General features: G+C 35.6%; 1 protein-coding gene across 1 annotated transcript; it reads left to right on the forward strand.

Annotated features, from left to right (window-relative positions):
• Positions 1–16,959: 16,959 nt before the first annotated feature.
• Positions 16,960–55,782, forward strand: UPK1B (uroplakin 1B). The gene is made up of 8 exons (XM_003766345.3): positions 16,960–17,120; positions 31,354–31,450; positions 35,351–35,551; positions 37,585–37,659; positions 38,463–38,585; positions 44,476–44,655; positions 53,440–53,523; positions 55,034–55,782. The coding sequence occupies exons 2-8, from the start codon at positions 31,382–31,384 to the stop codon at positions 55,082–55,084; spliced, it is 783 nt and encodes a 260-aa protein (XP_003766393.1). The 5' UTR covers positions 16,960–17,120; positions 31,354–31,381; the 3' UTR covers positions 55,085–55,782.
• Positions 55,783–57,807: the final 2,025 nt, after the last annotated feature.

The raw sequence follows: 57,807 nt of genomic DNA on the forward strand, positions 1-57,807 counted from the left end.
GGAATGGAAAATATCATTCTCATCCAAAGAGAGAGAGTCTACTATGGAGACTGAATATATATTGAAGCATAGTGTTTTCACTTTTTTGTTATTGTTTGTGTTTTTTCCGTTGTGTTTTTTCCCCTTTTGATCTGATTTTTCTTGTGCAGCATAATAAATGTGGAAATATATTTAGAAAAATTCCACATGTTTAACCTATGTTGGATTACTTGTTGTCTAGGGGACAAAGGAAGAAAGGAGGGAGGGAGAAAATTTTGAAACACAAGGTTTTGCAAAGGTGAATATTGAAATCTATCTTTACATGTATTTGGGGAAATAAAAAGCTATTATAAAAAATATAGCACTCAGTACAATGAAATGAATTACTTTTGAAACAACGTAAGGCATATTTCTTAAGGCTCTCCCCAAATTCAAATATCCATTTTTCATGTTTTTCTATGTCTGTAGCAGATATTGTTTTAGAAACCTTTTAAAAACCATTCCAGAGTTTTCCAGAGTTTTCAGTATATTCCTTTCATCTCTGGAAAAATTTCTGATTTCAAGTGTCAAACCTTCAGTGTACCTTCTCATAGCTATTAGGGATGCATCCCTACATGTATGGGTAATATCTGCACCTGAATAGTCTTCCATATTTTCTGCTTTACTTGATTTGTTGACATCACTAGCTATTCCAGCTCATATAAACATTCATGAGAGCTCTTCTGTGTCTTTTGCTGATGGTAAAGGAATGCAAATTCTTATTTCTAGTTGTTGTCTTAAAGTCTCACTAATATCCTAGAGAAAATTAGTCATTGTAAGAACTATAACCATAACCATTTTGCATTATTTTCAAATGCCTCTCCAGCACTATCTACCTGATCTGAGACTTTTGCTTTTGCCTTTTAGCTTGCTTCATGCTCCTCAGAAGTTCCTCTATGCTTACAAATGGACTTTATCTCATCAACTAATAACTGGAGAATAAAACCAAGGCATTTTAAAGAAAAGGCAAACAAGATTCTCAGAATCTCTTCAATATTCAGAAATAAGGGTTGATATAGAAAAGGTTTTTTTCAATAGTCTTGACTTTGAGCAAATAAGTTATTTTCTTCTATTATAAATTCACTATAAAGGACATATGAAGAAAATGCTATCAGCATCCAGACAAAGAACTGATAAATAGAAATATATGTAGAATCATTTATGTATAAAATATATAATGTATAAAAATGAAAGGATAAAATTAGGAAGCCAAAACTTTTTTTTAAATGTAAAAAATATTTTTGACATATAATTGGGGGGAAATAAGAAATATTATGTTAAAAATATCCATTAAAACCACTATTTCCTTGTTTCTACTTTCACAATATTTCTAGTATATATTCACTTCTTTCCAGTCACACAGACATCATTATAATTCAATCTTTTTATTAAAGCTCTTTATTTTCAAAACATATGCATAGATAATTTTCAACATTTACCTCTGCAAATCTTGTGCTTCAGTTTTTTCCCTCCTCTAGAAGGCAAGTAATCCAATATATGTTAAACGTCTTCTATACATATTTCCACAATTATCATGCTGCACAAGAAAAATCAAATAAAAAAGGGGAAAAAATAAGAAAGAAAACAAAAAGCAAGAGAAAAAAAGTGAAAAATACTATGTTGTGATCCACACTCAATCTCCACACTCTCCACACTCCTCTTTCTAGGCACAAATGGTCTCTCCAATATAAGACCAATGGAACTGGCCTGAATCACCTTGTGTTAAAAAGAGCCAGCGTATGATCTTGTTGTGCTGTTTCAATGTTCTCCTGGTTCTACTCACTTCACTTAGTATCAGTTTCTGTAAGTGTCTCCAGGCCTTTCTGAAATCATCCTGCTGATCATTTCTTATAGAACAATACTATTCCATAATAGTTACATACCATAACTTATTCAGCCATTTTCCAATTGATGGGCATCCAGTCAATTTCCAGTTCCTTACCATTATACATAAAGGACTGCTACAAACATTTTTTGCATGTGTGGATCATTTTTCCTTTTTTTATAATTTCTTTGGGATCCAGACCCAGATCCCACTGCTGGATCAAACAATATGCCCAGTTTGATAGCCCTTTTGGCATAGTTCCAAATTGCTTCCAGATTTGTTGGATCTATTCACAACTCCACCAACAATGTATTAGTGTCCCATTTTTCCCATATTTCCTCCAACATTCATCATCTTTTCCTGTCATCTTATCTAATTTGAGAGTTCTGTTAGCGGTTCCTTGGAGTTGTCTTAATTTGCATTTCTCTTAGCAATAGTGATTTAGAGCATTTTTTTCCTATGACTAGAGATGGATTAATGTTTCTTCATCTGAAAATTGTCTGTTCATATCCTTTGACCATTTATCAGTTGGAGAATGGCTTGTTGAATTCAGTCCTTTAAAATCTCTTGCCTAAAACTGGGAACTGAGTGGATGCCCATCAGTTGGAGAATGGCTGAATAAGTTATGGTACATGAATGTTATGGAATATTATTGTTCTATAAGAAATGACCAGCAGGATGATTTCAGAAAGGCCTGGAGAGACTTACATGAATTGATGCTAAGTGAAATGAGCAGAACCAGGAGATTATTATACACAGCAACAGCAAGATTATATGATGATCCATTTCGATGGGCATGGCTCTCTTCAACAGTGAGGTGATTCAGACCAGTTCCAATGGCCTTGTGATGAAGAAAGGACTATGGGAACTGAATGTAGACCACAACATAGTATTTTCACTCTTTTTGTTGTTGTTTGCTTGCATTTTGTTTTCTTTCTCATTTTTTTTTCCTTTTGGATTTCATTTTTCTTGTGCAGCATGATATTTGTGGAAACATGTATAGAGGAATTGCACATGTTTAACATATATTGGATCACTTGCCAACTTGGGAGAAGGGAGGAAAAAATTAGAACACAGGATTTTGTAGAGGTGAATGTCAAAACCTTCCTTTGTAATATTACCTCCAACTCTATATATAGTATCTTGTACATACCTAGTTATTTTATGTTTGTCTCCTCCATTTGAATGTGAGTTCATTGAGAGCAGACTGTTTTGTCCTTTGAATCTCCAGCATTGTACTAAGTGCCAAACTTTTAATAATTGCTTATTGTCTAACAGGAGGAAATCTAAGTGAAACTGGCTAGACACTATCACCAAAAGTACCACCTCCACTCTGATCTTAATGGAGGGGCACTAGGATCCTCAGTGAAAAGTCCATAGAGTCCACCATGGCTGCCAATCCCAACCCATCTTGTTCCACTCTGCCATCATCCTGATAGTGGAGCTTTGACCTGGCAAATGTCTTTTCTAGCCTTGCTTCCTCAAACAGCCACAACTGATCTGAAATAAGAAAGTGTGGTCACCCAAATTCTTGGCACTGTCAAATGGTCCAGTATCAGAAAATAATTTAAAAGATTCTAAAGAAGACATGTTTGTACATGGAGATGAAGAAGTGTTTTCTGGAAATGGACAACAGCTTGTGTGAGTACATAGAGAGAGAAGATAGATTCTTAAATTCAGAGAACAATTAATACCAGCATTTTACCTGGAATATACAGTGTAGAGGGGGAGCCATGTAAAATATACTTAGAAAAAAGAAGTTGGAAAAAGATCATGAAGGGCTTTAAAAGTCAGCAGATTTTGTGTTTTATCCTAAAGGTAAAAGGGATTCACATCCTGAGCAGAAGAATGGTATAGTGCCCGTGTACTTTATGAATATCAGGTAAGCAGCTGTGTGGAAGTATCTCCCAGAGAGAAGGAGATACTGGATGCATCAAGTCCAGTAGAAGACTAGTACAATAATTTGGTGAAAAGGGCCAGAAAGTAGAATGCTATGTGACCAGAGAATAGGAGACAAATTAAGATTTTTTTTTTTTTGGAAATGGTATGAACAACTGATTTTATATATATATATATATATATATATATATATATATATATTTGCTGAGACAAAAGTGACTTGCCCAGGATCACACAGCCAGGCATTATTAAGTGTCTGAGGTCAGACTTGAACTCAGGTCCTCCTGATGTCAGGGCTGGTGCTCTATCCATCACACCAACTAGCTGCCCTAATTTAATATTTAAAGTGAATGAGAATAAAGAGTAGTACTAATTTTTGCTAATTGCATTTCTTGCAAAAGCTGTTTTTTGTTCTGTGAAGAATCTTGGTGAGCTGACCTTCTGGTCAGAACTTCCTCTGGAGCCAGTAAAACTGTATTTGTAGAAAATTGTTTCTTGAACATGCTAAAAATGATATTCATTTCCCTTGAACCATTCCTTAATCCCTTTTAATAAATGATTATTGTTGAACCATTAATACTTGAAAAGTAACACAAGATGGTGGAAAGTGCATTACCTCTGAAGACAGAGAATTTGAGTTCAAATCCTACCTCAGATAATTACTCTCTATGTGACCTTGGACAATCCACTTCATTGTAATTTCCTCTATTATAAAATGAGGAAGTTGCTCTTGATGACCTCTAAGGTGTTTTCCAGTTCTAACTCTTAATTTGAAAAACATTAAAGCTATATGACTATCATTTTGGGGGAAAAAATCTTTTTTTGAAGAGTCTCTCTGTTTATCTAGCTGGAATTTGTTTTTCCATAGTTTATTTTCAAAATACTTGGTATCCTTCTCTACTAGTACTTAGTTTAAGATAATTTTAAAATATAATATTTGAAGAACTGGAAACAAAGTTAGTATCTGTTGATTTAAAAAAGCTAAACAAATTTTAATGTGAAAAATGAAATGTTATTTAGTCAGACTTTATTTGAGGATTTCTTGACAGAGATATGGGAGTGATTTGCCATTTCCTTCTCCAGCTCATTTTACAGATGAGAAAACTGAAGCAAACAATTAAGTAACTTGCCCAGAGTCACACAGCTAGTATCTGAGGCCAGATTTGAACTCATAAAGTGAGTCTTCTTGATTCCAAGCTCAGTGCTCTATTTACTAGACCACCTAGCTTCCTGCAAAGAATAAAATACTACTGTGCTATTAGAAACAATGGATATGAAAGCTGTATGGTACAGAAGAATAGATAATCGTTTTGGAGTCAGGCATGGAATTCAAATAATGCTATTATCAGTTTCTTCTTATGTGACTTTTAGAACTCATTTAATCTCTCTGGGTTTTAGTTTCCTCATCTATAAAATGAAGGGGTTGAATTAAATATAAATAACCTTTAAGTTTCCTTCCATCTCCAAATCTATAATTCTATAAAGAATTTAGAGCATCTAGGAAGACTTATTTGAACTAATGCAGAGTTGAGCAAGGAGACCCATGAAAATAATATACATAATATATACATATTATGTATATTATATATATATATACATAATATACATAATGTCTGTGTTGCATATAATCAGTAGATACTCTCCCAACCCCTGCTTGGACCAGGGTTGGTCCATTACCTACCAAAACTGCTCTCCCAGTGTACTTTTATATGATTTTGACAAATGCATTTGGAGATAGCCTTATTCAGAAGAGAAGCTGTAAGGTGATATTTGCTCTTCTGAAGCAAGTGTTTTGTTTTTGGTTTTATTTTGTATAGGCAAAAATCAGTAAGTATGTTGGTGTTTAGTATTCACTATACATATCAGTAAATTATGTGACTATAAGGATGCATTCTTCTGTAGAATATCACTAGAGAAAGCTTGCTGGCTCTTCTTCAATCCTTCATCAAAGATTCAAATGCATGTGAGGAATAATCTTCTAAAAAATTGGAAAAGGAGATTGAAAAATATGAGTATGGGTTTCCTATTATTGATATGTTTTCACTTGGTTATTTTTTGTGGGTGTGAGGAGGGAAGTAATAATAAGAGCCAAAATTTTTTAAACCTTTCATATCCTCATCTCTTTTAGATATCTACATTTGTTTAATGGATTCCCATGTCAAAAAAAATTTTTTTGTCACCGAATGATCAGCCTACTTTTCAGGAGTCCCACCATAACTGGGCTGGGCAATGGAAAAAACTTAGTTTGTTTCCAGGGCTATACACAAAGCTTTCCTAATATGGTAGAACCTGTTATAGCTTGCCCTGCTTTTTTTTTTTTTAATACTATTGAAAATCAAGGATCACTGCCATTCTACAATGAGGTGTCAAGGTAGATGTGTGTATATAACTTGATATTTTTTAAAAAGTTTCCTCTTTCACTCAGTCATCTATTACAGCTTTTTTTTTTTTTTTTTTTTTTACAAAACATATGCATGGGTAATTTTTCAACACTGACTCTTGTAAAACCTTCTGTTCCAGATTTTCCCCTCCTTTCCCCCACCCCCACCCCTAGATGGCAGGTAAATCAATGCATGTTAAATATGTTAAAGTATATGTTAAATACATTTTATGTATACATATCCATACAGTTATTTTGCTGCACAAGAAAAATTGAATCTGGAAAGAAAAAAACCTGAGAAGGAAAAAAAAAATTAAAGCAAACAATAACAGAAAGAGTGAGAATGCTGTGTTGTGGTCCACACTCACTTGCCATAGTCCTCTCTCTGGGTGTAGATGGCTCTCTTCACCACTGAACAATTGGAATTTGTTTGAATCAGCTCATTGTTGGAAAGAGCCACGTCCATCAGAATTGATCATTGTATAGTCTAGCTGTTGCCGTGTGTAATGATCTGCTGGTTCTGCTCATTTCACTTAGCATCAATTCATGTAAGTCTTTCCAGGCTTCTCTGATATTATCCTGCTGGTTGTTTCTTACAGAACAATAAAATTCCATAACATTTATATACCATAATTTACTCAGCCATTCTCCAATTGATGGGCATCCATTCAATTTCCAGTTTCTAGCCACTACAAAGAGGGCTGCCATAAACATTTTTGCACATACAAGTTCCTTTCCCTTCTTTAATATCTCTTTAGGATCCAATCCCAGTAGAAATCCTGCTGGATCCAAGGGTATGCAGTTTGATAACTTTTTGAGCCTAATTCCAAATTGCTCTCTAGAATGGTTGGATTCATTCACAATTCCACCAACAATGTATCAGTGTCGCAGTTTTCCCACATCCCTTCCAACATTCATCATTATCTTTTTCTGTCGTCTTAGCCAATCAGACAGGTGTATAAGTGGTATCTCAGAGTTTTCTTAATTTGCATTTCTCTGATCAATTCACTCAGTTATCTAATAAGTCTTTTTTATAATTTTCCTATGAACCAATATCTTTTATTTATTGCATCATTATTTATTATTTGGTTTTACTGTATTATTTTATTTAAGTTTAATGTACAGAATCTCTGCTTTCCTATATTTCCTTGTGCATTTATGTTAGGACAAATGATTAATTTTTATTTAAAACCTGTGATTGTTTGAAAAAAGATAAATCTTTTGCTATTTATAATAGATTTATTAATCTATTTGCTTTTATAGACTTTTCTCTATTTATATTAACTCTAGTTTAAAGCTCTGTTTTTCTTTGTGACTTTTAAAAAGATATATTTCTTACAAATTTTAAAATGTATATGAAAATATCCCACTGTTATAGCTATATCCTGATTGATATGAATAATAAATCTCATGAAGTGGTTGTATTATTGAATTTTCATTGGATTTCCTTGAACTATAACCAATTACCATATTTTACACATAATCATAACCTCAAAAAGTACAATTCAAATAATTCAACCACTTCATGGGATTCATTGCTCACACTAATCAGGACCTAGCTGTATCATTTTTTTTCTTATTATAAGCCTGTAAGGTTTTTTCTATTTGGATTTTGCTGTACAATTATTAGATGTGTATGTATATAAGAATGATATATTCTCATTTAATATAGTCTTTTAGCATAATATGATATCCTTTTTTGCCTCTTAAATATCTTCTTATTTAATTCAACTTTGTCTGAAATCATTAAAGCCCCTACCACTTTTTCTGATTGTCAGGGGCATAGTCAATTTGAGACCAGTGTTTTACTTTGAATTTCTTTATACTTCTTTGGATTGAAGTTGATTTATAAGCAAGACGTTGTTGGACTCTGTTTTTTAATCCACCCTTTGACTCATTTTCATTTAATGTTAAAATTGTTAGGTTTATCTTTCCTTCAGTTATTCTATTGGAAAGGAAAACACGTTTTCTTGTTTGCATAAGAAATGCAGAATGTGAGCTTTTTAAATGAAGGACTAGTTCATTTTTTAGTACTCTTTGTCCAGCATTTGGCGTGATATTGGCATTTAAGCAGCACTTAATAAAAGTTTGTTCATTGAATTATTTCTATTAATCTAAATTTAATAGAACTGAATATTCAGTATTCATCTGTTTTGTATTACTAAAAAATGTAGGTTACTTTAAATTGGACTTCACTTTAATTGAACAAGACTTCACCTTGATTATAAATTACTCTGCCCTTCTTTTGTATATGATCTTTTTTGTTGTTATTATTATTCCTTTGTTCCTTTCTGTTTTTCTGGGGGAAACATCCTTCTAATGACTTTTTAGCCAATATAGAATTAGAAAAGTCATCACATATAATTAGCAAATGTTTAATCTTGCAATAAGAAGTATGAATTCTTTAAAATAATTATCTTTTTAACTCCAAAGCTTAGTTATTGTTTAAAGTTTTCCTTGAAGTGGCCATATCACCGCAAAGTCTATTTATTTCTTTTATATCCATCTCCTGACTTCATAGAACATATTGAATTTTGCTAATTATACAACTCTAGGTCTAAGAGCTTTACTTTAAAATTTCATAAAAATTGTGTTTAAAATTATACATGAGCACTTTTTAAAGTTTTATTAACATTTGGGTTTGTGTCAACTAATTGTTCCAGGATATCTTCCCCTCCCCTCCAAAAGAGTTATTCTTTATGACAAAGAATAATAAAGAAAACAATCCACAAAACTAATCAGCATATTAATCAATTCTGATTCTATGTGCAATGTTCCCTACATGGCCATGGGTGAAGAGAGAAATCATTTTGAGTGGGGGTTCACCTTCCTTATCACCATCAGCAACAACCACTGACCAACTGCCATTGACAGTCAAAGAGCACTGAAAGTAGCAGCACCCTTAGACCACCCTCACAACTGGAAGAAACAGTGCTTGTGTTGGCCAGGGGAGAACCATCCCCAGCAATTGCTAACCAGCTGCCACACTGAGGGCATTCAGGCCATCCTAGCTGAAGTAACTAAGTACTCTGAAGGAGAGACAGGAGGCAAATGTGCCAGGCAATCAAACCATCCCTCATTCTTTGACCACTTTCTCCCCCTCAATCCTGATGGAAACAGCCTTGCTCCCTAAATCCAAAAGTCTTGGAAATAGCAAACCTTCCAGTTCAATCCACACAAACATCATCCTTGAAGCAAGACTTGTAGAAATACAGTCTGGCAATTGCTCCTGCAGGTGCTCCCATCAGAGCTATTGAAGACCCAGAAAAGAAAGTTTTTGCAACCAAAGTCTTTGGCACCATTGAATGACTTGAGAAAATCTCATAATCCCTCAGGATTACCCTTAAATGAGGAAGAGGAGGTATAGCTGCCTTCTAGGGAGCTCATCTGCTAGTATATGTGTGAATTGAGAGAGTAAATTCAGAGAATTGCTACATGTAGCTTCTTATATATGTACTTCCAATCTCTGTGCTCTCCTCCCCAAAATTAGACCACAAACTCCTAAGAATAAGAATTAATTTTTTGCATTTATATTCCCAGTATTTAGCATGATGCCTGACTTATAATGTTTAATACATGTTTATTGATCATATGGTTAACTTAAAAATCAACAAACATTAAGTTTATGTTGTATATGGATCATTGTACTGATGGAGTTATAAATACATAATTTTTTACCTGCAAAGAACTAGCAAGGTGCAGGACATGTTCTGTGAGTTTTGAGGAGGATAGGTTATTACCAACCCCTCCAGAAATCAATTTGGAATTAAGCTTAGAAATCATTCACATTGCCCAAATCCTGTGTCCCAGAAATGCCACTGCTAGGCATATGTGAGATCAGTGGTGAAGGGAAAGATTCCATATGCATCAGTATAGTTATAGCAGGACTTTTGTAATAGCAAAGAAATAAAAAACAAAGAGAAACAGCTAAGCAGACTGTGAATGTAATGAAATATTGAGACAAAAAACAAAATAACATGATGAATATAGAGAAACATGGGAAGGCAATGGTGCAAAGTACACAGAATGAGAATACACACAGAGACAGAGACACACACAATACTACAACATAAATGAAAAGAACAGCAAAACAATCAAAATTGGAATATTAAAATAACCAAGCTTGGCCATGAAGAATATACTGACTAAAAAGATATGAAAAGAACAGTATTACAAGCAGGTCCCCACAAACAAAAGCATATCTTACCCTCCACCACCTCAGATCTGAGAAAGAATGGGATCAAACTTAAAGCAATTGCTATAAAGCATTTATATTACCAAATTGCTACATTCAGAAGAAATAGCAGTGGATAAAGTTGCTCCCTGGCTTGCACAACATAGTATTTTGGCTACTAGGTCAGGTTATTGTTAAGGTAAATCTTACAGATCAATCTTCTAACCTTTGGCTATTGGAAAACTGTTAGCTCTTCCTACCTTTCAAAGGTCACAATATCATTCCATCTTCAATCCTCCTTCATCTAAGAACCAGGGGGAAAAATAACAGATCCAGAAGCAGCAATAGGGCATATCTGCCTGGGAGAAAAAAAGAGTGGGCTGCTGACACTATCCCTTCCTCCTTCCCCCACTTGACACTTAGAACAAATCTTTCCCTGATATTCACCAGAAGAAAGAGAGAGATGGTTCTAAATCACTATCCATTAGAGAAATGTGAATTAAAACAATCCTGAGGTACCATCTCACATCTCTCAGATTGGCTAAAACAACAGAAAAAGATAATGATAAATGTTGGAGGGAATATGGGAAAACTGGGATACTAATGCATTGTTGGTGGACTTGTGAAATGATCCAATCCAGAGACCAATTTGGATCTATGCCCAAAGGGCTATCAAACTGAGCATACCCTTTGACCCAACAGTACCACTATTGGGTCTGTATCCCAAGGAAATCACAAAGGAGGAAAAGGACCCACATGTGCAAAAATGTTTGTACCAGCTTTTTTGTGGTAGCAAAGAATTGGCAAATGAGTAGATGCCCATCATTTGGGAAATAGCTGAACAAGGTATGGTACATGAAGGTAATAGAATATTACTGTTCTAAAAAATGATGAACAAGCTGATTTTAGAAAGGCTTAGGAAGATTTACACAAACTGAAGCTGAGCAAAACAAGCAAAACCAGGAATATGGTGTACCCAGTAACAAGATTGTGTAAGAATCAACTATGAAAAACTTGGTTCAGTGGTGCAATGATTCAAAGCAATCCCAATAAACTTTGGACAGAAAATGTCATCTGCTTCCAGAAAAAGAACTATGGAAACTGAATATAAGTCAACACATCCTATGTTCACTTGTTTTTTTCTTTTTCTTCTGTCTTTTTTACTCTTGTGGTTTTTCCATTTTGTTCTGATTTTTCTCTGCCAACATGATTCATAAAGAAAGATGTATTTTAAAAAATAATGTACATGTACATTGTACCAGAAAAAAACAAGAAAATTAAAAAATGAAAGGGATGTCATCCAGTTATTGTATGCACATTCAATTCTGCCTCAGAAGATAATCAAAAGACTTAACTTTACCATCCAGTCTTTGGACAGAAAAAGGTTATCATAGGATATTTATATAAACTCTGAAGTGGAGGGTTGGGTCTCTCTATTACATGTTAACACAGATTTTGGGAAATAGGAAATAACCACATGGACCCTCTGCTTATGGTCCTAGGACTGTGCCCTCATTGGCCAATCTCCATTATGTATAAAAGAAATATAAAAAAATTCAAAAAAAATACTAGTCAGCTAAATATGAGGAGGTAACTAGCAGAAGGAGTTCTTATACAAGACAATGCTTGCACTATGTTTTGAAGGAACAGAAAGAGTATATGAAGTGTGGGTGAGGACCAAGTATATTCTAGTCATGGGAGACAACCAGAGCAAAGGAACAGAGATAGGAGTCAGGAAGGAGCCAACTTTTATTTGTACTTTAGAAATCAGCAAATGATAAAAATTATATTTTGTTGATTGTCTAGATGAGTGGTATCAAACTCAAATAGAAACGAATCCCTCCCTATGACTTGGAAAACAACAAATTAATATTATCTATGTTATGTTGTATTTTTTTAATTTTGTTAAAAAATTTCTCAGAAACATTTTAATCTGGTTTGTACTGGGGAATTTTGCAGATCACAATTGACTTTTTTTTTTTTGCTACTTCTGGTCTAGACTTAGGAAAGTGATGGAGAAAATATGTCAATAACATAGATTAAACTTAAAAGTGTGTCAGCATACATTTTTTCCTTTAGAGAGTCAGTTGTTAAGCATTTATCAGTACACACACGTCTATGTGTGGAACATAGAATAGATTAGTTTGGCTTGATCTTAGAATATGAAAAAAGGAATAATGTATAAAGAAGTCAAGAAGATGGACCAGGAGTAAGTTGTGAAAGTTAAACAGAGAAGTCTGGATTTTGTCTTAGAGATAATGACAGTTACTGGAATTTCTTGAATCAAAATGAAATGGTAAGATCTGTGCTTGAGGATAATCATTTCCACTTTGTGTGGATAATATATTAAAGGAAGGAAAATCTATTAGTGGACTTTTATAATAGTTTAGGCAAGAGGTCATAAGGGTCTAACTAAAATGGTGACTATGAGTAGAGAGAGGCCAAATGCTAGTGATATGGTGAAAATAAATCTGATAAATGTGTAGAAACAGCATGGCAGTAGCTAAAGATCTCACAGAATCAGAAAGACTTAGATTGAAGTTGTGCTCATAGTACCTCCTAGATCTGTGATCCTGAACAAATCCTTTAAATAATTCTTTAAGATTGTAAATGGCAGAACTGTTGCTGATCAGTATCAGTGGAAAAAAATTTCCTCATTGGAAGTTACTTAGTTATACCAACACCATCAAGAAAATGCATATAGTAGTATTAAATTCTAAGAGATTGCAATTGTTCATGATCCATCACCCAGGTCTTTAACATCTGATCAATTCATAGATCAAATTCAATCTTGGGTAATGGTCTCCAAATCATATCACTTTGGTTCACTTTGTTCTTACCCAGAGTTTTCTCTGGCACCCTTAGAAAATAAGTCATGTTTACATGAACTGATACTGAGTGAAGTAAGCAGAATCAGAAAACATTATATACAGTAACAAAAAGATTATATGATGGCCAATAATGACGGACTTTGCTCTTCTCAACAAATAGGTGATTCAAAGGAATTCCAATGGAAAGTGCCATCAATATCCAGAAAGAGAAATTAGGAGACTGAATGTGGATCAAAGGATACTATTTTCTCCTCTTTTTGTTGTTTGCTTTTTTTTTCTTCTTCATTTTTTCCCTTTTGATCTGATTTTTCTTGCACAGCATGATTAATATGGAAAATTTTTAGAAGAATTCTACATGTTTAACCTATATTAGATTGCTTGATGTCTAGGGGAGTGGGAAGGGAGGACAAAGAGGGATAAAAATTTGGAACACAAGATTTTGCAAAGATGAATGTTGAAAGGTGCATGTATTTGAAACTTAGGAGCTTGTTCTAGCAGAAGAGCACAGCTATTCATCTATCCTTGACCCAGTATGTCTCTATCAAGGAATGTTTTCCTCTTCCATTGAGGGAGCATTTTCAGGAAGGATGCAGATGGGGTGGTGAGGGGGGAAGGGGACACCCACCTAACCAGCCAGATCAACCTAATCAACTCTGGCAATCAGTGAAGTGATAGATGTTGCAGTCAGATTACCTTCACATCTCTTTGCATGTGTTTGGAAAAAAAAATGCTATTTAAAAAAAAAAGAAAAATAAGTATTGACTAGGTATCTTACAGTGAGGGAAGAGTTCTCATTTCCCATGTAATCTCTCCAAGTCACAATGCAGATAAAATATAGGACAGTTTTGATTTCACCACAGAAAAATTCAAAATACCTTAAAGGATTCACCCTATCCCATACCAGTTTTAACAATTTTCTTCTTTTTTCTGTAAGCCTCATTTATCCCCAAACCCAATAGCGCCTCCATAGTCTTCTAGCCTTATGTGAATAAATGTTTGAACTCTCTGTAAAACAAACTTGAAGTTGTTTGAAAACGATTTCTTTCTCCTTCCACCCCCAGCCTTCTAATAAGTCTTGTATTCTTCTCAAAGCCCATAGAGGACTCCAGCCCTATGGATTTGAACTCATTTTGGAAGACAATACTCTTGGGGTTGCTGGAGAGGCTGCCTTCCTTTCTATCAGAACTGTACCATCTGAAAAACTCATATAAATATGAAAGAATCAAGGTTTTTTTGTCAACTATATCATGGCTCATTTCCTATTTGTAGCTGTAAGTTTACAAGCCAGATCCTTATTCCAACAACTAAAAATATGCCTTCAAAAGGCCAGGGATCAGGAATTGTCATTATTAGGCTTATATGGTTCTTCTTTCCACAGCTGCCATCTCTTGGAATGAAAGTTTACTTTATTACTTTTCTATAGCTAGGACTATGGATTTGAAGATAAGGAACTCTTCTGGGACCATGTGATCAAGAGACTTTCCCACTGCTTCTCCTAGACACCTCTTGGGCTGGAAAAGGTGAGGACATGTTCCCTATGGTACACTGGAAAAGGAGTTGGGTGTACAAATCTTTACCTATTTTATCTTGGGCATGTCACCTTCCTGGTTCACAATATCCTCACCTGTAAAAATGAGGGGTTGAGGGGTTGGACATAATGGTACTAGAATTATGGTTGCTGAGCAGACTGAGGCTGGGGAAGAATGAGATGCAGAGGGCTATCAGGTGTCCACACTAAGTGCACCATTAATGGGTTGAGGTCCCAGAACTGGGGGGGGGGGGAAGAAAGGAAGGGGGAAAGGGAGACTATATTGCCCATAGAAGGGTGAGCTGGCCAAGATCTGAAAGGGAGAAGGTCAAAGTTCCTGTGCCAATCTTTAGCGGAATTAGACCCATGAACAGTCGCACTTATACTTCCAGCTTCTACAAGATGACAAGACACAATTAAAAAAAAAAGTTTAAAAAAATGAGGGAGTTGTACTAGGAGGTCTCTAAAGGACCTTTCAATATAAGTCTGTGATCCTATTATGGCTTCTATGAGAAACTCCAAGGGATAATTGTGCTTATGGTTAGGCTTTCTCTACCCATTTCCCAAAAAATGCCCAAGTCTCCTCTTAGATCTTTGATTTCTGACTTATGTCCAACTCTCTGTTTCTGGACTTTTCCTTAAAAAGGATCTATTCGGGGGGGGGAGGGAAAGATTCCTTTTTACAGATGTAACACAAGGAAATGGTTTGCACTTGCTCTAGTCATAGTCAATACTTCCCCAATAATTGAGACTCACTAGTCCTCAAGGACCAAGAAATGTCCTTAATTCTTTCAAGGTGTCATAAATTTAACATATATTTTAACATGTATAACATATATTGGATTGCTTGCCATTTAGGAGAGGCAGTAGGGGGAAGGAGGGGAAAAGTTGAAACAAAAGGTTTTTCAAGGGTCAATGTTGAAAAACTACCCATGCATATGTTTTGTAAATAAAAAGCTATAATAAATAAATATATATATATATATATAAAGAACTGTGAAAAAGAAAGGAAAAGAAAGAAAAATTATCCATCCATATGTTTTGAAAATAAAAAGCTTTAATTAAAAAAATTTTAAGTTAAAAAAAAGGTGTCATAGAACATGATCATATCCCCAGAAGATACATCTTCTTATAACATTGTCAGATTGATCGGGACACTCTGTGGGTCAATCATTATGTACATATCTTGTACCATTTTTGAGGGCAAGATCTATACTTTATATCTCCCCCAGTATCTCGCATAATCAGTCAATAAGTAAACATTTATAAAGTGCTTCCTATGTGTCAGGAATTATACTAAGCACATGGGATACAATTACAAAAAGAAAATACATTCCTTGACTTCAAAAAGCTTACAATATAATGGAGAAAAACAGCACACAAAAGGAGAAGTGAAGATATCCAGTACAGGTATAACAGAGAAATCCAAAGGAGTATAGTGGAGTGGAAAATGAAGTTATTTTGTGCAAACTGAATCCAATGAATACATCAACATATTTATGTCATATTTCAATAACCTATCTAATGAATTCTCACATCTTGAATTAATGATTCCACCTGGTTTGCAGGTAATAGATACCCAGTAAACATATATTGACACCTCTAGGATAATGTATTGTCCTCTTGTTGGTTAACCCCATTGTCTCTCTGCTCTCAGAAACTCCTTTTTTGTGGAAAGAGGAGTCCCCTTCCCCATTCTCCTTGGGATCTATTTGAAAGAGGCAGGCTTGAATGATGTTCATGTCTTTGACAATAGCAAATTTAAGCTATAGAGTATAAATTGGAAGTCATCATAAATGATCAACTTCTAAAGAAGACTAAAAGATGGATGAAGATGCAATATTTAATTGTGTCCAACTCTTCATGATCCCATTTGGGGTTTTCTTGGCAAAGATACTGGTGTGGTTTGCCATTTTCTTTTCCAGCCCATTTTCCAGATGAAGAACTTAGACAACTAGAGTTAAATGACTTGCCCAGGGTCATTACAACTAATAAGTATCTGAATCTGGATTTGAATTCAGAAAGTTGACTCCAGGTTCAGTATTCTATCCACTGCTCTACCTTGCTGTCCAACAGAGTCAGCCTAGCTTACAGCAAAAATGCATCTGAAGTAGGATTTTTTTTAAAAGGCCAAATAACCCTGTTTGTACTTAAGTAAGCTTGTTTTAGAAAGTTTAGAGGAAAGAGAGAAATGTGTCAATGTGGAAGCACTTGGGCTGTGCCTGTCAGAATAACAGCATTCCACTGAAGTCAAAAATGTATTGGCTAAAAGTTTTCTTTTTCTTTGATTCTCATTTGAAGCAAGTTCAAGCAGACACAGGTTCAGCCCATGTGAGATGCAGTCTCCCAATCACAACCCACTATTCCCCTGTGCCTCAGGACTTTAAAGAATCACTACAGGCTAGATAAGCCCCACAGGTGAACAAGCTCATAGCGGAGCAAGAAAAGGACAAGAGGCATTCTTGGTGAGTCTGAAATCGCTGTTTTCCAGAGATCAGAAGTTAGGAGAGAGGATTCTTCTTGCATGAACAGTTCTTAATGGTGCTTACTTAGTAGATTAAAGGGTTTATAAAGGGTATAGTTCTATATGATTAAAGATAGATTTGTTTCCTGTTATCCTGAATTGAGTATTTGCTTTTTAAAAGATGTTTATTTTTAAAATCACCATTTTCACTGTGGTATATGCCAAAGTTGCTGTCTTCCTCCAGTGATATTATTCAACTTTCTCGATTTCAGGATCCAACTCTTTCAAGAGAAATTTTTATGTCCTAATGTCCTATGAGTGGGTCGAAGATTTGCTTAAATGAAACATGGGTCTCAGTTTTACTTTGATTTTTTCACTTATGAAAAAAAGAATTTTCATTTTACAAAATGCATTAATTTGTCTCTAATGTGTTTTCTGTAAAATAGTGTTTCTGAACAAATCAATTTTACCAATTGTGTTTGTGACTTTTTTTTCCTTCAAAAACTTATTTTCACTCTTTACCAATTGGTTGATTCTCTATGATCTCTCATAACCTCATTCCCTTTCTAATAATCCTTTTTTAATTACCTCTTTAAATGAAAAGTGCTTTTTGTTTTGAACTGAACTGTTAAAGAGTACAGATATACAGACATATCATAGATCCTGAAATGTGATATTCAATTCATTTGAAAGAATGTTTATTTGTTGAATGAAATTTTATGGATATAAATAGATGAATTTTTAGGTATTAGTTTCATTGCTGACTGCTAAAAATAGATTTGTAAATAATAATCTCAGGTAACACATATTTTTCCTTACACACACAGGCAGACTCCTTAGAATTAAACCATTTTAGAACTAAAATAGACCTTAGAAGTCATTTAATTTTTTAAAGATCAGCTTTCTCTTTTGCTTGCCCAGCTTCCATTTGTAAGTCCCCTTAGCAAATGGCCATTTTTAGAGTAACTGAATTGAATCAACCCTAATATAATTCGGAGCTCTAAAACTTCACCTTGTTCAAAACTACCAATGAATTTCCTATCAACATCAATAACCCTGTTCCTCATCATGAAATAAATATAGAGCAGGAGCACTAGCATGGTAGCTGGCACATAGAAGGCACCATAAAATGCTAATCATTATTATTATTAGTGGCAGGTAAACTAGCTATGATCCTGATGATGCTCTGTCCCACTATACTACTGTCCCACTCTCTTAGGTGATTCCCATTCCCAAGGACCTTATTTGATTATGAAGATCTAACTCCATTGCTTGGAAGAATAGCAGCTCACATGAGTGAATGGGTGACTTCTAAGGCACACCTTGGTTTAGGAATTACATTTCACAGTTATATAAACATTTAAACATTACTATTTATCCATGTGTGTCAAGCCTGAAAGAGGGAGAATAACATATTATAGATAATTCTTTCTTTCCCACCCTTTTCTTCTTGGGTTTGTCTCTCTAAGCTGAACTAAAAACTGAAGGTGTGGTTTGTGTATTCTCTGACAACAGAACTAGGTGAAGAAAAAGAGTAATGAAGCAGAAAAATGATCTCATGCTAGGTGGGTGAGTTTCACATATTTCTTCTACTCTAAAAAAATTAGCTTATTTAGTGAGTAATTCTTTTTAGACTCATTCAATGCACTTAAAAAAAGTCAATACTTTGAACTTTGGGTGAGTTTTTAAGAAATAGATTGAACACAAGAATAGAAAAGGTTGAGAAATGAATCTTGGAGTTTTCATTGTGGTTTGAAGATTTAAGAATGAATTCTTTGTGTCTTGACCTGCTTGGTAAATTGTAATGATACCAGACTGGGAGGAGAAATGTTTCAAAGGTATGAAAAAGACTTCTTAAACCAAAACTATCCATGCAACCTATTCTTTGTAAAATCTGGTCTGAAGTGAACTACTCTCTAGAAATTTAGGACATTTTCTCAGAGGAAATTGATTTTGGCTCGTGAACTTACATTTCACATCACTTGTCAACTTTTTATGACTCTGTTCCATAGTTTTTTCCTCCTTTTAATTTCTTTTATAAATTGAATTAGATTATAGGTTTACTAGGTTATTTCCACTTAATTCATAATGTTATTCTGAAATACCTCATACCCACTGTGAAATTTCTGTCCAATTTTTATTTATTATTTTTTAATATCTCCTTTGTTTTCAAATAGGTCCCTCCCTCCCCAGAGTCATCCTTTGCAACAAAGAAAGGAAAAAAAAGAGAAAAAAGTTAGTCCAACAAAATTAACCAACACATCAACAAAGTCTAACAGTATATGAAATGAACCATACCAGTAGTTTCCCACCTCTAGAAGAAAAAAAAAAGGAAAAAAGGCTTCTATTTTGAAGAGCCACAATTGATCATTACAATTTCATTAGGTTTTGTTGTTATAGTAGTTGTTACTCTTTCCATTAACATTATTGTAGTCATTATATGTATCATTTTCCTGGTACTGCTTATTCCCCTTTGCATTATTTCATGTCTTCCCATGCCTTTCATTTCACTAGGTTCAGTATTATGTTACTAGTCTATCAATATCTTTTTTAATCCATACTGTTAACCAATGTGTCAACTATCTTTGGATTTTCTGTCAATTTGATAACCATGTCATCTATCCTTCTATCCAATTAATTAAAAAAAACATGTTAAATAAAACAGAACTAAACATGAATCCCTTGTACACTCCATTAGAGAACACTTTCTAACTTGACATGGAACCATTAATGACTATGTTTTGAATCTGGCCTTTCGACCAATTCTGAAATTCAATAATGATATCATTTAGTCTGCATTTTGCTATCTTGCCCAATGCTTTGCTAAAATCTAGTTAAGCATTTATCAGTATGCCATAGAAGAGATATCCATTAAATGTTTTCCATTTCTAATAGTCTACTATTGTATATAGTATATAGTGCTGCTTTAGGTGCTCAGTAAATATTTTAATGAAAAAAGCAAAACATTAGGTGAATTGTATCTATTACCTTTTCCTGATCTAGTAACTGCTGAAAAAATGAAATAGTTTGGCACACTTTTTAAAAATGTTTTGTCTCTTTAATAATACATTCTAGGGTCATTCTAGGTGGCGCAGTGGATAGAGTCCTGAAGTCAAGAGGACCTGAGTTCAAATGTGACCTCAGACACTTAACAGTTACTAGCTGTGTGACCCTAGGCAAGTCACTTAACCCGAATTGCCTCAGCAAAAATAATAATAATACATTCTAGAATTTTAAAAATAATCAAAGTGAAGTACACTGGCCTATAGTTTGCTGATTCCGTTCTCTTCTTTTTTTTTGAAAATCAGGTCATGTGTTCTTTTCCTATCCTTCAGTATGTTTCCAGTTTCTTATTATCTTTTTCTTTCTTTCTTTTTATTTTCCTTCCTTCCACTCTTGATGTCTTATTTCCTTTTTTCCCCAAGATTAGTCTTCTATCTTAGTCTCCTAAGTTGAAAATGCAGTGGCTATTTACAAGTCTAATCTCACTACTGGTTGACATGGAAGTTTTGGCAAGATCTCCTTCCAACTTGCCTGCCCCACAAGGCAGCTGGCTCCTAGGGGTTCACTGTATTGTGGCTGGACTTAGTGTAAAGACCCAATTTGCTTTATTCTTATTGCTGCTCCTGAATTCAAGCAAGCCTCAGCCTTCCAGAGAGCAGGAATTATAAGTATGCATGGCACCATGCCTGGCTTCCATCATCTTTCAAAGGTCATTGTCATTGCTGACAATGTTTCAGCGATCACATCTGCCAAGTCTTTTAACAGGCAAGGTATAATTGATTTGGTAGATAATTTGAACCCATTGCAGTCAGCTTGAATTTCTCTCACAATTGCCTTACTTATCTTGGGCATTAACTCCCAATTAGCCATTGTTGTTTTGTACTTTCTGGTTCTGGTCCAAAGATAATTTTCCTTAGCAGAGAAAACCAGAAGCAAATTAAACTCTGAACTTTGTTACCTTCTCCCTGGACAACTTTAAGTCTCAACTAAGATCCCATCTTTTATGGAAGTCTTTCTCATCCCCTCTTAATTCTAGTGCCTTCCTGGTAATTTGTACATCTTTGTTAGCTTATTATCTCCTCCATTTATTTGTGAGCTTCTTTGAGTCAAGGACTGTCTTTTGCCTCTTTTGGTATCCCTAGAGCAGTGGTTCTCAAACTTTTGTTTTCAATATCTTTATCTTATTAAAATAGGATCTCTCCAAAGCGGTTTTGTTTATCTGGATTATATTTATAGACATTTACCATACTGGAAATAAAAACTATTTTTGAATTTGTAGACCCTCTAAAAGGATTTCAGAGATCCCCAGGATTCTCTAGACCATACTTTGAGAACCACTGCCCTAGAGCTTAGCACAGTACCTGACATATAGCAAGCATTTAACAGATATTTAATACCTAAATGGATCCCTGTCGTTGGTTATCATCACCTCATCCACTTCTAGCAGTAAGCCTTTTTACCCTTCTTTTTTAAAACAGGCTAGGAAATTGGAGCCCCAAGAGGTGGAGAAATTTTCTGCAAATCACAGTAAGAAGCAGATAAAATTTGAATCCTTCCAATAAAATTCATGCACAATGAGTTAATCAAGGACTAGGGACATTTGCATTTTATTAGAAGCTAATGGCAAAGGTAGGAAGGGGCTGCTACATAGCACAGTGAATAGGTACCAGTGCTGGAATCAGACACTTACTAGCTGTATCACCCTGGACAAGTCACTTAACCCCAACTATCACACACACACAAAAGAAGCAAGTGGCAAAGAAATGGATTCTTTTGGTGGTTTCAGTATCAGTGGACTAGGTAAATAAAGCATTTTGCTGCTCAGGGGATAATAATGCTCTCCAAGATTAAACTTCAAGGTGAAGGAACAGGGTCACATGTCAAGAGTTTGGAGGCTCATTTCTTTTGGTTGTAACAGGAATAGTCAGGGGAACTCTTTGATTTTCTAGACTAGAATACCTCCCAGGGAGCTGAACATCTATCTGACTTCTTGCTAAGAGATATGAACTTTGCTAAGATGACACTGGGGACTCTTGATTAGGCCCTAGTGACTGTGGCCACTCCAAAGATGTTTGTTAAGAGAGAGTCAAAAAAATGAACTCTTCTCAGGAAGAGATATCCCTTTTGTGATCAAAAAAATAAAATAATCACTTCCAACTTCATCTTCATGCTGCTAACTCAAGTCTTGCCTGACACTACCTCTGCAGTCACTTTTCCCCTGCCAATTCCTTCCTTTACTGAGGACAGAAGCTGGACTTTTGGGTTTACTCCACTCTGGGTCTGCTACCTTGACTGATTTTTTTTCAACTCCATGGAACAAGATACCTCTGTGTTGGATGCCCCCTGGTGCTCCTTCTCACCTTTATCTCCTACCTTCACTGCTTGGGGTTTCTTGATCAGTCATTTTTCAGTTTGTGTCCAAAGCTTCATGACCCTATTTGTAGTTTTCTTGACAGTAGTTTGCCTTTTCCTTCTCCAATTTATTTTACAGATGAGGAAATTGAGATAAACAAAGTTGAGTGATTTGCTTATGGTCACACAGCTGATAAGTGTCTGAGATGGAATTTTAATTCGGATCTCCCTAAGTCCAGGTCCAGAGCTCTATCCACTGTGCCACTTAGCTGCCTCCAAGGATTTGCCTGGTATTAAAGTGAAACTTTCTAATCTTGAAAAAGGTTGTCTCCTTATTGACAGCCATATCAGTATAGTGGCTGTTGATTATGTATTGTGGCCAGTTATCAATTAGATATCCTTGGGTTAATGACATCTGGGCCAAACTATTTACATCTGGTTAATTAGCATTCATTTTCTTTGACCTATAATTTCAGGAGTTAGGGAACCCGAACTTTCTCGAGCAATGATTAGCAGCTTCTCTGCAATTTATGATATTGGGGGAATTCTCTGAGATATGGAAAAGTTGTCTTGCCCAGGCAGGATGTGGTTTAGATGGGACTCCAGCCAGATTTTCTTGACTCTAAGGGTAGCTCTCTATCCACATTGATTCCCATTGGTTGATTAACTCTAGAAATGTATACCTTTGCCATTTTAAATCTTTATTACTTACAACTTTGTGCTTCAAAAGACACTTTGAGGATAAGTTCCTTATATTCTTTTCTAGGAAAGACTTAGACACATAGTTCATTCATATAATGTTATCTCCTTTTCAACCTATCAAGCATTTATTAAGCACTAACTATTTGCAAGGCAAGGTGCCATCCAGGGGATATTAGGGGAGAAAAACGATGCACGTAGATACATTAATGTAAATTATTTCTTCAAGGCATTTAAAAGATTGTTCTTTGGAGAGTCTCACTAGAAAAGGGTTGCCTTAGGATGCAATTCCCAGGCTGACACCTGCAGAAAAGGAGGCAGGAATAAGACAAAGTTAATTGTTTTATTCCTTAAAAGAATAAACATTCCCTGCAGCAAAGGGAATCCTATAACTCCTTCTAAACTTGAAGTTAAGATTTAAAAGTTGGGTAGGCATGAACTCTGCTGGCACTGAAATGCAGGACAGTAAGTTTTTAGGAATGTTGCTGGAATGCTACTGAGTGGGTCCTCCCATAAAGCAGTGCTGCTTTGTACCTGCCTCGAGCCCCACCCATAGCCCAAGTAGAGATATATATATGTAAGGAGGGTTTTTTTTTGTTTTGTTTTTTCCTCACAATCAGAAACAGAAATCTAGGGGAATCATAACTGAGGATCTCATTTCCACTTCACATTCCCTCAAGCTCCAAAGTAACTGGGAAGTCACAGGACAGGAACCAGAATTGCTCACTCCTGTCCCAATAGTCTAAGGGTACAAGCTCTCTCCTTACAGTCCCGTGCTTAAGGAGGTCGCATAGAGCAGCTATGATATTTCTTACACCTGCACTGCCCATAAGTACCATTCTGTATTGTTCCTGGATCCAGAGTCCCCATTTGAATATATATGTGACTATTTAGGGGATAATTTTAGTCCCCTGAAAATCAGTCAAACCTAAATTCTAGTCAAAATCTCATGCGGGAGCTATGAAAGATTTACTATCATATGCCTTTTATAATGTTACAAATTATTATTGAGGATAGGAGGGGAGAGAATGTTATTTCAATGGTGAGGAAATTCAAAATGAGGGAATTCTCTTCACCAGTGCAGATGGATTCCTCCCCTACAATTTATAGTTTTGGAGAGAGCCTGAAGCACTAAGAAATCAAACTGTTTATTCAGGGTGACACTGGCAGTATATGTCTGAGGTAAAACTCAATTAAACTTCAGGTTTCTTGATTCCAAAATCAACACTGTCTTCACTGTTCTACAGGACTTCTCTTAATTATCTTAATTAAGAGTGGTTGAAACACTAACTGAAAATCTGGGTGATCTGTGTTTGAAACCTGGATTCCAGTACTGCTTTTCTTTCTTCTCCACCCCCCAGACAATGAGGTTAATTAAGTGACTTACCCAAATTCACACAGCTAATAGTGTCTGAGGTCAAATTTGAATTCAGGTCCTCTTGACTCCAGCATCTGTGTTCTATCCACTGCACCACCTAGTTGCTATTTTTAGCACTATTTCTATGACTTTGGGAAAATCATTTAACATCTAACCAGTTCCTCATCTGTAGATTGAAGTAGCAGAATTAAATGGTCCCTTGCAGCTCTAAGAAGATTCCCTTTGAACCTACCTGTGATATTTACTAGCTGTGTGACAGTTAATATTCACTTAACCTAAGTCTCAGTTTTCTTATTTATATGCTGGAAATAATAACAATACCTATAGTACCTATTTTGTAGGTACTATAATTTATATTTTATGTAATTTATATAATAAAAATATATAATTTATATTTTATGTGATGAAACTCAAATGGGATAATGAATGTAAAACACTTTGCATACTTTAAAGTTTATTTAAATGTTAGCCACCATTCCTGCTGCTACTGTTTCTTCTTCTTCTTCTCTTTCTTCTTCTTCTACTTCTCTTCTTTTTTTTCTTCTCTTCTTTTCTTCTTCTTTCTCCTCCTCTTCTCCTAATTCTCCTTCTCTTTTTCAAGGTTATGAAAAAGAGGTAAAGGAAGAGAACACAGATTGTGTTTGCATCTCCTGACTTTCGTTAAGTGCTTCAGTCTAGTTTTATCTGAACACATGCAATGTTATCTAGTCTCATTAACCATGAGAGTGAGAATGCAATGAAACTATCTTTACTTTTTTCTGATGTCTGTTAAATTGAAAAATTCATTAATCTTTTAAAGTTATTGTAATGAGACTAATACTTTATGTTGTTCAAAAAGATAGCAGTGAATTAAATGGTTTCTGAATCACGGAGTGGTTATCAAAGCAGAAGTTTTCAATGGTAGAGGAACCAAAAGGGATTTGGGAGATGCATGGTAATGAAAGAGAGGATCTGGCATTATCTTATCGATGTAGATGTCCCCTCCAATGGGACAGATTTCATGACCACCCATTCTGTGGAACTCTTGTCTATATTGTCTACCCTCCTTAGTTGTTTCTCCATCTACCCAATATTTTTTTCTTTATTGCTCATAATTTTGCCACTTGTCCTATTGTATGCTGTTTTATCTGACTCCAATTGTAAACTCTTAGAAAGCAGATCTGTCTTCTCTATTCTGAAATCCCAATCAACCCATGACAACCATGTAATATCTTATGGGCAGGTACTCAATAAATTAGGATGGATTTGTCCCCTCCAAGTGAAACATGACCTTTACTCTCTACATGTCTACTATAGTAATTCCTACTTCTCACAGTCTACTTACTTATATCTCTATCTTAGATGATAATACTCCTGCTCAGGAAGAATGCCTTGTAGATGCTGATAATGAATTTAACAATGTGACAGGTCCTGCTAGATAAGTCAGTTCCTCCCTTTGTAACTAGTGTATTAACTCCTTCAACTTCTGACTACTTTAAAATAGGAGATGATACAATGTTCTTGTTATTACAAAATATCTATAAAGAACTGAAAAAATGCATTTCCTTTTTTTCCTTGCAGAAACGAACTATGATTGTGCAATATTGCATAACTTATCAAACAATTGAATGTTGGTTGATTTTCCTGAACTTTTTTCACCTTTTTTATTCTTTGTTATAAAAGATAGCTTTCTAGAAAGGGGAATAGGGAGGGATAGATTGGAAAATAAAGATGATGTAAAAATAAAATTTACCAATAAAAAATTAAGTTCCTATAGTACCTTGAAATTATGTATTTCTGTACATATCAAGAATATGTACATGAAAAAGACAATTTACAGAGACCTACCTAGAAATTGCTATATAAAGACAATTTATAAAAGTAGCAATCACTTTGTTATTATTCTTCAGTAATGCCCAACTTTTCTTAACCCTATTTGGGTGGTGGTTGTTGTTTAATAGTGGTTTGCCATTTCCTTCTCCAGCTCATTTTACAAGTAAGGAAACTGAGACAAACAAAGTTAAGTGATGCCCAGGATCACATAGCTAAAGAGCTGAATTTGAACTCAGGAATATGAGTCTTCCTGATTCTGTCTAGCACTCTATCCACTGCTCCATCTAGCAATCACTTAGAGGTATTTAATTACTGGAAACCCCTATAGAGAATTTTGAAAGTTGTTACATTAGAAAGCAACAGTAATTCTGAAGTCTTAATTTTAAAGAAACGTAACAAAGTAGAGTGGAACAAGTTTCTATTAATCCCTTATAGAATCATCAATTTCACCTAGATTGATCTATTTCCTAAATTATAATAACTGACATTTTTATGCTACTTTAAGTTTTAGCAAAGCACTTTACATGTAATGTACATTAATTTGATCCTTACAACAGCTCAAGGCAATACTTCAAAAATTAAAGTTTTTGATTTTTTTAAGAAGTAATTTAGGGTCAGACTTGCCCTTGGTAAAGTAACTGAAATATGCCAGGGGCAGAATTTGAACTCAAATATGACTTCATTCCATGTTCAGTTCTTTACTAGATATTAGCTTACATTTCAACATGCCTTATCAGACCATCTTTGTGTCTCTGTTTATATTATTATTCTCTTTCACTTGAAATAAGGCAATTCCCATATCCACCAATCAAAAACTTACACAACTTTTAAGGTGCAAATCCAATATAATACTTAGAATCGCAGATCTAGAGCTGGGGGGGTGGGTGGTGAGTATTAATGTTATAGGCCAGAACTCTCTACTTAAAACAAGGATTCTTAAAAGATGTTAAGTCAGTGGAATTACAATGGTTTTCTAGTTTAGCGTGGTGATTAATAATTCTCTAGTTCAGTACATGTACTTAGTACTTAATATATTTCCACAAGATTGACACCTATTCTACAAGATTCACATCTAGATGATGTAATTATAATAGAGCATATAAGCTGGGACAAACTCGGCCAGAATCAGAGCCAGAGAAGACAAGAGGACTGGAGGCGGGAGCTCAAGCTCTCGGAGCCCAGGAGAAACATTCACTCCATCTCCCAGCACTGGCCTGTCCTCTTGCTCCCCACACTGAGACCAAGGCCCATCTAAAGGGCCTCCAGAAAGCTGTCCAGACCCAGGCAAGGAGACAATAAAGAATTTGGACTTTGGACTTTAACACCTGGCTATTCTCATGGTAATTCATCTGCTGAAAGGAAGGCTGCTCCTAGACCTCCAGAAAATCAAACAAGAACACTACATTTTGGCATCTGAATGTGGGACTAAGGATTTACAATCAGCAGTCTAGACTGACATAATCCTGAGCTCAGTGGAAAAGCCTCTGATCCTGATTTCAGTGAAAAAGTCTCCAATCCTGACTCTAGCTGTCTATCCCAGCTTTATATGCTCTCTTATAATTACATTATCATGGGTGTGAATCTTGTGGAACTATATTAACTACAAAGTATATGTACTGAACTAGAGAACTATTAATCAACATGCTAAACTAGATAGCTATTGTCTTATCAGTTCCACTGACTTAACAGCTTGTAAGAATGCTTATTTTAAGTACAAGAGTTTTGGTCCATAACATATTAAGAAAGTCATCAGGTCCAAATCCTTTATTTTACAGCTAAAGGAAACAGGCCCTAGAGAAATTAAGTGACAAGATAACATAGCTAGTAAATGGTAATTGAGACATTTGAACCCGGGTCTCCTGACTTAAAATCCAGGACATTTTCCTACCATATCATGGAACAGCTAGTCAGCAGCACTTTTACTACTAGGGCATTGATTTGAATTAGGGTTATTTGTGTAAATGTCTTATCTTCCCTAAGACATCATATGTTGCTGAAGGTAAGAACTATATCTTAGAAATCCCCCACAAGCACCTATCACAGGATTTCACATGTAATTGAATCAGCAAATATTTTTAAAATATTTGAATAGATGAATGGTCTTGCAAAAAATACTGGAAAATATGTCTTTTCAAGGCATTTATTTACACTTGTGTTATCACTTTCCTGGAGGGATCACAAGTTTTAACAGCTGACAGTCCCCTTCACATACAAATTCTGGTTACAAGTTCATCTCCTAGAGCAAAGGTTCTTTTTTTGTGCTCCTTTGGCAGTCTAATGAAACCTCTAGACCACCTTCTTAGAATAAGATTTTTTAATGCATAAAATAAAATGTATAGGATTATAGTCCAGTTGCAATTCTATCATTCCACCAAAATTGTTCTCTTCAAAGTTGCTAATGATCTCTTAGTTGCTAAATCCAATAGTCTTTTCTTAATCCACATTGTTCTTGACTTCCCTGCATCCTTGGATGATGTTGATCATTCTCTCCTTGATCTCTCTAGGATTTGGAGATACTACTCTTTCCTGCTGAAAGTAATCTATCTGATTACTTCTTCTCTATCTTTTTTGTTGGATACTCTTCCAGATCACAACTTTTAATAGTAGGTGTCCCTTAGGGTTCAGTCCTGGGTCTTCTTCTCTTCTCCCTCTACCCTATCACACTTGGTCCAGAGGTCATCAGCTCCCATAGATTTAATTACCATATCTAAGCTGATGATTCTCAGGTCTGTCTTGTCCCAAACTCTTTGCTGACCTTCAATCTTGCATCTCCAAATGTCTTTTAAACATTTGGAACTGGATGTCCAGAGACAGCTTAAACTCATTATGTCCAAAACAGAACTTATTTCCTTTTCCCCTAAACTTCCCACCCCTCCTCCTGTTTTCCCTACTACTGTAGAGGGCAACATCATCTTCTCAGTCCATTAGGCTCAAAACCCTACTGTTCATCCTGGATTCCTCCCTATCTCTCATCCCCATATCTCATATGTCTCTCCTGACACAATCCCCATCTTGATAAGGTACCCACCCTGGTAAAGACCTCACACTCAAAACTGTTGTAACAGTCTGCTGGTAGATCTGCCTGCCTCAAGTCTTTCCCCACTACAATCCATTTTATATTCAGCCACTTAAGTGATTTTGCTAGAGTAAAGTTCATTCATATCACCTCTCTACCTGATAAATTCAAGTGGCCTCCAATGGCCTCAAGATCAAATACAAAATGCTCTATTTGCCAGTATGCCATAACCTAACCCTTTCCTGCCTGTCCAGTCTTCTTACTCCTAAGTCCCCATCACATACTCTTTTTGTATCCTCAGTATTTAGCACCTGTCAGAGTAAACCTAAATAAAGGTTTAATGATTATTATCTTGTAATAGTTATCAAAATATCCAAGTTCATGGACCTCAGGTTAAGAACTTCTGATCCAAGAGTCTTCTTAGGATGACCATGGATTAAAAAAAAAAAGGGGGGGGGGTCACCGCTGGGCATTATAACACAAATCAGACAGTAGCTTCTGAAAGTCTCCTATATCAAGTCTGGAAATGTTGCAAAGATCACTTTCCTTTCTGAAGAGATCCTGCTAGTGGAGGAACTCAGATGAAACTATTTTGCTGTTGCCTTTATCGGTTTTTTCTAGCTTACAATCAAGACTTCAAAGAAAAGTGACGCTGCTTAAGCTGTAATTTCAGTTATTGTAGCAGGGTGAACCAGTATTTCTTGAAATTTAGTCAGCAGGATCAGAACAAAGAGAAAGAGAGCTGATTAATTAGACTGGACTTCATAGGGTGGTTTGTGTGGGAGTGAGATCATTCTGTCTCCAGGATCTCCTCAACTATGAGATTCAACTAAATCATGTTAATCAAACTCCTAAGATTAACTGATAATTGAGTTTGTTGTTCAGTCATGTCCATTCTTCATGATCCCATTTTTTCTTGGGAATTTTCTTGGCACAGTTACTAGAATGGTTTGCCATTTCCATCTCCAACTCATGTTAGAGATGAGGAAACTGAGGCAAAGTTGGCGAAGGAATTTATTGGTTTAATTTAATATTAATATTAATTTAATATTTATTTATTTATTATTTTTATTGATTATTATTTATTATTAAATTATTTTATTAATTATTTATTATTTATTTAATATTAATATTAATTTATCTATATTGGTGAAGGAATTTTTTTCAAACATTACTTGGTATGAAAATCACTGATCTAGTTCAGGGGGAAAAAAGATTAATAATAGTAATTAACATTTAAATTGATTGCTCCTAGATGGGAATTTGGTACTAACTTGTCTCATCAACAACTCTTCACAGATAATCTCTTAGGAGATAAATTACATCCAAATTTGTAGTTCCCTCAATTTTATATTAATTTTATTATACCTAAGTCAAGGGAGACATTTAATATACTTGTCCTCAAATTCTGGGGATTTACCTTCCCCACCTGATTTCTGAAACAAGTAGCACAGATCAGAATCTTATTTTTCTTTTACAATGAGCATTGAAATTCAACTTGAACTATCTATATTTAAATTCAGTCAGTGCAAGGGTAGCCTTTGCCAAATCATTCCAAGAACTCAAATTATAATCCTTTATATGTCACAATAATAATAATGATAGTTAATAATTTATTAATATAATGTGCAGGATTTAAACATAAATATAAGCTTATGAAATCTTAATTCTATGTTTATATAATTAATTAATATTTTATATAATCTTGTAAGGTTTATAAAGCACTATAAAAATATCTGATTTTATCCTCACAACAAGCCTGGGAGGTAAGTGCTTTTATATTTCCCATTTCTTCCCAATGAAGAAACTGAGGATGACAGTGACTAAATGACGTTTATAAGGTCACACAGCTAATAAGTGACTGAAGTCAAATTTGAATTTGTCTTTCTAACTTTAAGGTAAATGTTTCAATTTTTAAAGCAATCATAGTTATAACTGTCAGTTGCTATAATCAGATTGTATTTTCCTCAACAGAGTCTTAAGCTTGTAGGACATACTAAGGATGGCCAAAGGTGACTCCTCTGTGCGCTGCTTCCAAGGCCTATTGATTTTTGGAAATGTAATTATTGGAGTAAGTAATAAAAATTTTTCACGAACTTAAAAGCATGTAATTGAACAAAATCAATGTTGCTAGGACAGAAAAGAAAGTCATCAGTTGGGGGGAAAATCTTTGCATCACTTATCTCTGAAACAGAGTTGTTGTCCAAGATATATAATGAATTAATACAAATATGTAAGACTAAGAGCTATTTCCCAATGGATAATTAGTCAAAACACATTAACAATTCTCAGAGGAATTGCAAACTAATAACCATGTAAAAGATCAGCTCGAAACATTAAAAATAAAAGGGATTCACATCAAAACAACTGAGTTTTCACTTTACAATCAGCAAATTGGCAAACATAGCTAAAGCAGAAATAGTGTTGATGGTACTGGGGAAGACAAGCACCCTGTTAGTGGTACTCTAAATTTTTCCAAATGTTCTCTTAAAACAAACAAATAAACAAATAAAAAACCTTGGAATTATTCTTTAGAAAAAGTAACTGAAATGTTCATACTCCCTACTCACAGCCCCCACTGTTAGGCATGTCATCATATATGTACACACACGTGTGTGTATATATATATATATATATACATATATGTTCTTGCACAAATATACATATATTGTACTGTGTATATGCATGTATGTATACATACTTCAAAAAAGAATGGTCCCATTTTCTAAAATATTTATAATATAGCTCTTTTTAATGGGGGAAGAGGTGGCAGATAGCATTAATTTAAAAGTAGCTATTCATCTGGAAATAATTCTATAAACTCTAGCACATAAATGTAATGGATTGTTGCTACTCTGTAAGAAAAGATGAATATGAAGAATTTATTAAAAGCATGGAAAATTTTAAATGAACTGATACATAATGAAGTAACTCAAATCTGGAAAGCTGTATGCACAATAATTACATTAATGTAAATAGAAAAAAAAGCTAATTTAAAAACTATAGCATTATAATAACTAAGCTTGGCCTAAAAGTGTTGAGAAAATATAGATGTACTTCTTTTCATTGAAGGATTATGGATGTGGAATATTGCATATGTTCAGATTTGGCAGATTTTGTGCTTGGTTTTCATGAACTGGGATGTTTGTTTTGCCATTAAAAAAAAATCTTTGTTCAAATAGAAAATAGATTGTTTATGGAAAGTGGTGTGGAGGAGTTGACTCATACTTACTCACCAGAGCTGATTGTTAAATTTTCAGTGTGTGCATTTATACCAGGGAAATCTTCAAATGCTACAAATTAAGGCTTAATTTATTGCTTTGTTGACTGTCTAGACATAAGAATGTGATTGAGAAAATGTTAATAAGACAGAATGAACTTTAAAGTATGTTTCTTTGAGAGCTAGTTGTTGAACATCTATCGGGAAGTTTTGCTCTTCAAATGAGCAATAAATAAATCATTTAGATAAACCCAGGGTTGAATCCCAAATTCAAAGGGAAATAATGATGTAATTAGTTTTCTTTCATCTTCATTTTAAAGTCTTATTTAACTATGTATGTGAGCTAGAGTTTCAGTGTAGGGAATAATTTTGTATGAACCTCTATAATAAACTGTTTTTCCTTGGAAAAGGATGAGTAATCTTTTTCTTTCTCCTCCCTGAAATCGTGGCCCATCCTAGCAAGGTGCAAAGAAATACCAGGATGACTGGAAATGCTTTCACTGCTGAACCCAAAAGCTTCCTCCTATAAGAGTCTCTTCTTCCTCTGTCCTGTAGTTAATGATCCTGTCCCAAATCCCACAGGGAACTGTAATGTTCCACTTAATTGTCTGAGATAATTAACAACAAATTTTTCCTGATTCAATTCAGAGTTAGTGCCCTCTATAGAAATATCATGTAATTGCTTACTTGTGTTTTAGAGAAAAAGGCAGTGTGTACTGCAGATAAACTATTAGGCTCAGAGTCAGGAAAATTTGTGTTCACATCATACCATCATCTCAGCTGCTTGATCCTGGCAAATGAATTAACTTCTCTTGGCCCCCAATTTCCTCATTTGTAAAATGGAAGGGTTGATCTCTGCAAAAATTTATTATTGATCCTGCATTTTATAATTGATCACTCCCATTGATTCTATTCTATAACCTTTTTTTAAATTCTATATGACAAACCTAAAGCTTTTTCTATGTCTCTCTGAGTAAAGATCATGAGTTCAGAAGTTCAATCTTCCTCTCTCACTTTTGCCAAAGAGCATTCTCTCACTTTTAGTAAAAGAAAAACTGAGCTAAATTTAAAAGTTCAATATTCTCATAAAACACTCTAATTCTAAGAAAACTGTTATTCTTGAATCACCTGCAAATACTTTGTGCCAAGGAAGCTTGCTATCTTTCATAATTTCATCTCTTGAGAAATTCCTTTACATTTGTATGTTATCTCTAAGAATATGCAAGCTGACCTGGCCTGATATTAATCCTTCATTCTCCATTAAAGATGGACTTAGTCTATCCTTAAGGACCAGTACCTCTACTATCCCTGGTCCACTATCAACAGTCTTAGGTTGCAACAGGGTCTCATAAATCCATAAAGTGTTCTGCCAGAACAGAGAGGGATTCTAGTACTAGCCCCATGTGTATGGGTAAGTCCCATGTAACCAATCCTGATCCCTCATCTCCATATTGTTGCCAATCCTGTAATCAGTGGTATGATTTCTTCACCTATTCTGTCCTCTTCTTTGCTCTACATTTATAAAAGGAACTTGTATCTTCATTTCTTTATCTTTGGTTAAATGGAGGCAATCCATTAGACCTCCAAGTAGTATCTGCCAATAAGCCCTCATGTAGCTCAGAGAAAATGCACCTCAGTCTATCTTTTATTGAATTTTACTCCCAGCACTGCTACAATCCCTTCAGATTTTAAATGTATGATCCTATGTGTTGCGAAGTCAGTAACAACAAATGGTAATAAACCTTTTTTTAAATAATGGATGTTAACTCAAATGAGAAAAGCTTCAGATAAAGTACTCAGCCACAGAAGCACTCCAGACAAGGACAATCAAAGATATAACTGGATAGATAATGGAAACCTCTGGCCTGTTTGTCCCCATGGCACAGGGGATGGTTCTGATAATACTATGAAGTAGACTGAATTGGCATCTTTGTGAACATCCACCTTATCTGCTTGTCCGTCTTAGCAGGAAAAGTTGAGTAAAAGGATGGGAAGTGGAAGTTTTTAGTAAGGGATAGGGTGAGCATATCAAATAAACTTAATTGATAAAGCAGGAAAAAAGAGCTTTATGATACATGTGATAGAATATGATTGTATTTTAAGATGTGTTATAAGACATTATGAAGGGAATGATTTAAGAGAAATCTGGAATGAATTTACATAGAGTGAAGATAGCAGAAAGAGGCAATAACTTGATAACAATACTAAAAAAGGAACAAATTTGAAAAACTTAAAAACTCTGGTCAACACAAAGACCAAACACGATTCTAGAGAACCAATGATGAAGGATGCTACCCACCTCCTGGCAGAGAAGTTATGGACCTTATTCCCCACCACAGCCTCTGAGATACAACAATACCATCCTCTTTTACATTCCTTGAACATTCAACTCCATCTCCCTACTCTGACTTTTTCATGGACTGTCCCCCATTCCTAACTAATTCTACCACCTTGTCTTAGTCCTCTGACTTCCTTCAGGTCTCGGCTAAAATCCCATCTTTTGCAAAAAGCCTTTCCAAGTTCCCCTTAATGCTAGTTCCTTCCCTTTGAGACAATCTCCACTTTATTCTGCATATATTTTCTTTATATACTATTATGTTTGCTGTCTCCCTCATTCGACGGTGAGTTTCTTGAAGGGAATAACTTGTGTTTGCCTTTCTTTGGGACCCAGGACTTAGCACAGTGCCTGACATATATTAAGCCCTTAAAATATGCTTGTTGACTTGACTTTTTTGACTTTCAACTCCTCAGATGTGCGGCATTGCACTGACAGCAGAATGCATCTTCTTTGTATCAGACCAACACAGCCTTTACCCTTTGCTGGAAGCTACTGATAATGATGATATCTATGGAGCGGCCTGGATTGGCATCTTTGTGGGCATCTGCCTCTTCTGCTTGTCTGTTCTTGGTATTGTGGGCATCATGAAATCAAGCAGAAAAATACTCCTGGTGGTAAGATCCACACTGCCCAAATTGTGTGTGTATGTGTGTGTGTGTTCACTGAATACAATTAAACCCTTACAGAAGAGCTGAGGGGACAAGTATAATCACAACAGTTTTGAAGTAAAATACACTTACATAGATAAGATGCTGCATTTAACATACAAAGTCCTTTCAGGACCCAAAGGGGATATATGTAAAGGGAAAAGATTCTATCCTAATATTCTTCAGAGCATGATCTTAGCTTCCTGATATAATATGTATATGCAAAGTGAGAGTTATTCTTTCTTTTACCTAGCTAAAAAAGATAGCAGGGTAAGGGCAGATAAGTCTTTATTCCAAGGAAATTTCAATTCCTTTACATATGGAAATTCCTCCCCACAATATTTATCATTCCTCATTTAAAGACTACATATATCGTGAATTTCCTACAATTAGAAATTCATTCTTATGTAATTTAGGATTATATTTCTAAAAACTTGGAAAATATAAATGTCACTGGGAAAAGGTAACTAACACATTAGGACAGCTAGATGATAGAGTGCTAGATTAAATCTGGAAGACCTGAATTTAAATCCAGTCTCAGACACTTAAACTATATGACCCTGGGCAAGAGACTTAACTGTTTCAGTCAATTTCTTCATCTGTAAAATAAACTGGAGAAGGAAATGGCAAACAAATCCAGTATATTTGCTAAGAAATCTCCAGATGGGTCACAAAGAATCTGAAACAACTGAACAACAACACATTGAGACACTAATATTTGTAAAAATTACAATATCAATTGCCTTTCCTTTTCCTAGAAGGCAGCATGGGCCCACTTGAAAGCTGGGAGAGGGAAGTACACAGGATAAGAAGCCATAGTAAATGAAGAGAAGAGGGATAGATAGGGTTAGAAGAGAGGTACTAGAGAAAACAAATTTACTATGTTGACACAATTTTGCCTAGGAATAGACCTGCCTAACTCAAAGGGGATACTTAAATTCTCATTATGTGCATTATACAAGAAAATGTGGCTCTTCTCTCTATTTCCTACCCATATTCACTTCTCATGGGTGGTCAAAGGTGGCCACAGGCAGAGGAACAATATATCAACTTTAAATAGCAGCAAGAGAATCTGTTCCTGCTTTGACCCAGCCATCTTTTCAGAACCCCCAATAGCTTAGTAACAGTACAGTCATGAGGTGATTCAAGCCAAACTGAAACCAGTAAAAGACCTTAGCTTAAAAGGGTCAAGGTCTCCACACTGCATGGAGAGCCATGTCCACTCATGTCCTGGTCTCTATCTGGTCATTGGACCCAGATGGCTCTGGGGATCAAAGTGAGGCTGGTGACTTTACACAACTCACCCTCACTTAAATCCAACTGCTTGTCATGGCATGAGTTCCCTAAAATAATGGACAAATGAGGGACAAACAACTTTCTCTCTGATATAGCTGAAATAGTAGCTAAACTTGATGCTAATTCTCTACAGTTCAGACTTTTCAGGAATTCAAAAAGGGGTTTTCCCCAAATTATTCTGGATTAGTGCAGCTTTACTGTGCTATAAAATTTCCTCTTGGTATCCTACACCGTTATACTTGGGGGTTAGGAGTCTTGCCATACCTTTGGTTTCTCTTCAATTCTACAAAGCCTCTGGCTTCTCCTGTGTAAACAAAGCAGGGAGTCGGTCCATCAAGGAGCTTTTTGCTCCTTGACATGAGTTCAAATTTTAGTTCATCCATTGATTATCTGTGGGGTTTTGTACAAGTCACTTAATCCTTATGGACCACAGATTCCTCATTTGTAAGATGAAGGTGTTGTGTTCCATCTTCTCTAGCTCTAAATCTATGATCCCATGATTTTTAAAATAAGGGGATGGGGTTAAATGGTCTCTAAACACCTAATGCAAAGAGAAGAATTAGATCTACTAGAGATTAGCAAAAAATCTCATAATGTATTCAATAAATATTTTAATGAATGTACACATTTTTAAAAAGGAATCTGTTCTAAAAAGACTTGTCTTTGGGTGATACATAACTTTTGTACTTTGCTTCTTTTTTCAGTATTTTATTTTGATGTTTATAGTATATGCCTTTGAAGTTGCATCCAGTATCACAGCAGCTGTGCAACGAGATTTTGTAAGTATGGGGGAGTTTGGGAGGATACTTTCTAATTATCATTCTGATACAATCTGAGTTTGACCCATAATTAATTCTCTATTTCCCTTCCCTCTCAGAGCCATAATCAGGAAGGGTACAAACAGACAATTCCCCAGGATGCCAACATTCAAGGGGCACACTTTCTCTCCAAGACAATCCTTCAGCCCACAGTTCCTGGGTCTCATGGTCTTCCACTATCTTTGTGCCACATACCTCCTGCATCTATGCCCCCTAATCTCTTTGGTCAGCCCCTGACTGCTATCTCCAAGCATCCCATCACCACTGCACACCTCTCCCCCATGACAGTGCCCCTAACCTGCTACTTCTCCTTGATTCTATCCCCTTGTTGAAAAGTAAAGAGTTAAAGATCATTTGCATTTGGGGGACTTTCTGGGACATGGGCCCTGCCCGCTCATTCAACATGCCTATATTCAATTGTGATGGATAATCTGTTGCCAGCCCCACTGTCCCTGAGTTCACCACTCAACCCACTTATATTTATCATAATAGTTATGACTCTATTCTCTCTTCTGCCTACTTCCCTCTCGTTTCTCAGCCTAAACCAATTTTTAAAGTACTCTCTGTTTTGGCTTAGTTGTGGTACTCCCATTCTGGTCTTGTCATCCAAAAGCAGACTCATAGCCAAAGTCTACCTGAACTTACTGGATACAGTTTTGCTTTCCATAGATAGAGAACCTCTTAGCTCACATGTATTTTGATGTTTCTAAAGTTCAAGCCTGGGAACTGTCAGTCTAATACTATTCTGTCTTTTCTCCTGATAGTTCACTACCAATCTCTTCCTGAGGCAGATGTTGGAAAGGTACCAGAACAAAAGCCAGTCCAATAATGATGACATATGGAAAAATAGAGAAGTGACCAAAACCTGGGACCGCCTGATGCTCCTGGTGAGAATATGACAGCCTGTGGTTGAGGCCCTTCCATATGTGAACAGGTCGTTAGAGGGGCTTAGAGGAGAGCTTTCTCTGACAATGAGAAAGGACAGATGGCAGAAGGTGCAGAATGAGGGATATATTTTTTGGACATGGCCAATGTGGAAATTTGTTTTGATTGACTATGCATTTTTGTTACAGAGATTTGTTTTTCTTTTTTTTTTTTTTGAACTGGGGTGGTAAATTGAGAAAATAGCAGTGCCCCCTCCCAAAAAAAGAAAAAGAAAAGAGGATAATTGAAATATTTTTAAATGGACAAAAGAAAACACAAGGATAGCCAGAAGAAAACACAGATAGCTTTGAAAGTTGCATGTCAATTTTCTTATATACTTAAAAGGGGGGGGGAAATCCACTTAAAAGATTCATAGTTTTATGTGGAGTAGTCTTCTTTTTTCTATATATTTATTTTATTTGGTTATTGTACTGAATTTAATGTTGGAGATACAAATATGAGTCAGCAAGACTGTGTCAGTCCATAAGAAATTTACATTCTAGTAGGGGATGGACCAGAGTAGGTTGAGATGACTTGAAGAGAGTTGGTCTGGAAATGACCTGATTCTGAGCAAGATAAGACCAACAGTCACTTAACAGAGTCCAAGGGCCTAAGATCAGAGTACAATTTCTAGTCGGATGGTAGTGGCTATAAAGAGAATATGGTTTTTAAATGACTGGGCAGAATGTGGTAGCCTGGGTTTGAGGTCAAATAAAGTTGAGGCTCATATATCAGAAACCCCATCTCAGGAACAGAGATATATGGATCTTGATGTCATTTATTGAGATGATAGTCATGTAAGATTTGTTTGAGTAAATATGACCTAGAAAATGTCAAGATGTTACATGACAAAAATTTATATTCTTCTATTTACATTACAAAGAAATGTGGATAATTCTAAACTATTTGCACTTTAGAAAACATGCAAAAATATACAAACAATAGATTTCTGAATTCCTTTAATATCTGGCATACTTATCTGGCACTTCCTGGGTCTACCATGTATTAAGATGATAGATGTTTGCAAAATTGAATTATTTTACCATTATAATGTGATCATCACATTCCTTTGGTTGACTCTTCACTTTCATTGACTGGACCTGGAATCAGTTGGGAAGAAAATGGGAAGCTTTAATAGCAGAGATGGATGATCATCAGGATTTCATTTTAGCTCTTTTACCTATCACTGACTTCCCTTTTGTCTTCCAATACCACACGAATTACATACATTTTGATTGTTTAGTTAAATCATGATATTCCATGAGATTATATGAATAATCTATCTGCAGATTGTCCCCCTCAAAAACTTTTGGAACTATTTGAACATTGAAAATTAGAACCATTACAGTTATCTCTCTTAGGGGAAAAAAAGCAAATACATTTTACAGACTATTTAATTTGTATACATATATCAGGAAAAACATGTTTTATAGACCTCAAATCTTTGCATTGAAGGAATTTTAACCCATCAGTGTATTACGTATAAGACAGGGTCACTTTCTGGTTAAATATGATATTTCAACCCATCTCTAATAGATATCATAAATACAGTGCCTAAATAAAGGGAAAATGGAGAAGGAAAGCTAAGGTACTGAAAGCTAAGGTACCGCAAATATTTATTCAGAGAATCCAAAGACCTAAAAAATTTTATATATCCAGTAAGTCATGAGCCTGGCCTTATTAAGTAAGGCTCAAGACTTAATCTCTCCTCAAGATTTTCAACTCAGCACAATTATATAGATATAGATACATGCATATATACTTATATACAAATATATACTTATAAATAAATACTATTACATACATAACTATGTTTGTATTTCCATGTTAATATATCACTAATTTTACTATGTAAGTCAACAGGAAAAGGATTTGTTTGATAAAAATTTGTTTTTGACTTATATGTGTGCTTGAAAATATTTATTTCAAAAATTGAGTAGCATCTATAATTTCAACTTCTTCTCACCAAATATTTTAATGGAACTGGTAAAAGGGAGAAAATTAGTATGTTTAGTGCTTTGTTTCCATTTCCCTACAGATGTATGCTCTTTGGCTGAGTCACTGAACAGAAATTAATTCTCTGAAAAGCAGGAAGGGGAATAAAAGCTTTTGAAAAAATCTACAAGTGGGATAATCAGAGTCTTACTAATAAAGTTGACTATAATTTTGTAAATAATAATAATAATATTCTGGGACCCATATGTTTTCTGTTTTAGCTATATTTGTGCTAGATAGTAACCTTCAAGGAAAATATATTTCAAAGTTTAAATTACACCAAAAACAGTAAAGTCCAGAACAAAAATAACCAAAAATAGCTCAACTTATTTCTAATTTTAAATGTCTAAATTTAGTTGGATTGCCTCTTTCTACATCCAAGTACTTATTGGTACTTTAGTACCAGTCTAAGGCATTAAAAGCAATCTATCTTTTCCCCTTTAAGATATTTAAATCAAGATGATTTTTATTTTTGTTTCCCCATCATCTAGCTTGGTGCTTGGAACATAGTAGGCACTTAATTGTTGACCAAATGATTCTTTTCCCTGATCCCAGAAACTGGAATATCCTGAGAATCCTCTGGCTACTCCCTTATTCATCCTAAATTTATCACCATTAATAATAAAAATAATAGTTAATATTCATATGAAGTTTTAAAGTTTGTAAAATACTTTTCTACACTACCTCGCCTGACCTTCATAACAAGCTGAAAACATCTGTCCTATTTTACAGATCAAAAAAATGTTTTCCTCTGTTGCAATATATTACTATTGAGCAATCTAACCATAACTTTTGGTCTAACCTCAATAAAGAAAATGAGATTCAGAGTGGTTAAGTGATTTTCCCCCTGTTATATAGCTTTGAAGTATTTGAGACAGGATTCGATCCCAGTTCTTCCTGACTTTGAGTCAGTTATCTATCCATTATGACTCATTGTTTCTAAATAATAAGTATAACTGTAATAGACATTTTATAGCATTTTATATTATCTCACTTGAGCTTCACAATAAACATATATTGCAGGCATAATTATTATAATTTTATAGCTAAGGAAACTGAGGTTCAGAGAGGCTTTAACTTGCCTATGTCATACAGCTGGTAGCCCAGGACCCCAGGACTCTATCCATTTTATCCAGTTGATATAGGGCAAAAGGCACTATGGCTTTAAGTCCTTCAAGGCCTGCCTACAACCTACCTTTCCTTTCTAATGCAACCAAAATGGCCTCCTTGCTCTTGCTATCATAAATATTACAACTTTTATTTCAATGTCTTGTGCATCCTCCTCTCTACCTCTTAGAAGCTTTAGTTTCCTTTAAATCTTAATTAAAACACTAATTATGCTGGGGAGAATACATCTCTCTAACTGAGAGTGCCTCCTCAAAATTACCTTATATTTATTTCACATATATATGTGTATATCTCATCTCTCCTTAACAGAATGTAAACCCCTCGAAGATGGATATTGTTTCATTTTGTCTAAGATCTCAAGCTAGGAAGGAACCAAATTCCTCCCACTTCAAGTCTAGCATTCTTCCCACTACATCCCAAGCCTGTTCATTTGCAAATTACCATTTGACTGATTAGTGATATTAACCATAAACTATGCAAAATCAAAGAGCTTTTTGATTTCCCCAGAATTCTAGGTATGTTGACATCAGACCAAATAATAGTTAGATGTCTCAATAGCAATATAATGCAACAGAGAAAAAACTCCATTCTGTGGTCATAAATTTTGATTTGTAATCATTGCTGAGTTTGTATCACTCTCTAACATAGGAAACATGTTGTTTCATATTTGAGCCTTACAACAACCCTATGAGGTGCTGATGTCAGGTGAGGAAACAGAGATACAAAGTGACTTGCCTATGGTCACACAGCTAGCAAATATCTGAGACAAGATTTGAATTCAGGTTTTCCTGACTCCAGTGCAGAATTGTATCAGAACTCGAAAAATTTAAGAGCTCTGAGAATTTAATAAAGGCTCAGAGAATGTAAGAGATTTGCTCATGGACATAATCTTACATGAAGGATTCTAACTGGGTCTTTAAGGCTACAAGTCCCCTATTCTCTCTGCTAAGCTATGCTGCCTTTCATGATATAAAAATATATATTATTGAATATAAATTCTTGAATACATAAAAATCAAACTCAAAACAATTTAGTCCTATGATGCTAAGTCATTGAGCTACATTGATCAGAAAGCTATTTTCAAGACCAGTTTCACGAGATAAACATTTTTTTGACATCGCCAGTTTGCATAGTTGTTTTCCCTCGCTGCTTGTCAATTACAGGGGAAGGTTTTAATGGGGAAGGGAGAGTTATAGGAGAGAGAGGATTAATAATAGGCAGAGATAAAAAAGGAGAACCAGTGAAGTATTTTTAACAGACTCCAGGGAAAACTGGACAATTTAGGAAGTAATGTGTAGATTATACTTAAAAAGAAACAACAAGGTTCATACAATGGAGATTTGTGTTTTTATGAACAAGCCTCTTTTTCTAGTCTATGTTTTTGGAAATGCTCACATTTGTTGGTATTTATCAAGTTCATAATTAAAATAATACTGTCTTTTAAAAAAAAAAGCACACATATTTTGGTGCCAACCTCTCTTTATTGCTGGAAAAATAGTTCCTAGGGAACATTATATTAATAAATATCATTTTTAAATAAATAATAACAATAATAATGCCTAGTATTCTTTAAAGTTTGCAAAGTACTTTATAAATGCATACATATTTTGGTGTCAGCCTCTCTTTATTACTGGAAAAATAACTCCTAGGGAAAATTATTATATATATCATTTTCTTGTAATAAATAATAATACCTAGTATGCTTTAAAGTTTGCAAAGCACTTTATAAATATCTCCTTACAAAAACCCTGGGATGTTGGTATTATTATTATCTCCATTTTATAGTTGAAGAAACTAAGGCACAAAGTGATTTGTGGTCACACAAGTAGCATATCTGAACCACCTACCTGCCTCAAAATATTTTATTGATGTCTTTCTTAACAATCACTTATCATTAAGTCCTTCCCACCTTACCCCCACTTCATAAAACTTTCCACTGTAACCCAATTAAGTAATACAGCTACATAAAAACACAACGGCTATATCTAACCATGTATATCTTATTTTGCATCTATAGCCCACAACCTCTCTATCAAAAGAAAAGAGACATGCTTTGCTGTTGTTCCTCTGAAGTCTACCAGTCATCTCTTTAGTCAGAATTCTGATGCCTGTCTTGTTTTCCTTTATATATATATATATACATATATATATGTATATATATATAATTGGGATCATTCTAATTCATTTGTATCCCTAGTACCTAGCACAGTCCATGATACATAGTAGTCATTTAATAAATACTGGTTGAGTCCTTTATTAATAGAAACACTTGTAGATAACAAAACAAAACTAAGTATCACAACATATATAGAGCACAGTTTGAATATGACAGTTCAATATAATTCAATGCAATTTATTGTGCACCTACTATGGGGATACAAAACCAGTAAGTTTTTGTACAAAAATTGTTCCTGCTCTAAGGAGCTTAAACTTTCCTTGGAAAGGAAGGAACGAAGGGAGGGAAGGAAGGAAGAGGAAAGAAGATATGGACTTTTTCTTCTGGGATGAAAAAAACCATCTTTTCAGCATCATTAAACCAAAAGTTAATTATGTCTTTTTCCTTCTTTCCCACACAGAGACTCTTAATAAGCTTTAATGATAGGACTGTGAATGAGTTTAAGCTGTAGTATAATATTTGATCTATGTTTCCTCTTTAATACCTGATTTATTCCAGTGAATATTTTAGCAGGGATCATGAAAAGAAATATTGACTTTATTTTCCATTGACAGGAAAAGTGCTGTGGGGTCAATGGTCCATCAGATTGGCAAAAGTACAAGTCAGCCTTCCGGGATGTGAATAATGATGCTGACTACCCCTGGCCTCATCAGTGCTGCGTCATGGACACTCTCTATAAGCCGCTCAATCTCGACGCTTGTAAACTTGGGGTGTCCGGTTATTATCACAGCAAGGTAAGAAGTGCCTTTTCTCTAAAGATGTGGTAGAATGGCCCACTAGATAGGGAGAATAGAGTACAAAGGAGCGTAATCAGGATGACGAAGAGGCTCCAGATCTTGCTTCAAAATGATTATGAATATCTGTCTTTATGAAGAGAAGGTTTAGGAGGGAAAGTCACTAGTTATCTTTAAGAATTTGAAAGGCAAAATGTATGTGACAGTGGTATAATAGCGATAGCTCACATCTAGCTTATGTCCTGCTTTCCACAGAAAACAAATTATCACTTAGCTAGTTGGCCAACAGGCCGGTGCAAATATCATTTTTCCTAATTCGTTGACCATTTGCTTGAAACACCAGCCAGGGGTTTCATCAGAATTAATTTGGTGCACCTAAGCAGACCTTCTGTCCTCCCCAGCAGAAACTTTCCTGGAGCTTGCAGTATCCCTTTTGGTCACCAGATGGTGCTCAGCTCTCACACTCTTAGATCATTCCCTTCTACCAGTTAACTTTTTAAAATATATATTATCATTAATGCTTTTTATTTTCAAAACATGCATAGATAATTTTCATTATTCACCCTTGCCAAACCTCATGTTCCAAATTTTTTCCCTTTCTTCCCTCCATCTCTTTCCCGAGTAATCAAATGTATGTTAAACATGTACAATAAGTATTTGCACAATTATCATGCTGCACAAGAAAAATCAGATCAAGGGGGGGGGGGGGGGGGGGGAGGGGGGGAGGAAATGAGAAAGAAAACAAAATGAGAACAAAACAACAACAAAAAGAGTGAAAATGCTATGTTATGGTCTACATTCTGTCCCCACAGCCCTTCCTCTGGATGGAGATGGCTCTTTCCATCACAAGAGCACAGGAACTGGCCTGAATCAACAACTAACATTTTAAGCCACTACTATGTTATCATTATCATTGCTCCTTTAGTTCTTAGAGAAGACCAATGACAGCATAAGAATATCTTGACTCTCATGTTGCCTGGATTTAAGTGAGGCAAAGCAGCAGAAAATCATAAGCCTTACTCCTCCAGAATCATGAAGTTCAGCAGCAAGACAAAAGTCAAATGATAGGAAATGGCCCAGGATATATATAATAGACAGCCTTGACTTTTCTAAATCAAGGTCTTTCTTAGTTTCTCAATTTCTAAGGCAATCCTATGCAGTGACATATCATTGGGCACTGTGCTCAGCACCTAGGATATAAAGAAAGCAAGGAAACAAGCCCTCGTTCTAATGAAGGAGATGACAAAGTTATGTACAAAAAGAATAAATACAGGGCAAATTGGAAATAATCCCAAAAGAGAAGCATTAAGTGGGATCAGGAAAGGCTTCTTGCAGAAGGTAGCTGAGCTTCAGCTGAGACTTAAAGGAAACCAGGAGGCAAAGGTAAACAGAGAGAGTTCCAGACATGGAAATCATCCAGTACAATCAGTCAAAATTAGGATATGTACGTATTTTAAAAATGAAAGCAAAAGAAAATATGATGAGTATAAAAGAGAGCTATGAGTAAAATATTAGGAGAGTTCAAAGGAATGCACCAGAGGGTTTAATCTGAGATAAATTTCTATATCCTTTGGTTGTAAGTACAAACTGAAAAAATATTAACATCTTCCTGAATGTCATAGAAGCTATGGAGAATGGGGAGAGATGGGAACTGAAACTGTAATTTCATTATTTCAGGGAATTCCTGATAAAGAAATTCCCTCTACAATGCAGGGCAGCAACTATTCAGCAACATATGGTCTTTAAAAAATTGCCTTAGGGGCATTAAGAGGTTCAGTGAGTTATATAAGGCTTCATATGTTAGAAGGATTTGAATCTATAACCTCTGAATTCTGAAGCCAGATCTGGCTTTGCTGCCTGTCACAAAATAAGTTATTCTGAATAGAATTTTTCAAACTGTCTTTCAAAATGGCATAGTGATTGGGGAAGAGATAAGGATGCTTATGGTTCATTTTCTATCCTCTTACAAAATAAAGTTTGAGGTCCCCAAAAATATCAATGGATGAGTGCATTGATGGGCACGAGCCATGCATTACAAATAAGGAATTACATAGGAGTTGTGGTACAAAGATTGTCATCTTAGAAATTTAATGACTAGAACCACAGATGGGCTGGTAATGTGGCAAACGAAGGGATAACCAATGGACTGATCTTGAGCTCCACTGATATGCATGCAATATAAAATGAATATGAAAAAGGTTTCCTACAAGTCAAGTTCCCTGCTTCCTATAGCAGATCTGTGGAAATGCTCAGAGGATAGTCCCATTGGATGAGCAGATATGGATGTATTACAGTTTACATCACTGGAGAGAAGGCCCCACATTGCTGAGATTACAGATCAATGCACATTTCTGGTCACTATAATCTTTCAGAAGATTTAAACAAAGCAGAGGAGGCCCAGAGAAGCAAAACTAAAGTGATAAGAGAGGTTATTTTATGCCAACAGACCAAAAAGTCTTTAGCTATGGTTGAGTAGGTCAGTGTTTACTATGGGCCAAACACTGTGCTAATTGCTGGTCATGTCTGCTGATTTAAAAAGCCAGGAAAGGTCTGGCTAATGGGAACACAGACTTATTTCCTAAATCCCTAAGCGCACTGATGATGAGCCAGTACTTTTTGCACCTTGAGTGAAGTAAGTTTAGTATAAATAAAAGAACCGCTTCAAACAACTAACTAATAACTTATGGAGAGGTATTAAAAGACAAGCAAAACTGTCAAGAAAGAGTAAGTGGCTGAGATTTTTTTCAAGGATCTCATGTTTAAGATTGTTCTTGTTGCCCTCTGACATCACACTTTTTAGGCCTGTACAATACTAGACCAAGAACTTTTCAGTGATGCAATATGTGAAATGATCATCCCTAAGCTTTAGGAAAATCATTTTAATAGATGAATGAAAGATGGCTGGAGTGAGGAGAGACTCATAGAAAAGCTATTCTAATAAACTAGATGTGAGGTGATGAAGGTCTGCATCAGGAGGGCAGCAGAGAAGAGAAAGAGGATGTATACAAGAAGTGTTGCAAAAGTAAAATTGATGGGGGGAAGGAAAAAATGAGGATCAAGAATGAGATTTACATAGCAAGTTGGGACATTGGGAGTTTGGTGATGCCCTTGACAGTAATAAGGAAGTTAGGGAAAGGGGAGGGTTTGAAGGGAAAGATAATGAGTTCAATTTTGGATGTGCTAAGTTAAGATCTCTGTGGGTACCATTTTTAATTGACTTGTGATGGAGAGAACCATCTGCATCCAGAGAGAGGACTATGGGGACTGAATGTGGATCACAGCATAGTATTTTCATCTTTGTTCTTGTTGTTTACTTATTTGTTTTTCCTTTTTCATTTTTTCCCTTTTGATCTGATTTTTTTTGTGCAGCATGATAAACATGGAAATATATTTAGAAGAATTGCATATGTTTCACCTATATTGGATTATTTGCTGTCTAGAGGAGGAAGGAAGTGGGAAAGGAGGAAGAAAAATTTGGAACATAAAGTTTTGCAAGGATAAATGTTGAAAACTATCTTTGCATGCATTTTTAAAAATAAAAAGCTATTAGCATAAAAAAAATCTCAGTGGGATATCCAATTCAAGATGTCCAATAAGGAGCTGGAGATGCAATGCTGGAGGACAGGAGAAAAGATAAAATTGAACATAAAGATCTGAAAATTAATTGTGCTCTGATTAGTGGGGGCAGTCAAAATAAAGATCCAGCAAAGGAAAGTGAGAAGAACAGAAGAACCATTGTCATGAAACCTACAGTGAAGAGCTTGGAGTACAAGATGCTTCAGTATCAATCATGGCTGCAAGGACAAAGAGATTGAGAAAAGGCCTTTTGATTTGGCCACTAAGAAATCATCTATCCTATAGAAGGTCATTCTGGCCAACTTTGTAACTCAGTAATTCACAGTAGTAAGTCAATAAGCATTTTTTAGTATTTGTTATATACTAGCCACTGTGCCAAAGACTGGGAACACAAAGAAAGACCAGGGAATGAAAAATAGTCCCACATTGGGCGCCAAAATGTTGGTGTATTTTCTTCTTTAAATATAAGAGTTCTCTCTGGGTGAGAGGTTTCTCCGGGAGGTTTTCTGGAGGCAGCTTTAGCTTCAGTTACAAGTAAATAATCACCCAAAATCGCAGCCAGCTGGCTTCTGCCTCTGCTTTCTTCAGCCTCCAGCCAACACCAAGGTGGAAGATGCAATGAATCTCTCTTGCCTCAAAGAGAGGGCTTGTGTGCTTCCTCCCAGAGTGCTCCTCTCCAACCCCAGTCAATGTTCCAGAGTAAGTCCTTCAAGCTCTAAGAGCTTCCTCTATATATATGATCTCCCAAAGGTTAACTCCTCCTTTTGGAGGCAGGGCTTAAGGGAGGTGTAAATTCGGATATCTCATACTAAACCTGAAATCTCTCAAACGCGGGAACTCCATTGAGTACTTAAATACTTATGAGCTCTCTAAAGGTGTGAACACAAGCATCGTTTCTATCAGTTGTACTTAGTACCTTGTTTCAAGTTCTGGCCCAAAATATCTCCTTCTAAAATCAAATCAATCATATTGAACCATGCTAAATTAGTAATTATTGTCTCTATCAACTCTAATGGCTTAACAATTTGTAAAGATTCCAACAACTAGGACATAATTAGAATTCTCCAGGTGCTCTCATTATAATGGAGAGGGGGGAAGGAAACAACCCAGAAGGTAAACAGAGCAGAGAAAAGGAAATCTGAAAGAGAAGGCATTAAACAGCTGGAGAAGATGGGCTTTGAGTTGAACCTTGAAGGAAGTAAAAAAAAAATTCAGAGATAGAGGTGAGTAGGCAGAGTATTCCAGGCATGGAGGAGAGCCAGGGAAAGGCACAGACAGAGATGGAAGATGGAGAGTCATATGTGAGAAACTGCAAGTTGGCCAGTGCAGTTGGATCATAGGGGACTGGAGGAGTAAAGTGGTAAAAGGAATGTACTGGTAAGTAGCCTGGAATCCTGGACTTATGTGCTAGACTTGGAATCAGGCAATGGGGAAGAGAATAAGCATTTATATATCACCTACTATGTGCCAGGCATAATGTTAAACACTTAACAAATATTATCTCATTTGATCCTCACAACAGTCTGTAAGACAGATGAATTCTTTTTTGCAATTGAAGAAACTCAGGCAAACTGGGTAAATGACTTACTCAGGGTCACACAGTTAGTGTTTAAGGCCACATATGCACTCTTCCTGACTCATGATTAGTAATCTATCCACTGTACCATCTAGCTGCCTTAAATAGGAAAGAGGAATGTTTCATGTCATCCTTGAGCAGGATCTACATTTAAATGTCATCTCATTTGAAACTTAATATGTCCACGGGCAAGTCCTCTTTGTGACTTGTTTCCTCATCTATAAAATAGGACAGTAATATATGCAAAAATGCCTTACAGAGTTATTGTAAGGCTCAAACATGAAGCTAGAAACCCTCTATAAAGGTTAATGGTGGTTTTCCTATAGTGAATTATAACCACATTTTACAATGATTAAAAAAAAAACCTCCACTGTAATATAAAATCATCTACTTAGAACATTGTTCTTAAGGAACTAATTCCATGCCACAAGATCATTTTCTCCCTACTGTGTTCTTTTGTGGAATTGATTAATAACACTGAGTGAGTTATGATAAACCCCACAAGATTCTCTTGGTTAAAGGTAATCAGATCACATTTATTTATGAATAAATTTGTTCTGAACTAATAAATGGTTCTTTACCAAAATCTATGGCCCTACTTAGATTCACTAACATGTTATAGATGAGTTGATTTTCTGTTTTTGCTTTTGAGGCAGGTAACAAATTCTTGTAGGAACATTCAACTAAAGTTATTGTACATGGAGTCCAGTAAATTATGGGGGTCGTTTTCACATGTATTGGCAAAGCAGGTCTCCACAGCATGGCTGGTAACATCTTACTATTGCAGGTTCTATACCAAATGACAAGTTCTTGTAGTGCTGCAGCCTTGAACCCCAATTCCAGCCTGTTTCCCCCACACTTACCTCATATCAATTGTCAGAGATTATGCTCCAATATTATTTTCCAGGACTAGTTATCTCCTCAAGGACTAGCATCCTCAAGATCATTAATAAGCAATTAACAAAAATCAGCTTTTACAAAAGAATTGTAAACAGAAGTACAAACACAAGTACTCTTTCTTCTCCTTCTAGCTCCTCAAAAAATAACCCAGAGCACACTGTCTCCTCTACTACCTTAGTCCACAAAGGAAAACAGGTTCAAATTTAAGTGGTTGCCACTAACCATTTGGCTCACCAACTTCCCTTCTGGACAGGACATAGCTGCTGAATGAATCACTGCCTTGCTGCAGGACATGACATCCAGACTGTCAGGTTGATTTCCTGCTGGGCTGGAACCCACAAGTTGCTCCTTGGGGCTCTGTTCCTTATTGGACTCAGCTGCTTGCAAACATTGGTATGGATTTCCATCCCTAGTCCTCTGGTAGTACTTCCAACTTACATGGATGTGACCTAATCCATTCCATCTCCAAATTTTATTCACTTAAAAAAAAGAATGAAATGACAGAATCATGTGTTCAAGGCCACACAGCAGGCTAATCAGTCAGCTTTATTATGCTTATTATCACCTTATTATCACATTTATTAAGCTCCCACTGTGCTTCAGGCATTCTGGTTAGCTTTGTGGATACAAAAGGCCTCTCTCCTCACTTGGAAGTTTAACAGTCCCCACTCTCTCCTAACCTCCTTTCTACCCCACAATCAATTACCACAAAGAAAAAGAAAGCTTAATTTGGCCTTATGGAGGCTTACTTAGTTTAGGCTAAAAAGTTTTGCTTCACTACTCAGTACCTGAACAGGAAATAATCATGGGAGAACATTATACACAATAATAGCAATCTTATATAGTGGCCAACACTGTGTGATGAGCAGCAATGAATGACTTAGCTATTGTCAGCAATACCATGGCCGAAGACAAATCCAAAGGATATATGATGAAAAATGCTATTCACCTCCAGAGAGAGAACTGATTGAGTCTGAATACAGACTGAAGCATACCATTTTTCACTTTATTTTTTTTTTTTTGGTTTGCGTTTTCTTTCCCTACATGACTAATATGTTTTGCATGATTGCACATGTATTACCTATATCAAGTTGCTTGCCATCTCAAAGAGAGAATAGGGACAGAGGAAGAGAGGGAGGAAGGAAAAGAATTTAGAACTCAGTTTTTTTAATTATAGCTTTTTATTTCAAAATATGTACATGGATAAATTTAGGGATAACAGCCCAAAAGATATTTGGGGCTGTTAAATAGAAGTTTATAGATAAATAGGAACTTTTAAGAAATATCTCTTCCTTACCGATGTTCTACTAGGATACTTCTTTAATTTGAAGGTTGCATAACCCTGAATGTTGCCTTCTCTTAAACATGAGAGATAGGTTTAATGAAATGACCTCTTAAATTTTTTTTCTAGTTCTGTGTTCTCCTGGGCACCATGGTCTACTGGAGTAGAAATGAGTACTAAAGGAAGAGTGTCACCATTGTTCTCCATTTCTCCCAAGTCTTTCCAGAGTTGGTGCATGGGCCCATTCATTGCTCTCCAGATACTATCCCTTTTGTGCTCCAGGTCATGGAAGCATTTTCTATTCATCAAACTGCCATGTACATTCACCCCTAAAAAGCCCTGTGTTATAATTTCCCCCCATTCTCCCCACCAAGTCTGCAAGTGATCCAATATATGTTAAACATGTGCAATTCTTCTATATATATTTCCACAAATATCATGCTGCACCAGAAAAATTAAATGCAAAAAGGAAAAACAATGACAAAGAAAATAAAATACAAGCAAACAATAATAAAAAGAGTGAAAATGTTGTGGCCCACACTCGATTCCCACTGTCCTCTCTCTGGGTGCAGATGGCTTTCTTCATCATAAGAGCATTGAAATAGGTCTGAATCACCTCCTTGCTGATGAGAGCAAAGTCCATCAGAAATGATCATCATATAATGTGGCTGTGTATAATGATCTCCTGGTTCTGCTCACTTCACTTAGCATCAATTCATATAAGTCTTTCCAGGCCTTTCTGAAATCATCCTGCTGGTCATTTCTTTCAGAATAATAGTATTCCATAGCATTCATATTCCATAACTTATTCAGCCATTCTCCAACTGATGGGCATCCACTCAGTTTCCAGTTTCTAGCCACTACAAGGAGGACTGCCACAAACATTTTGGCACATACAGGTCCCTTTCCTTTCTTTAAGATCTCTTTGGGATATAAGTCCAATAGTAACACTGCTAGATCAAAGGGTATGTACAGTTTTATAGTCCTTTGGGCATAGTTCCAAATTGTTCTCCAGAATGGCTGAATTAAGAACTCAAAATTTAAAAAACTGAATGTTAATTGTTTTAACATATAACTAGGAAAAATATTTAAAAAAATAAAACAAACTTGAGTTGTCTAGTGGAACATGGATAGTAGATCAAGAGCTGAAAGAGATCTCAGAGACCATCTTATTGAACTCACTCTTTTTACAGGATAAGGAAACTGAAGATCATGTAAGTTGATTGACTTTGTTCAAGGTTATTCAAATGTTAAATGTTCAAATTGGGATTTGAATCCTTGTGATTCTACTCTAGAACCAGTGTACTCTTTCCACTATACCATAATGCCTCAAGAGAAGAATTGTTTTATTATGTCAATAATGTTGTAATCTATCCCTTATCATCCTTTCCTTCCACATCCTGCTGAAGGGGTATGATTCAACATTAATTGCTTCTTGGTTCTTTCCTAGGGCTGTTATGAACTGATTTCTGGACCAATGAATCGACACGCCTGGGGTGTTGCATGGTTTGGATTTGCCATTCTCTGTTGGACTGTAAGTATTTCCTGGTATGAATTGTAATGACAAGAGGATAACAAAAGTATAAAAGGTGCTATTAAGTCTCTATATTCTTAATTTTTAGTTTTAAGAAATCAGTTAATGGAAATGAAGGCTGGTTGGTATCCCTCCCTTTCCCCAAAGGTCCCTTTTTCATACATCCTTTTATAAGTGGTAGTTATATACAGAATGTATAATTATAAGCATAAGGAGCACATAGAGGTGAAAGAGCTGCCCTTGTAAATCAGAAGAATTGGATCCAAATCCCACTACAGACACTTAGTAGTTGTGTGATTGTAGGCTAGTTTCCTTCCTGGTTGATCTCATAAGCAGAAACAGTATAGTAGCCCACAATCATTCCCACCTTCCTTTGCTTTGCCACAATCAAGTCTTAGAAGAGCCCAGGTACATGAACAAAACACTTTGGAAACTGTTAAGTCCATAAGTTTGTAAACTATATTTTACAAAAGAGAATTATCAACATCATAACTAATACTTTTCACCACTATTGCAGAGAAGAAAAATGACATAGGGAGGGGCTCAGAGTCAGGAAAATCTGAGTTTAAAGTCCCACCACTGCTATGCACTGATTTTGTGATCTTGGACTAGTCACTTTACTTCTCAAGGACCCAGTACAACTATCTGGCTATAAGTTGCAGATCAGCTTTTGATTTATATTTATAAAGACATTTTCCTCACTTAAAGTTCCCTAGGTCAATGAAATCACAAGTCTAGACCATCCCTATTCCCCAAAAAAATATATACATTTAAATAGTGCATTATATGCATATATAATTTATATATATAATTATATATACAGTGAATATATTTATAATATATTATATAGTACGTATATGTGTATAATATATGTGCACATGTATGTTTAGTATAATATACTGTATGGTATATTATATATGATATTTATCATATATGGCATATTATGTATGGTATATTGTGTATAATATTTATCATATATGGCATATTATGTATGGTATATTATGTATAATATTTATCATATATGGCATATTATACATATAATATATTTTATATTTTTATACATACATATATATATATACTATATATATATATATATGCTATATACCATATGTTAATAAAGAATAAGAAAGGGAGGCTGTCTTTGGGGTAATAGATAAAACACCAATAGCAAGAGTCTCATTAGGAACTGATCCACAGTGAAGTTAGAATCCATTAATTTGGGACTATATTTGTAATCAAAGGAAGAGGGTTTTTCCAAAGGGACTGATTCAGAAATAAGAAAAGGACCAGGAAAGGCTGTGTAATGTATCAGAAGATTTTTGAATGAAGATATTTGGGGCTGTTAAATAGAAGTTTATAGATAAATAGGAACTTTTAAGAAATATCTCTTCCTTACCGATGTTCTACTAGGATACTTCTTTAATTTGAAGGTTGCATAACCCTGAATGTTGCCTTCTCTTAAACATGAGAGATAGGTTTAATGAAATGACCTCTTAAATTTTTTTTCTAGTTCTGTGTTCTCCTGGGCACCATGTTCTACTGGAGTAGAATTGAGTACTAAAGGAAGAGTATCGCCATTATTCTCCATTTCTCCCAAGTCTTTCCAGAGTTGGTGCATGGGCCCATTCATTGCTCTCCAGATACTATATCCTTTTTGTGCTCCAGGTCATGGAAGCATTTTCTATTCATCAAACTGCCAGGAAGCATACTATTCACTTCTCTCTTCCCTGGATCCCATGGCTCTCATGACTACAGTATATCATCATTATCTAGTCTTACTGTAATGTTTCCATAGATTATACAGAATACCAGATTCAGAAAGGATAACAAGTGGATAACTAGTGCTCCCTGTTCATCTATACATTGTTTACTTTTGGATCTTGAGACATTGAAAAGACCCTGGATTCCTGACACAACAGACCATTTTGTTTGTACAAACTCATTGTAGCTGGTTGGTGCTTTCCCAAGATTCACCTCCACACCAGACTGGAGAAGACAGGAAGCATCTTATCCCATATTTACTAAGAGGAGTGAAGGAAGCAAGGAAAAATATCAATTACCGACTGCAGTGTACCTTCTCTTGGTTCTTTTATGTCTGATATCTGTGGAGATTCTCATTGTTCCTTTCATTGCTATCTATAGTCTTTCTGTTCTCAGGGGCAATTACTTATTTTGATTTGAGTTAATCACAAACATTGAAATTATGTGTACTCTGTTCACTGGCCCAGTTCTACTCTTGCTTTGAAGCTGTAAAGGGTTAATTCCATGGGTTCCTATAAGCATGAAACAGGTTTATGCAGCTAATAAATCTTGGCCTTATAGGTTTTTCAAGCAACTGAACTGAAACACCCTTGAGTAGTGAAGAATGGAGTTCGTCTATCCTTAAGTAGGGAAAAATAGAACTTATTTATATCTTGTGATGGGCTGCAGTTTGTGGAAATTTGGGGCAAAAGGTAGTTAGAATATCTCTTGTTTCATTTTCATCTATCTGAGGGAAGTTCCTAAGGGTTGTCATTGTTTTTAAATGTTTCTATTAATAAAGCTGACTTTGAGAAATTCTCGTTTTTCTTTCTAATCATTCATTTATGCAACACATGTTTTGTTCAGAGCACTGTGAGCTCAAAGGATCATGGATTTAGAAGTGAAAGGGGCATTCAAGGGCATCTATCCTGATCTCCCTCATTTGGAAGATGAGAAAGTAGAGACCCAGGCTAGTTAAATAAGCTTGCCAAGGTCATAAGTTAGTAAGCGAACAGAGGTCTTCTGAATCCAAACCAGTCATTTTCCCACTACAACAGTTAGGTTCTGGAAGAGATACAAAACTTTGATGTTTTTGCTGTTACCTTCATGGAACTCATATTCTATTGAAAGATGACAAAAGCACAGATAAATTTAATAGAAAATACTAAATGCATTAAAAAGTTCAACAAACATTTAATAAATGCTTCTGTAGTGTACAAAAAAAACAAAAAACAAAAAACTATGCTAGACACTAGGAATAGGCAGCTAGGTGGCACAATGGATAGAGTGTTGGGCCTGGAGTCAAGAAGACCTGAGTTCAAATTCAATCTTGGGAAATTCATTTAACCTTATTTGCTTCAATTCCTCATCTGTAAAATGGATTGGAGAAATGGTAAACCACCCCCAGTATCTTTGCCAAAAACCCAATATGGAGTCACAGAGTCAAATATAGCTGAAACAACTCTACAACACTAGGAATACAAAGAAAAAAAAAAGGTAAAGCATTTCCTGTCTGCCCTCCAGGGAATACAAAATGTACATAGTTAAGGATGATTCAGGGAAGAGGGGGAGGAGGGAAGAAGAGGAGGGAGACATCAGAGAAAGTATATTGCAAAAATATGACACGGGAGAACATGAACATCTGGTGGAGCTCAAGGAAAGCTTTGTAAAAAAGATGGGCTGGGAAAAGAGGAGGAGAAAATGTATTCTAACCTGGGCTCACACAAATGATAGGAGATGGCATTTTAAGTTTGGAGAATAGCCAATCATCCATTTTAGCTTGAAGAGGAATACTGTGAAATAAGGTAAGAAATGTGAATTGTAACCAGTTTATGGGAGTCTTGAGTGTCAGAAGGAGTTTGTATCAAGGTGGAAAGGAACCCCTGAACATTATTGAGTGGAAAAAATGACACAATCAAACCTGTGCCTTAGAAAGTTTATGTTAGAAGTTTCATGAATGAAGGATTAGAGAGGAATAGAAGTGATCAGAGGAGTGACGAGGGTCTGTAGAAGGATAATGGTGGTATGAGGTGGGCAAAGGAGACAAGATAAAAGAGATGTCATAGAAGAAGAATCAGCCAGACTTGGGAACAGATTGGGACTAGAGGATGAAAGAGAGGAAAGAGGTAAAGATGACTCCAAAGTCCTGAATCTGGATAACCAGGAGGAGGGTAGTGTTCACCATAATGTTGAGAGGAGTGATGGGACTTGAACAGGGAAGGGAGATATATATTCACTTTTAAACATGTTGAATTTCAGGTACTGATGGGAGATTTTAGAGTAGGGATATTCTATCAGGAATTAGAAACGTGAAATTGTAGTTCAAAAGAGACGAAGGCTGGATAAATAGACATGGTAACCATTCACATAAAGATTATGACTGAAAGCAAACAAGGTTTATATTTTCTCCTAGATAGAAAACCAACGTTATTAAAATAACAAATAGATATCATAAATGTTATTAAGCTCTAGGAGAAAATATAAATACCTCTATTTGGCTTTTAAAGCCAAGCGTTCCCATTTATCTTTTCAGCCTCATTATAC

The sequence above is a fragment of the Sarcophilus harrisii genome, chromosome 3 (genome assembly GCF_902635505.1).
Source record: "Sarcophilus harrisii chromosome 3, mSarHar1.11, whole genome shotgun sequence".
NCBI classification, from domain to species: Eukaryota; Metazoa; Chordata; class Mammalia; order Dasyuromorphia; family Dasyuridae; genus Sarcophilus; species Sarcophilus harrisii.

What these genes read in the sequence shown, in the direction of transcription:
- UPK1B (XM_003766345.3), top strand. Translation starts at nt 31,382, where the DNA reads ATGGCCAAAGGTGACTCCTCTGTGCGCTGCTTCCAAGGCCTATTGATT. An exon ending in TTGGAAATGTAATTATTGGA is followed by an intron (nt 31,451 to 35,350) that starts GTAAGTAATAAA and finishes TCAACTCCTCAG; the next exon opens with ATGTGCGGCATTGCACTGAC. An exon ending in GGGACCGCCTGATGCTCCTG is followed by an intron (nt 38,586 to 44,475) that starts GTGAGAATATGA and finishes TTCCATTGACAG; the next exon opens with GAAAAGTGCTGTGGGGTCAA.